The sequence below is a fragment of the Lytechinus pictus genome, chromosome 15 (assembly GCF_037042905.1).
Source record: "Lytechinus pictus isolate F3 Inbred chromosome 15, Lp3.0, whole genome shotgun sequence".
Lineage (NCBI taxonomy): Eukaryota > Metazoa > Echinodermata > Echinoidea > Temnopleuroida > Toxopneustidae > Lytechinus > Lytechinus pictus.
Genome location: NC_087259.1, coordinates 3248559 through 3320647, shown reverse-complemented (window position 1 = coordinate 3320647; position 72089 = coordinate 3248559). Strand labels below are relative to the sequence as shown.

Here is a 72089-nt window from a genome sequence, read left to right as displayed (position 1 = left end):
CCCCCAAAAAAAAAAAAATCCGGGGACCATTTTTTTTAATCTTATCTTTTTTTTTTAACTTGTAATTTTATTAGATGCAAGAAAACGCCATTTTCACACACAGATTTTCAAAAATTTTCCCTACTGTGGGAGGGGGGACACCCCCCTCCCACACCCTCCCCCCTCGCTCGCTCCGCTCGCTTGGACTCGGTCGCTACGCTCCCTCGCATACCACCCCAACCCCCCCTTTATAAAAAGCTGGATCCGCCCCTGGGTTCTGATACCCCTCCTGGGGTCATAAACTCACTGGCCAGACATTAGGGCTTATATATATTACATGTTAAAGCTGAATACTTCATTATTCTATTGATAAGCAGCTATGCAAATGAAATGTTGCATGAACTTTTATTTGACTTTTGATGTTTGGTAATGTTGAAGAGTGTGAGGAATAGAGCTTGAATGAATGTGCGAAACTCTGTTTACAATTTGCCCTTTTCTTCTTCTCGGCGCCGGCGCACGTCTCGCGCTCGGCGACACGATAATTAGTCTGCTGCCCTGGGGCCTGTTGCATGACGAGATGAGCAATACGTAGGAACGTCCTAGGACCATTCTTCTGAGATAGGAAGATTGGCGACAAATCAGCGCTTTCCGTTCCACCATGGAGCTATTTACTTAATGAGGTAAAAAGAGAAAAAAATTCAAGATTCACAAACATAACTGGATAAAATCGAAATTTTCAGTATTTCCCTTATTTAGAACACGGTGTCCTTTTAGAGACACCTTTCATTTATATTTCAACGAAAGAGACCCCTGTCCGACATAAAATTGATTTAACTAAGTAATTTTGACATTTGATTAGTTCAATATTCTGTATTTTTATAGAATACATATATATAATGATGATTTTGCAAATTATGCGTTAATATGTTATCTGTTGAGGTAAAAATAGGGTTTGAATGGAGTAAACAAAATCAACAGCGTCTTATTGTATGACACTAAAAAGGAAAATATGAGAGGCTGCCTGTGAAAAATCTAATTTATTTATTTTATTTGTCAGATATAACGCAAGAAATACAAATGTGAGTGTTTAGAGTATAAACATACCTCAGTTGCATGATGAGTAACCGAAGACAAGGAAAATATGAAAATTGCTGCAAACATGTCCATGAAATAATGCTAAAAATTACAATGATCATAAAGGTCATCTTTAAAGTTGATCACTGGAAGCTAATATAAGAATATAAGGTGTAAGAATATAAAAAATATATATGTTCAACATTTCAAAGTTGAGGAGTAAAGACTACATTATTGCTTTAACATTACATAGGGGCCGAAAGGGGCATACCCTACGATTTAAAATGCGCCTCTTCGTATGGACTTTCCATAATCTTTTTTTTAATGAACTTATCTTCACTTGTAATCGGATTGTGATGGATTCGTTAGATATAGGCCTAATCTGTATCTTAAATTCAATTAGCTATTTTGTTACTGCAGATTTTTTGTTTGTTTCGCTTTTTCACATATCAATTAGTTAGCCCAAATCCGACAATTAATTTTCATTGATTAAAATCAATCTCAGCAAAAAAAATAATAATTATAACGAAAATGAAACAAAAATAAATAAATGATTTACCATGTTTAACATTTAAGTTTTGTATCATTTTTTTGCCGAACGTTATAAATACGTTTTTTACCTTACATAATTTCTTTTAAAGAAAATGTTTTCATGTTGTTTAATTATGAGAAAGCATGAGGGGTCAGAGAGATAGTGCCGCCCATTTCGATATTTAAAAAAAATTAATGGAAATGGTGTGGGGATAGGACGGAGGGAGACTAAAAGAAAACATAAAAAAAATATTTGGGCCTACATTACCCCTGGACATAATACCCCGGAGAAGTTAAAATGACATCCGTTTTTGGTCGTCTTGCCGTGCAAAAAGACGACCTGAAATTGATGACAACTAGCCCCCATATAAAAAATAACTTGGCGCCACGGATAAAATGCATCAGTGTGCAACACCAAATTTTTTTTTAAGGTGATATGTCAGTGTGGCTTGCCGTAAACGCATTTTCTCTCAATGCCGACGGTGGCGGGCGGTGTGGAAAGAAGATCATGCCTACGTAGGACATGTCTGGAGGTGTCTTTCCAAGGACCATTCTTCGTATCGCCCAAATCGGCTTTGTGAAACAGTTGAGCGATATCTTGTTCTTACGTAGAATGGTTATACGAAAGACCATGGGTGTCGATCGGTATTCTTGGTTGGGGGGGATGATTGACGCAAATGTTCTTGTGGATGGGGATCTTTCAACATTACCCCTACTAAAATCACAAGTTAGGACATTTGGGAGTGGTTGATATGCATGGTGTTCTTGCAGTGGCGTACCTAGCCTCTTGTCGAGGCCCTGGCGCGAGCCAGCTCTGCTTCGCTCTCTCCCTTGCTTTGCCATGTTCGCTCGGAAAGCAGCCGACAGGGCCTCGACAAGAGGCTATGGCGTACCGTGAGTCACGGCATGGGGGGGGGGGGGGGTACCAGCAAAATTTTGAGTCACTTAGTAAGCGCGCGAAGCGCGCTCAGTTGCCAGGTATACTGATATGGACATTTTAAGGACAGTGCCATTAAACGGATATGTATCTCACTGCTCAAGTAATGCGAGCGCGAAGCGCGAGCTGAAAATTTTTGATATGCAGACCAAAAAAGGACATTATAAGCAAATTTTTGTAATCATGATACATACCTGTCTCGCTAAACAAACAATGCGAGCGCGAAGCGCGAGCTGAAATTTTTGTAAATATTTACCCCAAACAAGGACATGTTAAGGACTATATTTTAGGAATCCATTAAGAGTATACATATCTCACCATAGTCATCTTATGCGAGTGCAAAGCGCTTGCTGATTTTGCTACATTTAAACACATGAAGCACTTTTTGTAGTCATTGTAATCATGATAATACGCATCTCACTCATCAAATATTGCGAGCGCAAAGCGCGAGCTGAAAATTTAGGATATTCAGACCTGAAGAGAGGCATTCTAAGGCCCGTTTGTAAGAATTCACTAAGACCATACGATACGTATTTCACTAAACAAATGATGCGATCGAAAAAAATTTATATTCAGATCGGAAAAAGGGACATTTTAAGGACTGACTTTTAGGAATTCATGAAGAGCAGTCATATCTCACCAATCTACTAGTGCGAACGTAAGCACTGACAGGAAATGTTTCATATTAACACCTTAAAATGGGGCAATCACTTTAAGTAGTCATGAAAAAGAACCATATGTCACTACATAAAACAATAATAAGTCGAAGTGCGAGGAAATATATTTGGTGTATATTGACTTAAAAATGTTAAACAGACAATGCGAGTACCGGGAACAATGAAGAAATCTAGGCCTGAGCAAAATAAAGTTATGAAAAAATGTTTCTTATGTATTATAACATAACATTATTATAATATAACATTATAATGAACAATAATTTCTTCATTCCCACTACGTTTCTCTTCCTTTCTCCTCTTCCCCGTTTTTTTTTTTTGGCCAGCCGATTGGGGGGCATGTGCCCCATGCCCCCCCCCCCCCCCCGTAGTTACGCCACTGTGTTCTTGGAAATTATTTCATTATTGTAGTGTACTGTACTTATAATTTTTTTTTGAAAATTCAATTTGTGTTACAAGAAAGCCTATTCTAAACTCATACGAAAGAAAAAATGACAAAAATTGTCTGGACCATGTACAAAGTGATCTGTTTATTGGACATGATGTATACAACTTCTCTCTTAAATCTAACCCGACTGGCGATATCTTTTTTCTTCTTAATGCATGATGATAAAATGCAGTTTCGGACAAATCAAGACTAGCACAAATTACAAACTGTGTGGCTTCTCGTGCGCCATCGGGCTTACCGTCATTCCTTAGACGATTTTATCCCTGGATTTTAACATGTTTTAAATGCTTTATAAGTGCATAAAACAAAAACAAACATAAAAACAATCAAAACTCAACTGTCATGTTATGATATTTCTCCAACATTTTCTTGAACCATCAGTGTGTAATATCAGCTAATATATGTGTTAAAATGAAATTTACGTACCGCATGAGTGTGCTCATATAGAATGCAAAACTGTCATCCCTCTCCAAACTCAAAAGAGATTTCTTTTTGCCAAAATAAGAAAGAGCCAATCAAGTTTAGTTATTCAAGTCCATAACAATAACAAGAATAACATGGGGAAAAAAATCCGATGTTCATATCCGATCAGATACGCTTTAGAGAGAAATGAATGATTATTCTTTCTGAAACCATTAATTGATTTCACTTATTAAAAATTGTAAAAATATTATCATATTACCACTGGTGGGATGGAACACCCTATCAACAAAAGTTGTTTTTCGTCGGGGTCCTTTTATGTCATGTGTTAAAAAATATCATATACGTAAACATTTCATTCTTTTTCATCTTGAACCTCCACCAATCTGTTTAAAAGTCCTGGAAAAGAATGTTTTAATTTAATAACAATATACACAAATTGCGAGGGAAACAAACTGATTGATGGCATACTATAATCATCACTATAATCATTATGATCAAACATTTACATTTTTTCATCATCATATTATAAATTTTCTACCCTAAATTATTGGGGGGATGATAATACAGGCCATCCCCCCCCACTTGAAATATTGGGGGGGATATATCCCCCCCATCCCCCCCGTGATCGACACCCATGCGAAAGACCCTTTCATGCAACAGGCCCCTAGATCACACAGGAGCTCGGAGTGACTGGCCCGTATTCTGAAGTCAGGTTTAAATTGGACCATGGTCTAACTCTGTGCTAAAATTATGGGAAGCCAAAAATTAGAAAAAAAATATGCTTTTATTTAATTGTCTATTTCTTATATTTACTATTTTATTTTCCTTTGCGTTCATAATGAAGAAAATATTTCAGTTATCATTCTGAGACAGTTATATATAATGGGACTGTCTTAAAGAGTTAATTAATTGGACATGTCCTAATAGACAGTTGTGCCTCGATTGGCTTTCCATAGCTACAACTTATTTTAAACCTGAGTTCAAAATACGGCCCTAAAATGCTGTTATGTTGGAGGAGTAATAACTAATATGCTTGCAACAGCAGGGCAAAGGTGAGCATCGCAGTGAAATAGTTATTGGAATTCTGATTGAATTGATGCCTGTACCGTTATGCTTCTGTGAAATGTAAATATGACCGGATCGAGTTCGAGCAATCGACATCGTCATTGTGCCCCACCTATCCGAATTGGTGTAAGTCTCTGCAGAGTCAACGTGCACGTGTACGTACTGGCGCTCAGCCGGGGCGCGAATTTTTTTTTCCACCGTAGTCGTAGCCTGGAGGCGTCTGGGGAGTGAAAGACTTATACTGTACGTATGGTCACTCCCCTAACGCCTGGCACTGTCCCCTATACTATCCTACACACCGAGGGAAAATGCAACTATAGAAATGCGCCAAACTGCTAGTTATGTTTAGATTCTATTTCTAGCTTTAAAACTTATGTACATGGGTAAAAATATTGGTTGGCAACGTTTGGCAAAAAATAAGTGTTGATGGATTTGAAATGACGAATAAATTAATATGAATAAGAAAAGTAGAAGAGAGTTCACTTACACTTGACTTGTTGACATCGCCATCTTTGATCCTTTTAATTGCAACCTAGTTACGTGACGCGTATAGAGGGCGGCAAAATCATGAGCGGTGCTAGATTAAAAAGTGCTAAAATGTCCCGCTTCAACCACTGAACTAGAAATACATAGAGAAAACATATTGCATTTTGCCTTCTACGGCGCGGCGCGTTCTCGAACAATTGACCTAGCAAAATGGCGGCGGTCATGTGACTTATCGAGTTCGCCAGCGATGTTTTGCTTGGGTGTACACGGCTTCCACGGATGCCTCATGAAATGAAATAAAAGAGAAAATAAGGAAAGGGAAAAAGTAAGAAGAAGGGTAAGAAGAAAAAAAGAAAGCCAAACAAACAAGACAAAATAATATCAAAATTTCGTAATAAAGTCAGTCAGTTTAATAATTATGTTTTCAATGAAATGAGACATAAAAGAATTGAGACAAGTAAAAAGGGCTACATCATAGTTAAAAGAAATAGAGGGAAGCTCCGAGACAATAACAAGTGTAAAAAAAAACAGAAAAGACTTTGAAACACTCTGAACACAAGCATAATTAAAAAAAATGGGAATAAACGAGGACAATTAGCTGAGGGACCCCCCTCTCTCTATAGTAATTTATCTATATATCAAACTCGCATATACATTGAGAAGAAATTCTTACTAATCAAAATATTGCGAGCAAAAAGCATGAGCTGACATTTTTTTAAATATTCAAAACTGATAGAGAGACACATTTTGAACAATTCATGAAGCATAATAATAATTCATTATAGCTACCAATCGGATTGCGACAAGATCTGAGAATTAGAAATTCATTAAAAGCATAAAATTGTATAACATTAAAATAAGACGGGCGCAACGCATGAGCTAAAGCTTTATTTACCAATAAAAAAATTGGACATTTTTAGCGTTTTCGGTAGTCATGAAAAAGATTGATATTTCATGAAAGCTCAAATTCCGCGGAGGAATATTTTTTATTAATTGACTTAATTAAAAAAGGCTGTTCTAATTAAAGCCCCATTTAATATTTGATTATAAGTCTCGTTAAACAGTAAAAGAGGAAAAAATAAAGCATATTGTGTTCCTCAATTCTCTTTCTCTTTAACCCTATTTTATTTTATTTATATTTTTTTATTTTTTTTTTTTTTTTGGGGGGGGAGGTATTTTGGTTTAAAAAATGAGAAAAAACAATAATTGCTGGCTAGTGGGTGTAGTGGTAGGGACACCCCGCCGTGTATTAATTTATGGCAAAATAAGGTAAAAATCTTGCAGTTAGAACTACTTCCTCTGTTTTCATCCGATTCTCATGAAATTTGGCACACACATTGGTCTTGAGGTGAAAATGTCTAAGGCACTTTTTGTGTGTGTTTCAGAAATTGTGTTGTCATGGTAACAATATATTATATGGCAAGATTTAGGTAAAAACGTTGCAATTTGAACTACTTCATCAGTTTTGAAACAATTTTCATGAAATATGGCTCACACATTGGCCTTGAGGTGAAGATGTGCAAGAACCTTTTTTTGCATTTGTCAGAGAGTGCATTGCCAGGGTAACCACATAATGATAGCTAGAAATACAGGAAACCTCATTGTGGATCAATCTACTTCTCAGTTTTCAGCCTGTGCTCATAAAATTTGACACAAATATTCATTTTTGGTAAAGATTCATATTCAGTGTTAAAGGGGAATCCAGCCTTGGTCATAAAATGTTGTGTGGAAAAGGAGAAAAATAAGAATGGTAAAAGTTTGAAAGAAATCGGACAAGCAAAATTTATGGCTGCTTTAAAATAAAGATCCCTAAGACTACTAGTATGTAGATTTCAAATTTGCAACTGGGTAAGTAAATTATGACAAGGGGCGAGGCTGCAAGGACAACTTTCCCATAGGCCTTGTACTTAATTATAAGGATTTTTGGTTTTCTCCTAAATCCCTATTCCATTGGGGCCGTAATATAAACCTGGTGGGTGTTTCATAAAGCTGTTCGTAAGTTAAGAGCGACTTTAAGAACGACTGGTGAACCTTTCTTCGCGCTTAATAACCATCGCGTATGAATATACCATTTACCACAAGAAAGGATCACCAGTCGTTCTTAAAGTTGCTCTTAACTTACGAACATCTTTGTGAAACGGCCCCCAGGTAGTATATTGTTTCATGTCCTCATGAAAGAAAGATATAATTTGAAGTATAACTTTGAAAAAGACATTTTAGCCAATTATTCCAGTAGATGGAAGAGTGGTCCTTGCCTTACATCACTATGACATCACATATGGGGCCAATTTGAAGTCTTCATGGGTATAGTGATTACCAATGTTTACAACTTTTATATATTCACAACTTTCTTATGGTTTGTCCGATATTGTTCAAACTTTGACCTATAAACTTGTGTGATTTTTCCTTTTCCTCTAAAAACAAGTGTTTATTTGGGCTGGATTCCCCTTTAACGTCATATAATAGCGAAGGGTATTAATCACCTTCAATAATATTTATAGGTTCTTTTTTGGGGGGGTGGAAGAGGTCCTTAAAAACTGAAAACATAAAAATATAGAAGGTTAAAGGCCATGACCATTAGGAACTTAAACACTCTTAAAAAAGCACCCCTTCCAAATTTTTTTTGGGGGGGGCTTTAGAAAATTGCCACATAAAGAGTAAAAGGAAATTTTAACGACTAGGAACTTAACCCCCCCCCCCCCCCAAAAAAAAAAAGGGGGGAGAAAAATCCTTTACACTTCAGCGTATTAATTTTAAGCCTAAAATATTCTGCTTTGATAAAAGACCATTTCCGGTGCCCAATTAACCAATGTTTTAATTTTATTTATCTTCTTCTACTCATTCTTTGTTCCTTTCAGTTCCTACTCTGACTTTCTTACATCACTTTTTGCACTTTTTATCTTTACCATACCTTCTTGTTTTGTTTCCTCTATTCCCCTCTTTGTCTCTCTCTCTAAGTACATTTTTCTTTGCTATTTAAATTTATTATTATCTAGCAAAAATTATTCCATTTTGAATGCTTACTCCTACACCGAAATATAATACCATGTCATTCATTTTTTTTTTCATAATCTTTTAAACTCCATTTTGGCTACACTCTGTCCTGAATAATACTATTAGCAATATTTAATGTCTAGTTTAAAGAATTGAAGAAATGACTGTCATGATATTATATTTTGGTAAAGGTGCATCATATTCATATTAACAAGTTGCAGCATTCAGAATGAAATAACTGTTGCTTGACAAAAATGGATTTAGTTATTTTCCGAAAATCCTCTGAAAATTTTAGTTTTATCACTGAGTTTTCCCATTCCTGCAGATCACCATCTGAAAGGGATATGACTTGAATATAATTATATGTGAGAAATAAAAGTCATAATTTGCTCAATGAACAGTGAATAAGTTTGTCTTTACTCCAATGGAAAATTATTTGCATTTTTTTATGACAGTCAGAGTTTGCATCCAACAATTTTGCTACTGAAACATAATATTAATTTTTTTGACAATGTGAGATGTAGGATGTATAAAGCAGGGACTGTCACAGAAATATACTGAAAAAAATAAATGAAAGAAAATAGAAGGCTAAAATCTATTGTGCACATATGTATATTTTTGATATGGTATGTTATTGAGTCATGGATTTGCAAGTTAATTTCTAAAACAAGTGCAGAGATTTTTGTATATATTTATATTTCTATAATTAGTTGCATGATGAAAGGTACACTTTACAATATGTCAGAAAAATATACTTAGAGAGAGAGAGTAAAAAAAGGAGAGAGGGAACAGAAGGAGATGGTATGGTGAAGCTTAAAATCAAGAGTAATGTGATAAAGTTAAAAAGAAAGAGTAGGAACGGAATATAAATAAAAAACTGAGTAGGAGAATATAAATAAACAATGATTAATTGGGTACTGTAAACAATTTTTTATCTAATGAGAATGCATTAAACTTCAAATGAATGGTCTGAAGTGCAAAGGACTCTTCTTACCTTTTAAGGGGGGCAGTTTTCTGCTAAAATATATATCAGCCCACTATTTTTTCAGCGGGGTTAAGTTCCTAGTCATTATCCTTTAACTTTTACTTTCATGAGGTCATTTTCTAAAGACCCCCCCCCCCCAAAAAAAAAAAAAGGAGTAATGTCTCGCTTTAAAAGATGCAAAGAGCCCTGAGGGGCAAAGGCGTAGACTGGTTTGGGCATCAGAGCACTAGGTAGAACTAAAAGTGGTATGGGGAGGGGTGCACATCTTTGGGAGGTGGAACTAAGGTTTGGAAAATCATCTGTTGAAAGTAGAAGGGGTACACATTTCGTTTTGCTTGCCAGTGTTGGAACTGCCTCAGCGGAAGGTTTCACATTCACCCAGTGTACCCCAGCCTATGCCTTTGAGGAGATGCATATTTTAAGAGTGTTTATCATTTTTATGTTCCTAATGGCCACCGCCTTTAACCTTCTTTATTTTGATGTCAGATTTTAAGGACCAACCACGCCCCTCCCCCCAAAACCTAGAAATATTAGTGAAGGTGCTTATTACCCCCACACTCTGGCGTGAACATTTTAATGCAGTTAAGACATTTAGAATTTAATATGAATCTTTACCCCAAGATGAATATTTCTTCCAACTTTTATGAGCACTGACTAAAAACAGGGGAAGTAGTTTGATCCACAATGAGTTTTCCTGCATTTCTGGCTATCATAATGTGGTTACCATGGCAATGCACTCTCTGACAAATGCACAAAAAATGGTTCTTGCACATTTTTACCCCAAGGCAAATGTGTTAGCCAAATTTCATGAGAATTGGTTCAAAACTGATGAAGTAGTTCAAATTGCAACGTTTTTACCTAAACTTTGCCATATAATATGTTGTTACCATGGCAACACAATTTCTGAAACACACACAACAAGTGTCTTGTACATCTTTACTTTAATACCAATGTGTGTGCCAAATTTCATGAGAATTGATTGAAAACTGATGGAGCAGTTTGAATTTCAAGTTTTTTCCCCAATTTTCACCATATAATATGTTGTTACCATGGCAACAAGATTTCTGAAACACACACAAAAATGTGTCTTAGACATCTTCACCTCAAGACCAATGTGTGTGCCAAATTTCATGAGAATCGGTTAAAAACAGATGAAGTAGTTCTAACTGCAAGATTTTTACTTTATTTTTGCCATAATACACTGTTACCATGGCAACACAATTTCCAACACAAGCAAAAAATGTGTCTTGCACATTTTTACCCCAAGACCAAAATATGTACATACACACCAACATTCAACCCCCTCCACCGCCATCCTTCGGCTTGTTTAGCATCTGCATTCAGATATTTGGTGCGTTGAGATGCGAGGACACACAGAACATCTGTTCAAAAAGGGTCTGAATTCAAGAACTAAACCAATGCAAAATAATGCACTGCTATTGAGTTTTGGACTAGCGCTAGTCTATATATCAGACCAATCTAAAATCATAATTTCTGACATTTTCACCCATTTTTTCACTGTTCCTGCAGCCAGATTTTTTGGAGCATACCCCATTTTTAATTCTTGTACATGAACAAAGGTCTGGAGAAAAAATCATGCTTTTGTCCACCGTGTCTACATAATTTCGCTAATAGACCAGACTAATACTCTCAGTGTGTCTGTCACAAGTTCTAATGTCTAATGTCTAGTTCTATTGCTTTTCTTATTTTCCTGTTTGTCTATGTTTTGTAGTTTGTTTTGTTTTGTTTCTTTTCCTTTTTTTTCTGTCTTGTCCTATTTTGTTTTTGTTTGTGTGCCTTTTTTGTTTTTGTCTTTGTTTTGCTTTTAGTATCTGTCCTGTCTTGTCCAAGTGATTGTCTGTTCACACACTCCTGAACTCATGTATTTTTTTTTATACAGCAGGGGTATATATGATATAATATTTTTTGTTAATTGTAACATAGTAGGCTTAAAAAGCTTGACCCCACTAGTATTCTTTTTCATTGTACAAACCTTTTTAATTTACGATTTGAATTTCATTGATCAAAGATATACTGTACTTTAATTAACTATTTATTGCAGGGAACCCATACTAACAAGCTTTGCTTTCCAGTGGGTTCCCTTTTTTCATTTCTGTATATTATACTTTTGTGTTTTGCTATACATTGTAACTTTTGTTAAATTTTGGAATGAAAAAGAATAAATGCAATCAATCAATCAATCAACAAGGTTGATGAGCTGCTACATGTACATGTAGGTACTATTTGCTTAGGCTTAGCCTTAGATACTGGTGCTAGAAGTTTCTGGACCAACATATGAATATTCATGACTTGCGTCTTCGGAATACGAGTACGCATGCGTGTGAACTTCACTCAGATCAGTGGTCGTACGTTAGCGTTCACGTTGCCAGCGCCATGCGCCACAAATTAATCAACACCCTCAAAGTCAAAATTCAAATTGCCGGTACCTTGGCTTAGACCACTCACACTAATACGAGGTTAGTATCATAACCTTGTTCATTGAATGAGTGGTTATTATATACTAACCTCGTACAACAAGGGACCTTGTTTGACCCTGGACTTCGAAGTAGTCGGCAAACATCGCTTCATTGCTGAAGTAATATTTGCCGAAACTCCTTCGCGCTACGCACCGGGGCTCTTTCCGGTAAGTAGCAATACATAAAAAAATTATACATATGATTTGGAAATAATTTCATTATAAAAAGAGCAAATTTCGCTTACCTCGGCCTAGCAAGTGACTTTGTTTGTCTCTTCTACGGAAATACAAGGAAGCCCGTTGATGGCGCTAATAAATTTCACAACCTTGATTCAGCTCCTCGGTAATTTTATTACTGTGTCTAAATCCTTTGAATGCGCAATTCTTATGATTAATTTACTAATTATGGGCACCAATAAATGAAATACCTTAAAAAACATAATTCAAGATTACTATTGACGATGATAATACTTTTTTGCAATTAATTTAAAACGATGACTAATAAAAAAAAATTGAAAAAAATACACATGCCTCGAACGAAACCAGCAGTACAAGCTTTAACGAACGTCAATAATACTGTATACCAAAGTCTATACAATGAAAAGATTGGACACTTCACGGACTTCGCGTAATGCCTTGCGTCAATTTGCGTGTAAAATAGTGTAGGTGCCTAGTCTTTCCCTTGTCGTGTCTTTGATATGAATATAAATCGCGCGCCCTCTTTAGGAGAAAATTGATATCCACGCTAACCATTTTTATCTCCGTGAAATCTTCACTAAAGATCAAGAAAATATACATATTTTTTAAAAGAAACTTCAAGGAGAAGTCACGGAAGGATCTTAATGATTCGGAAAGTGTCATAGCAGAATGTGAAATACCAGATTATGCGTGATATTTTATGTGGGCAAAAGCCCAGTATATTTTGGATGTGTCGTGTGTGTCGCGTGAATATGACTGATATTCCTTCGCACGCGAGATGATATGAACCCATGGGTGGGCTTAGACTTGCAACACCTAAGGGGGTGTTGCAATTAAATAGTTGCAATCAATCGCAAATATTCTGTTGCAATTTTACAGTTGATTGATCACTTTTACCTTTAGCAAATCAGATTACACTCCTTGTTTCATGGAGCAGTTTGGCAATCAATCGCAAATTTGCAAATAATTGCACGGCATATGCATGATTTTGGGAATGAAAATAGACTTGCAATTGATCGCAAGTTTCTTGCAATGCCCCATAAGTTACATGTCATTAGTTACCACTCAATGGTTCCTTAGTATACTAACCTCGCAATACGTGTGAGTGGTTAGTTACATAGATATAGATATTGGCCTTATACTATACTGACATGACTGAGTTATAGGCTTAGATTTATATCTAGATCCAATTCTTAAACACTTATCAAACTGCCATTAATGACAAGACGAAGTGCTAGACTATGCCATGGCTAGCCTAGGCTAGCGCATTAACTTTATCTCAAATCTGGACCTGTCTATATACATGTAGATCTATGCCTGCCAGAGACTGATGCCTGCGGCTGACTAATGTCATGGTTAACTTAGAATTGATTAATTCCGAACTTTATGTTTACTTACGTTAGACCTAGTCTTGAGGACGCAATGATGATGACTTTAAAATCCTGACATATACTTCTTCATCATTGACGTCTTGACACTCTTCCCATAGACGCATAAGAGACGGACCAAAACAAAGATGGATTTCCCTAGGAAATCCATCTTTTAAGACCAAAATCATGTAAAGTCTATGAATTTTATTGATTTTTACACCTTCCTACACCTAATGCATAGGAAGGTTTTAATAAATGTTAGATAAAAATGTATAAAAAAAAGGTTTCTTACCTAACTGATGCCGCGTAGACCCCTCGATCCACATGTAAACAACGGAAATACAATAGCGTCGACCTTTGAACATATTTATAATCGCGATTAAACACTGCTCAGTAATGCAAAGTCATGTATTCATCTATAGCATACGTACGTGTATATAAACAACATTTATGCAATAACATAATTATGTTCTGTTTGAAATGTATGACCTAAACTTTTGATTTAAAGTGCGCAATGTAGTCCATTTCCTTCTATAAACTCATTGATAAGATATCTAACATTATTAAGATGGAACAAAGATCATCAAATTTATTACCTGCGAGTGCAAAGCCAATAAATAACTGTAATATGTCAATATGGTAACGTATCTTACAGACATCTATACTTAAAAAATGTTGTTACTGTGACTTATAATAGTAACATGCGTAAACTCACTCTTGCATTTTGTCTTACATCAAAATGTTATATCCACCTCGAACATAATGATTATTTAGGATAATCACCTTGACATAGTTCAGTAAATAAAATTATGCATCGATAAACAAACACAGACAAAATTAACCCAAGACATAATTATAATACTGTTTCAAATATATGACCAAAGCTTTTGATTTCTAATGTGTACAGTCTATTATGTAGCTTTGTTAACTTTTAATGAAATATGTAACATCTTGCAGTTTGGAAAAACATGATAAATTTGATTACATCCGAGTGTTTAGACAAATATATAACTGCAACGTAGGGTAACGTATTTGACTGTTGATAAGCAACCCTGCTTATAAGTACAACGTTATTTCACTTGGGCTATACTTGGTGTTTCGGCTCTGCTCCTAAAAAAAAAGAACCTTCTTAAATTGTATAAAAGATCTCATCCTTAACAATTAATCACGCTGAATAGTTATAAAAAGATTTGTATAAATTAATGTATTTCCACATGTTTTGTGATAAAATTTGTTTTTAAAATTTAAAAAGAGCCAAGGAGCTATACGGTAGATAATGGTGGTAACGTAGCAGACACAACTCTCAAGTAATTAAAATGTCTTTGTAGCACATCTGATTCATCATCCACTCAAATATTTTGGTACATTAAAGCTTACACTATATTGACGGATTCTTTTTTTTCATATTTTTAGCTCATCCGGCCCGAAGGGCCAGATGAGCTTACGCCGTGGCGTGGCGTCCGTCATCTGTCGTCCGTCCACAATTTCAAAATGCTTCTTCTTCGCCATTTCAATTCTGTTTGCTTTATGTGATAGCACTAGGTGGGGGATTCAAAACTTCTTCACAGAATTTTGAAATTAATTAAATATGCGAATTTATGCGCTTTTTTCAAAATTCACAAAAAATGCTTCTTCTTTATTTGTGGACCGATTTTGAATTTTTTGCTTCTATCTGGTAGAACTTCATGAGGTTCACCAAACTTCTACACAGAATTTGGAAATTTTCAGTAGAAAATTGTCTATGCTAATTTATGCGAAATTTATTCATAAATCACAGAAAATGCCTCTTCTTTATTTGTTGACCGATTTTGATTTTTTACTTCAATCTGGTAGAGCTGCATTGAGGTTCACCAAACTTGTACACAAAATTTTGTCTAGAAAATTATTTATGCTAATTTATGCAACATTTATTCATAAATCACAAAAAATGTTTTTTCTTCATTTGTTGATCAATTTCAATTTTGTTTGCTTTATATGATGGCTCGAGGTAGTGATACAAAATTTCAACACAGAATTTTGAAACTCATTATTAATATGCTAATTTATTCATATATTTTCAAAGCTCACAAAAAATACTTATTGTTTTGTTGATTGATTTTGATTATTTTTGTTCCATCTGAGAGCTACATGAGGTTCACCAAGGTTCTACACAGAGTTAAGAAATTTTGACGAGAAAATTATTTATGCTTAACTTATATGAAATTTATTCATAGATCACAAAAAATGCTTCTATGTCATTTCTTCATCAATTTCAATTCTATAGCCTCAATCTATGTCACCAATATAATTCACTACAGTGTCAACTGGGCTGAAATTAAAATTGTGTTAAATTTTGTTGCGAGATGCCGGATGAGCTCCACATCATTGATGTGCTAGTTTGAACATTCAGAGAGAGAGCCAAGACAAAACAACTAGACTACGGAATCGAAATATTCTCCTTCCACGTATCAGTTGACAATTAACATTATGTTGCCGCTTGTACATAATGTGGCAAGTATTAAAGCGAAAATCCGGGTAAAAAAATGATTAGCATGATTTAAGAAGGAAGGAAAATACAAACCGGATAACAACCGACAACAAGTAAGAAAAATATTATATTTCAAAATTTCACATTTTTAGAAAACATTCTAATGAGCAAGTTGTTAATGTCATCCCCTCATAATTTGTCACGTTTAAATGACATTTTGGATTGTTTTTGCCAGCATAGAGGCAACCATACCCCTTTAAGATATGTCAGAACAAATAGCATCTCTCATTCATTTTGTGTTAATTTGGGGTTAGATGAAAAGGAAAACTTTACTGTATCATATTTGAAATTGATTTTTTTAAAGGATTTCTGTAAATTAAATGTGGAGAAAAATTGTAAGGGAATTACATCATTAACTTGCTCATAAAAAAAAGAAATGTTTTCCGAAAAAAAAATAATAATGTCATTATTTTCCTTTTTATTAAAATATGCCATTTTCATCATTCTTGCATCACAGGGAAATGATTCCTTTTCTTCGTAAATTGTTCAAAAAATGGGAGGATATGTGCATAAATACAAGTAATGCTGTCCAAATATTTGTCACCTTCAAATTCTAATATAGATCCTTTTAATTTGTGCTTCTTTATATTTTTTGGCCAAATCTTCGATTAGTGTGAACTGTTCGATGGTTAACTCAGATTTTCTCTCTGACTTTCCAAGCCCTGTTGGCTGAGCTGTTGTGAGTATATCATCGAATGGAATCCAGATTTTATCTGCCGGATCTGGCCACTTAAAGGTCATGAGGGTTGAGACCTTCTTTGATGTCATGCGAGTCATGAATGTTATCTTGGCATCACGGTCTTTGAGATCCACTTCTAAGACTTTTCCCAAGTACCACTGAACCGAGTATACGGCAGCCACATACTCATCAACAGCTGGTAAAACTGGTGTATGATTAATCTCTACAGCCTCAACTGTCTCCGCGGCTTCAACGGTCTTCACAGCCTCAACTGACTCCGCGGCTTCAACAGTCTTCACGGCCTCAACTGTCTCCGCGGCTTCAACGGTCTTCACGGCCTCAACTGTCTCCGCGGCTTCAACGGTCTTCACGGCCTCAACTGTCTCCACGGCCTTCACAACGGCTTTTACGACTGCAGCATCACTGGGATTTGCTCGTTTAGGCTTTAGTGTTCGATTCATCCATCCGTCACACCTATCTTGTCCCTTTACGCAGTTCTCGCAGTAGCAGGAAGTGTGTCTCACAAGCATCTTTGTTTGACTTATTGGATGCACAGAATGGATTTTCATTGTTCCAGGAATATGTTGGTAATAAATGGAATAAAGCTGCTCCGTCGCTCTGTCGTAGTCCTCCTTTGAGTACATAACGTACGTGATTTCTTTCTCATGAGAAGATGCCCACGCAAAGAAATCAGTAACATCTTGTATGACAGCCTTGCCTTGCTTCACAGCATCAGAAGCTTGTCTCTTTGCTGTCCCGCCAGTGCCATCGCAAACACTTTTGCCATGACCACACTCAAAGTAGTCCCAGCTCGCTTTTACACCAAATAAGTTGTTGTGTTGGCAGAGAGTACTGAAGATGAACCGATTCCGATACTGTGAGGATGGACTATCAGTCCAGTAGTGGATCTTTCGCAAATCAGGAATGTGCGTCTTGAGGATTGGGACAAGTTTGTTGAGCCATCACCGCCTTCGAATTGTGATCACCAAGCTCCGAAACAAAAACAATGCTTTTGTGTTGCAGTTTCCCATCTTCATCTCTGTAGTATGTCACAGTTGGATGTAGTGTTGTGCTCGTTGAATTCCAGTATGCGCTCTGTTTCTCTTGGGCACTCTGACACACAAATTTCTCGGCAAAATCCATTTGGACTATTGCTTCGCTTTGTGGCAACCTATCCTTTAGCTCGAAAATGGCCTTGTATTGGGCTCGCACCCTGCCAACGTGCTCAAGAAATGAGATGTATTCATTTTGCATTAGTGTGATGAAATCAGCAAGGCTTTTCTTTACGTTGTCGATTCTCATTTTCTTCATTCCGTTGACTTCAACCTTTATCCATGCCTCAAAATCTACCTCTTCAGTATCTACTTGGGAGAGAAGGTGTTTCATTTCATCAGCGTTGACAATCTTGGCAGCTGTCTCAGGATTCAACGAAATATCTATACCCAAATTACTCAAGGCCTTGAGTTTAAAAGCCATGTTCTGATGGCTTGTGCACAGACACGTTGCTCTGGAAAGAAGAGATGTAAGTTTAACATGTGACGGTCTGAACATACAAAACTTTGAAAGTGAAACTTGAACATCGGGATTGTCGGAACAAAACTTTGCATGCGTATTTTGGTGGTAATCAGTTAGCACCCGATTCTGAAGCTTCTGAGATCCAGCCTTGGTTGCATCTCGCTTCCCTGGCATGCAGCGACTTACGTCGTCTCTTTCATAGAAAGAGATGATCCTTTTCTGAAGCTCAGATATCTGTCTTGATCGCAGATACCAAGTCTTGACATGGGCTCTTCGGTCGATTCCAGTTTGCCGGTTCATAAGTCTAGCACATTTGTATTTCTTGATAACTTTACCGGATATAGTAACCCTCAAACTCTGTTCTGTTGGGCAGAACCATGTTTTTGCTTCACTGATAAATGATGTGTCAGGACATTGGCAAAAAGCAACTTCTTATGCACTGATGGCGGCAAATCCTGCAGATCGAAACCTGCTTCTTGTAGTTCAGCCGACGTCTTACTTTTGGGGATCATATCTGCTGACAAACGACGAGGAGATGATCTCTTGCGCTTCTTATCAAGCCTCTGGATTCGCTTTTGTACTTTTTTCTCTTCTTTATTTAGCCTTTTGTTTTTGGTTTCGAGCTCTTTGATCTTGTTGTTGGCACTTCTCAGAGCTTTTGACCTCTTTCGTGCTGTTTTTTTGAGGAAAGGAAAACTGAACTAGCAGTGGCGATGTCGATGAACACGAATTTCGTCTTTTGGCAAGAACGGCGGTTTTGGAAGACGGAGATGTCCCATTTCCCGGCGGGTTTTCATTATCCCTTTTCCTCTGTCTGAATTTGCGTTGGTACATTCGATTCTTCTTCCGGATTTTTTTCAGAGCCGACGTCTTTTGGTCAGAAACAGGAACGCGATAATTGATTCGTCTTCTCCGCTCCTTCGCTAGAAACATGGGGTCACTCTTTTTCTTTCTCTCTCTGTAGGCCTTCTGGATCTCAGCAAGCGTTTTACCCATGTCTTTTTTTTCTCTGAAATAAACGAGAGACAGACAGAGAGGAAAAATATCAGCATGGGAGTTTTATATGTACATTATTTAATAATTAATAACAAATAAATATAAAATATTTAGTCGTCGTGTACGTAAAAACATGACATTAATATCTAATAAGATATGTTACCAGTCGGGTAAGATACGTTACCGTGCCTATCTGGTAACATTCTAATGTTCATGCGAGCTATCACACACACTAAACAATCGCATGCATACGTGTTAGATGTCTTAAGCCTATACCTGTTCCATCAACTTCAAATAACTCTCAAATGTATCATAGTACTCAAACAGATAAATGAACTATATTCTGTCAATATTAAAAAAATGAAAATTCTTACCAACCACGTAGCTGGGATGAATAACAAACGGCGAGAAGCCTTACATCTCCCTCAGACTCTCAGCACGTAACGCTCAACGTGTCCGCCATGCTTTGAAGGGTGGAGAAGTGCTAAAAGCGTGTGCAAAATTAGAGAATGCGCGTGAATAGCGCGTTGTGTCTATCAACGCGCAATGCGGTAACGTATTTGACGGCCTTTAGGGTCAACCTTGTGTTTTCACAAAATAACAACCTTTTCTTTCGTAACTCCCAAGCAATGTAGAGTGCTTTAAAACAAAATACATTATAACTTTGTTAACCAAGTTATTTTTCTGTAATAGAGCAAAGTCTCAGTAACGTATCTTATTTTACCTTATCGTAACATACACAGTTGAAAACTTTGTGTCTAAATATATTCATTATTATAGAGATTCAGTATACGGTACACTATTTGTATTTATATAGTCTTGAAATGGACTTCATTCACTACACCGAAATACACCGAAATACAGATCATTGCATTATTGTCTTTGTTCTATTTAGGGCGTCATACAAAAAGTAACGTATCTTATCCCGATTTGGAGACACCTTCGTTAAGACCGCAGGAAAAAATATACAAAAGTTTTTCCGCTAAGCAATATGCTTTTTTATTTAGGCACCGAAGGCACTATAAATTAGTGGACAAAACATAAAGTTCTGATATTACGGTAAAGAGCGGGAGCATGAAATATAATCACACAGTTCGCTGGAGACATGGGTAAAATGAGCATATATATATTTTGTGCTGTCGTATATGAATTTTTCATGAGGTGGTGTGACCTCAATTGATTTTAATTTTACTCAACATATTCTGTAGTATAAATAAAAGTAAAAAAATTGGTTTCCTGATGAATTAAATTATGGTTTATAGCCTAGAGAAGGTTGGAGACACAAAAATTTCCTTTGGTGCCCCTTTTTGGAGAATGGCCCTTTTGTCTTTACAGACATATCAATGCTGCGAAAATAGAAAAGTAATATGAAAGCATAGTAGTTTAGTACAAGCAACATAACAGTAAAAATGACCAGAAAGTGTAAAGTAACATATCATGGAATTTGAATCTCAGGTATTCACATGCGGTCTACTGGTTAGAGAGTCTCATGACTGTAAGGTTGTGAGTTCAAATCCCAGCCATTCATTCAGCCAGTCATTATTTCCACTTTAACCAAATAAGCCCTGAGAGTAATCCTGTCTATTACCGACGGCCAGTCACTATAACTGATTTTGCTAGACGTACATGTATTAAGTACCAGGTGGTTATATACCAGCTTGGTGCCAATGCGGCAGTAAGCTGCTTTGCTGAGTTCCTACAGGAGTTATCTCAACAGAAACAGTAAGGACAATAAAAGCACTTTTCACAAATGACTTATTCTTGTCATACATTATACAGTAAGTATGGTATACCCTTGAGTGCACCGAATTGTCATTAATAAATTCACAGCTGTGCATTATCTGCATATAATATTTTTCACACCGTATTAACTTGATATCCTATTTCAGGTCGATTGGAGTGAAGTTGAATTATTGGGAATGGCACCACTAAGCATTGAAAATACATGTACTGACAGATGTAGACTAAAGTGAAGGAAATATGCTAGTTTGCCAAAGGTGTATCCTTCTTTTCTCTGAAGAACTGTTAAAAAGACAAAGAAGAGTTGTTGGTCTAATGAGCACCCACCTGCAGCTGAGAGCTATGGGAATGTCTGTCTCTGGTGGTCATCATAACTCACTAAAGAAGGAGGCCAATAATCCTCTACTTGCAGCCAATAGATATCTTCAGCATCCAATCTTTGAGGTACATGTACATGTATATTGATGCCTGAACTGATATATTTGTGACTATTTTTTTTATCTCCCTATCCATCCACGAGTTGTTAGGAATGTTTACAAAGTATCAGTAAATTTTCAACAAAAACCGTAGCGTTGTAGGGTATCTGTTGTTATCTGATGAGGGATCTTGATAGTATGAATTAAGTGTTTGGTACCTCAAAATCATAAACTAGCCTTAAAAAGGACAAACTGAAGCTTTTGGACATGCACTCATTGGAGTGAAATCGCATGAATGACTCGAACGCTAGAGCAAAACAATATATAATAGAACATTCTTGATAGCGTTCTAGTCATTCATGCTATTTTACTCTGATGAGTTCATGTCGAAAAGCTTTAGTATGTCCGTTTTTAAGGCTATTTATAATGATAAATAATAATGATAATAACAAGTAATGATGATGATGATGATGATAGCAATACAAATATTTATTCAGGGGTTGATACAGGCATTTCTAAATGCACTGTTTTGAGTATAACCTATCTTTACAGATCCAACAATCCTGAGCTGCCCGAATATGGGAAAACTCCAATAATTCAACCTCATCTGCAGAAATCAGGTGGCTTAATTTGTTGGGTTTAAAATCCATCTTTATGACCCAGAATGTAAAAGTACTACACATTCAGTGAGCCATAGTTTGTTCTTTTTCTTTATTCATCATAGTCCCATGCATTTGAATATTCTTATCGAGTGTTTGATATTGACACTGAATATACCATGCTGTGATTAGGGTCACACAATTGCTCCTGCTTCAAGTGCTGCAGGCTTGATTTCATCCAAGATGTAGGGTTAGTGTTGCAATAGGGTTTATGTTTAGGGTAGGGTATAGTGTTAGATCTAGGGTTGAAGTTAGTCATTCGATTAGCAGTGGCGGATCTAGCTTTTTTTTCCAAAGAGGGGTTTTGACCGAGATATTTGACAAGCAAAAAAAAAAAGTCTTTACTCCAAAATGAAGGTCGTTTTTATATCATGAAATTTGACAAGCAAAAACAAATGTTCACTATAAATGAAGGTAATTTGGGATTGGCATTTTCTTTACTTGGCAGCCAAAATGGGGGGGGGGGAGTTTAACCCTATCTACATGTAGGCCGGGGTATTTTTGGAGATCATATGGCCGGGGGGGGGGGGGGCCTCCCAGGCCCCCCTTCAGATCTCGGCCGTCGATCGCGCGATCGTGCCAAAAATTGGCACGCAGCTTGCCTGGAACATAATCTACAAAATTCTGTATCAATTTATTTCACGCAAATCGTTATTTATTAATTATGCTAATTTATGCGTAATTAGTATGCAAAATCATACTTTTTCCTCTAATTCCCTAAATAAAGCTCCGAATGTTCCAAGTTTTGTTGTAGAAACTCTTTGTGGTGTTCTCAGCAAATGAGCATGAAAAAAATTGCGATATCAGAACAATTTCTTATGTATTATATTGTTTTTTTGCAATTTCTTATGTATTTCTTTGTTTTTTTAACTTTTTTTTTTTTTTTTTCAATGAACTTTGTCGGGGACTCTTTTGAGATCATAAACAGCATAAAATAAATCCATTTAGATCAGCAAAACTAAAAATAATCATACAATTATGATTATGGGTTGAAAACCCAATTTGCATTGACTTTGTACACGAAATCACGTTTTTTAGCAATTTTTGGTCTGACATGCACTTACAAAATGTTGCATAATTTCGAAACCGCGTACCCGGTTGTCACAAATTTGGTCTCAAAAGATGCGCAAGACTTGAAAGTAAAAAGTCAGCGAGCGGCGCGTTCAAAAAAATTTGCGCGGCGAAAATATTGCGCGAATCGTTGAGGCCTAGATAGGGTTAAACCCCTAAACCCCCCCCTTCCTGTAGATCCACCGCTGATTAGTGTGTGGAATTTATAGTGGAGCAGTTGTCACAGGAGCGAATGCCTTGGAACCTTGATTAGCCACAAGAATATTTAAAGGGAGGAATTTTCAATCTCAGTGACACTTTTAATGAAAGCTTTGTATTTGACTTTCATTTAAATTTGCAGGACAAAGACATAATATTTAGACCAACCGAGATGGAAGTAGAAGAGGCTGGAAAGCTCTTTGAAAATGGGAGGAATCACAAAGTGGCATTTGCAAAGGGTGCCTTCTATCCAGAACAAGCTCCAGATTACAATATCCCAGAGGCAAGTAAAAATCTTGAGATGTACACTTCTTTTATTATTTTCTTTTCTAAATACCTTTATAGAAGTTGCTCATTTAACCTTAAAAGGACTGGGCTATTTGAGATGTATTGAGGATATGGGGGGGGGGGGCCATGATGGCCCCCTCCTTCTGATCTCGGCCGCCGTTTGCGCAATCGCGCCAAAATTAGGCATGCACATTCTTTTCCACATAAACTACAAGCCAGTACAAAAGAAAAATTCTAAAAATGATTTTTTTTATTTTTATAAAGTATGCAAATTTATTTATGAAAAAATATTACTTGCATATTTAACACCCAATTTCACTTTTTCAATGTCATCTTTTTAATCTAATTTATAGGTTTCCACAATGAAAAATTGCAAAAGTTTTTTTTTATTTCTTATGTATTTCTTTGTATTTTCATCTTGTTTTTCATTGTTTTTTTTAAACCCTTAATTAATTAAGCAGACCAATTACAATGAAAAATATTCAACCTTTTATGAATTTCATTTCCCTAGACTTTGTACACAAAGTATAAAAATGAGCCATTTTCGGCATGACGTCTCAAAAAGTCACGTGGCGTCGTGATGCTATACCCGTATGTCGCGAATTTGGTCTCAAAAGTTGCGCGAGATTTCAAAGAAAAAAGTCCTACAATTTTGTGGTGTAATCTTTTTTCGTTTCGGAAATATCGCGCGAAGCGTCGAGGGGGGGCATGAAGGCCCCCCGTCCTTTTAGGGTTAAAAGTGCATGTAAAGAGGCTTACTCATTATGAGATGTGAATTACTTTTTCCCACTTTCCATGTTTGGCATTTCGTCAAAGACTCTCTGGCCCTCATTCAGTTTTTTTCTTTTCAAATGAGAAAAATTTGTTATAAAAATTAGCTCTTTTAAAATAGAAACTTGGTGCTGGTATGCATGTATGTACATACATCATACATGTACATATATCTCTGTTTACCCCCTGCTAAAGGTTAATTATTACCCCATCCAACTCACTGCATGTGTATGTTGAGCAATCTTTCATTCCTAGGATGTACATGTAGGCCACTCAAATACAAAGTGACAGTATGCTGTTGTGATTTTCAATACTTTTCTTGAGGGTGTTTGTCTAGAATCTGAAAATGAATGCAATAAAGAAGAATAAACATTACTGATGAAATTTACAACATAAAAGGTACATCATTCATACATGTATGGCATAGAATTGGCAGAGAATTACTGAAAATTATAAGAAAAATACACAATGTCAGACCCTGCAGAAATTGACAGTTTCTTTCATTGCATGCGTGTACATGAATTGCATCAAAAATTTTATGGTTGATATGATCTTTGCGTCTTTATCATAAATGAAATTTGATGTTTTCACACATTTTTTTTTATAAATTAGTTTTAAAGGGGAATCCTACCCATACTGAAATCAAAATCAGGGAAGCAAGGTGATGTTTTTAATATTGGTAAAGTTCAAACAAAACTAGTCTATGAATGTAAAACATTTTGAAAAAAAAAGGAATTCAATTTGAATTATTACCTATTTGCCCTTTACAAACACTTGGTGCATCACTGTCATAATTTGTCTCATATTTCTTCAGATTGCAATGATAGGTCATAGCAACGTTGGCAAGTCTTCTCTGATAAAGGCTCTGTTCTCGAATGTACCAGGTCTTACAGTAAGGACATCCAAAACTCCAGTAAGCTAGTCTTCTTCAAGCCTTTTCTGATTTGGTAACTGATGTTAAAGGAGAATGAAACCCTTGAAACCAGCTGAATCCATATCAAAGAGAAAAATCAAAGAAACATATTGTTGAAAGTTTGAGGAAGATTGAATGAATAATAAGAAAGTTATGAGCATTCAAATATTAAGATCACTAGTGCCATGTAGATCCTCCCAACGGCAATGCGACCAAGATCTGTGATATCACACACGTACAACTCCCTCATTACTTTAGTACTTATTTCACTTATATTCTCACTTTTATAGAGTCTATCACAAGGTGAGGTGTTCTCTTTATGAGATGACAAGTACAGAGGTTTCACAACATTATATCATTGATGAATCGTTTGTCATATGATTAGAATGAGCAAAAAGAGATGTTTTGGGGTATATTTTCAGTGTCCAAATGGGAGAGTTGTACGTGTGTGACATCACAGATCTTGGTCGCATTGCCAATGGGAGGATCTCCATAGCATTAGTGATCTCGACATTCAAATGCTCATAACTCTTTTATTGCTAGTCCTATTTTACTCAAAGTTTTGTTGATCTTATTCTTTGATTTTTCTGCTTTCACAAAAGCTAACTTGCTCCAAGAGTTTCATTCTCCTTTAAGAATAGTTGACCCTTGCACTGGGGTCCACGTTTATATTTTTTCTGAAATATTAACTGAAACTACCAGATTGTAGTTTGATCGAAATGAATATTTTGTAATATATTGCCTTAAGCAGTATACATGTAAGATATAACTTTGAAATGGTGAAAGTTGCATGATGTATTTCTTTAAAAAAAAAGGATAATGCGGCCTTGTATCTTCATGCATCTTTGTGAAAATTAATTTTTCCAATGTTTATCTGATTTATCAAATCATGTCCATGCCTTGGATAAGAGAGTTTTTTTTAATTTTATACTAGCACTCATTTACATTTGAAAGTGATTGGATTTTCTTAAATTAATATACAACATAAGGAAATGTTTATTGAATGGGTCAGAAACCAGTTATTCCAGGAATTTGTTTTTATTCTCCCTCTCTCTTGCTCTTGTTCTCTTTCTCTCTTGATCTCACTCTCTATCTCATACCACTTCCTTTCACTCTCACTCTTTTTCAAAGGTATCTGAATTTATATGTGACTGAAAAAAAGTGATTCATTTACTCTACGGGATTGTAACTTCCTTCTATTTTTACATGTAGGCCTACTTTCCATGGAGCACAGACAATGGCCAAGTAAACACACACATATCTGTACTATCATTTTGACTGTTTTCTTGTTAAAGGGATGGTCCGGGCTAAAAATATTTATATCTTAATACATAGAGTAGAATTCACTGAGCAAAATGCAGAAAATTTCATCAAAATCGGATAACAAATAATAACCCTCGACACCAGAGCACATGACAACCTTCCTCGAGAAGAACGCCAGGCTCTCTCATCACTCAAAAACAGGTCCGACATCATCATCAAGCCTGCAGACAAAGGATCAGCCGTCGTTGTTATGGACCGCCAGCAGTACATCGATGAAGCCATGAAACATCTCAATAATCGATCTCACTATGCACTCCTCGATTCTGACCCTACTTGTAATTTCTCCCTACAGATCCAATCGACACTGAATGACATGAAAGAACACGAGCATCTCTCTGAGAAGGCCCACAAATTTCTCTCCCCTACTAACGCTAAACCTGCCCGCTTCTATCTCCTCCCGAAGATCCACAAACCTGGCAACCCCGGTCGACCCATCCTCTCAGGAAATGGTTCCTCAACAGAGAACATCTCCCTTTTTGTTGATTACCACATTAAGCCCCTTGTCTCACGTGCACCCTCTTACATCCACGACACTCCAGACTTTCTCAGGAAACTAAATGACATCAAGGACCAGATACCCGAGACTGCGATCATCGGCACTTTCGATGTTTCTTCACTGTACACCAGCATTCCCCACGACGAAGGTATTCAAGCATCATGTGAAGCCTTGGCCGCCAGTGGCCATTCCAGTCCCCCCATATCCGATATCAAATCTCTGATGTCTCATGTACTAACAAAAAACAACTTCACATTCATGGGCAAGCACTACCTACAGATATTCGGTACAGCAATGGGCACACGGATGGCTCCTTCATTCGCCTGTCTCTTCATGACGAAGCTGGAACAGCAGATGTTAGATTCAGCCCCCTGTCGCCCATGGATTTGGTGGCGTTACATAGACGACATTTTCTTCATCTTGACCAGGGATGAAGACAGCCTCCATACATTCATTGACCACATCAATTCCTTCCACAGGACCATCAAATTCACTTCTGATTTCTCCCAACAGGAAACCCACTTCCTTGATGTTACAGTCCAGAAAAAGTCTAATGGTATCACCACTACCCTATACTCTAAACCCACAGATACCCACCAGTACCTACAGTACACTCATCCAGCTGCCACCCCCGTCACTGCAAAACCGGCATCGCTTACAGTCAAGCCCTCAGACTTTGCCGTATCTGCTCCGAGGACCCTGATTTTTCCTTCCATGCCAGGAATTTGCAGAAACATCTCTGTGCCAGGGGCCACGGGGCCAGGGCAGTCCAACTGGCAATTAACAAAGTTCGTTCTCTCCCCAGATCTGAAGTTCTCAAACCAAAAAGTGACAAGGAGACCACCGACAGAATACCGCTTGTGACCACCTTCCATCCCAATCTACCCCCTCTCCGCAAAATCCTGTTTGATAACCACCACATTTTACACACTTCTGATCGTCTCCAACAGGCCGTTCCCGATACTCCCCTTCTAGCATACATGTACCAACGCCCACCGAATCTCAGGGACCTCATTGTTCGTGCTGAAGTGCCCTCCCTCACTAACCATTCTTCTCCCATACAGCATGGCACCTTCAAATGCACCAGCAACAGGTGCATCATATGTGAAATACACCTTCACGAGGGCGATACTTTCACCAGCAACTCTACCAGCCTGTCTCACCAAATCAAGGGCAACATCACATGCACTACCACTAATGTTGTATATCTCATCACTTGCAGAGTTTGTAGGGTACAATACATAGGGGAAACCAAGACCACACTCAAGAAACGATTCTACGGGCACAGATCCACCGTCAACACAGCAAAGCTGGACACTCCAGTTGGCCGCCATTTTAACCTCCCCAACCACTCCATCACTGACATGATGCTACAGGGCATCGAATCTTTAGGTACCCGTCCTGACTCAGTCCGTACTAGCAGGGAGAAGCTCTGGATGAGACGACTTCGCACCACCCAACCTCATGGCCTGAACATCCAAGAGGGGAACGACTGATTTTTCTTTCCTATCCACTTTCAATTTATATATACATATAATTTTTCCCCTCAGCTCTTTTGAATAGTTACATTATAGTTTCTTACTCTACTTTCCTCCCATATCTCATACAAGCTCAGCTCCAATTTTTCCTTCCTTATTCAGGCGATATAATAATTATTATATATATATATATATATATTTGTTTTTTCTCCACTCACCTCTTTTAGATTTACCACATTTGCTTATTTACATGTATACTATGGTTTCTTCATAATACACCCCCTCTCTTCTATATTTGCTTTTACCTTTTTAGGCAATTTGCTTCCTCTTTTTCACATATACAGGTTTTTTTTTTTTTTTTTTTTTTTTTTTTTCCCTACTATATAGTCTTATGTTTTTTCCCGTCACACCTAGCGGATTACAATATCAGTTACACCATATGTGTATTTATATATTTTTTCATATACATTTCTTTTTTGGATATATTTATATACATATCACTTATAGATACATATTTACACTTACCTTCTTCTCTTAGTTTGTTTAATGCTTTATCATATATACTTATATGTCTTTTGCACATTATCAGTTGTTCCCCATTCTTTTTCTTTTTTCCCCCCACTCTTATGCACCAGTTTATTAAGCCTTTCTTTGTAACCTGTTTGACCCACCTCTCACTAATTCTCTTGTTTTTCATCCCATTATCACTGTTTTGTTCCAGATCCTGTTTGATGTTGCCTGCCTCATTATTTTAATCCCTCTTGGCTTGAGGTCTTTTACTGGCCTTACTTACACTAACTTCCCTTTGTGTCTGCTTACTCCTTTTCTTTCATCCCCTTCACTAACCTGATTGGTCTTCTCTACTCACTAATGCCCCTTTTGTCTCCTTGTTTCTAGTGTTGCTGTAGCTTGTTTGTGGTCTATATTATGGTTGTTCCACTTTATATGTTTGTCATTTTGCCTCCGACGAAGATTCTGCTAGGATCGAAAGCTTAGGCCCCTTTTTGACTTTCTAACAAATAATAAAGTTATTGAAATTTAAAGTTTAGCAATATTTTGTGAAAACAGTCGTCATGAATATTCATTAGGTGGGCTGATGATGTCACATCTCCACTTTCCGTTTTCTTATGTTATTACATAAAATCATATTTTTTTCATTATTTCATACTTGTGTGAATAATACATGTATGTCTCCCTTATAATGAAATAAGTTGCAGCAATAAATATATAATGCACTAAATCAGTTGTCAATCCAATTATTCTAGTTGTTGGAGGAAAAAATTTGAATAAACCTAATTTCATATGATGAAATACAAAAGAACAAGTGGGGATGTGACATCATCAGCCCACCTAATGAATATTCATGACGACTGTTTTCACAAAATATTGCTAAACTTTAAACTTCTATAACTTTGTTATTTGTTATCCGATTTTGATGAAATTTTCGGCATTTTGCTCAGTGAATTCTACTATATTTATTGAACTATACATACTTCATCCCGGACCATTCCTTTAATGTCTTTTATTTTACTTTGTTCTTAATAAAGGGACACACCAAGCTCCTGTTATTCTACCAAGCTGGTAAAGCATTCGGCCTGGTTGATTTACCAGGCTATGGGGTCAGGCAACCTCAAAACTTTGCCGTTACAGCTCAAGGATACTTGAGGACCAGAAAAAAGTAGGCCATCAACTGAATATGATTTAATAATCATGATGGTGTTATAATAATGCTACATGTAGTACTTATTCTAATCTCATTTGTTTACAAGTAGCCAACAAACTATTAAAAAAAAAAGAGGATGGGGGGAACAAGGAAAACCATTGAAATATAGGTATTTTTCTCAATTAGCCGTTTTGGGGCTATATTATGATTTTATGCATTAATAAGCATAATTAATTAAAAATAAATTTGAATAATTTAGGTACAATTGACAATTTCATTGTGGAGCTTACGTCATGGGTGACATGCATGCCAATTTTCATTGCGATCGCACGAGCAACTGCCGAGATCTGGGGGGGGGGGGGTTAAACTCCACACATATCATACAATTATTTATGAAACAATATGCCAAATTAGGATTGAGATTGAAAATGAGTTATTGCCAAGTAATAAGCATGATTTTTCTTGGTGGACATGCTTTTGATCATAATATCTGTGTCTTATGTGCTTACATATATCTGTATAGGTAGATTTTCAGCATTCTTGATTTCTAGATTCCTTTATTTCGTTACTTACTGAATACAGTACATGTAGATCTCTCTTTGCTGATACAATGATTTCATATCATTTAATTATTAAAAGATTATTACTGACTTGTGTTATTTTAACGCGACACATAATGTTGTGAGTGACCTTCCAGTATTGGCTGGAGCAGCTGTTACCTGCTCTATGAGCGACTTTACAAATGACTGGTGATCCTTTCTTCATTTTTTGTCTCACCTGCATATCAGAGTGAGACTACATGTATAAGCGCCGCTTTTCAGATGGCGGCGTCAACACCAAATATTAACCGAAGGTTAAGTTTTTGATATGACAGCATAACTTTGACAGTTTATGGACCTAGTTCATGAAACTTGGACATAAGTTTAATCAAGTATCACTGAACATCCTGTGCGAGCTTCAGGTCACATGATCAAGGTCAAAGGTCATTTAAGTCAATTAACTTTGGCCAAGTTGGGGGTATTTGTTGAATTACACTGTACCATCATAACTCTGTAAGTGTATTGGTCTAGTTCATAAAACTTGGACATAAGAGTAATAAAGTATCACTGAACATCTCTTGCGAGTTTCAGGTCACATGACCAAAGTCAAAGGTCATTTAAGGTCATTGAACTTTGGCTATTTTAGAGGCAATTATTAGATTGCTGTCATAACTTTCAAAGTGTATAGGTACATGTATAGTTAATAAAATGTGGATGGGTAATCAAGTATCAGCTTTATGAAATGGCCCCCAGGTGGGTGTTTCGTAAAGCTGTTCGTACATCTATAAGATACGAATGACGTTACGCACGACTGGTTATCCTTTCTTGTGCTATGTGATATCCCTATATAACTGAGTTATGACCTCAGAACATGTTCCAGTCATGTGTTAAGTCCTGCATAACTTAACAAACAGCTTTATGAAACACCCACCTGGTATAAATCAATCACCTCAACCACTTTTGCTCGCTCATGTACCGGATGAAAAAACAGTGACCTTATAGCACAAATGATTTGCAATCAATAGAAAATGCAAGAAATCAGTTCATTTGTCAGCCTCAGATGGCAGTTGGACATGGTCAAACCTGCAGATAGATTTGATTAATGACTGGTTTAACCAAGAGACTTGGTTAAAACACATGACACGTGGGTTTTGTTCCATAATGATGCCTAGTATGTACACCATATGAAGGTTGACCCTTTTTTCGTGTTAATTCTGACTCAGAAATCTGATCATTTCTGTATAAAATATTCTCTGTTACCAAGCATTTGAATGCAAATTTTCTTATTATATTTTAGTAGAATTGTAGAAAGTTCACTGCCATTTTGTTGAAATGGCATTAAAGAAAGGGTTACCAGTACTACATTAAGTTGTGCATCAGTTGGATTTTAGAAAGCCCCCCCCCCCCAGCTAGTTCACATGCCTGCTTGCCAAAATGCATGTTGAGTCTTATCCACAGATTGTACTGTGTTGCAATAACTTACAATATCATTTCTTTTAGCTTGCAGATGCTGTTTCTATTGGTTGACATCCGTGCAGGTTTTAAACCGTTGGATTTTACTGCAATTGAAATGCTGGAAGACTTCTCTCGACCCTATTCTGTAAGTTTTATCGCGATGTATGTAAAATGAGAATAGAAGTAATTTGTTAGGTATAATGGTAGAAAGAAGAATGTTGTACATTTTAGGAGCATCAAAATAAAGAATAAGCTTTTTTTTTTAATAAGAAATCAGAAAGGTGTGTTTATTATCATTTATTCAGCATTTGAAATACATTGAGATTTGAGAATACAGAGGCACATGTACACACTACAATGATATACCCTAAACTAGGATATTCCCATTTTCACACAAGTGTTATTGGGCATTTAGGTTTGGGTTGAGATGCGGGGTAAGGGATTCCATTTCGAAGTTGGACATTGTATCAGGCTTTTTTGTTGAGGTCTGCGTAAAGGATTTTAGTAGGTCCAACAGTTGGTGCAAATACAGTACTTTTTTGTTTTGGTTTCTGTGCTTCAGCTTTTTTTTTTTGCATTTTTGATGTTTTTAATACTCTATTTGCTTTCTGCACCTGCCCATGAAAAAAGGCCCATTTGTTACAGTTTTTTTCTTGGATGCTGTCCACTCTTTGTTGCGACATTAACACTATATCAGCAATCTGATGAAAGTAGCATTCCAAAAATTGGACATCTATAGATCTATAAAAAGAGATGGAAACTTGAGCTCGTTTCCTTTTTTACTTTCAAAACATTATGTACTGTATTCATAAGGGCCCATTTTCTCAAAAGACCAGGAGGGGGGGGGGGGAGGGTAAATATCAATGAAATATGCAGATTTTATAGACATACTTGGACTTGATTCATTGTGTATGTACACTGAGAAAAGTCCTAGAATAAGCCATGCATTTTGCCAAGGGCACTGTATGCACCGAATTTAGCTCAATTATATGTATTATGAAAACTGCATAGTCTGTTGTTTTGTACCCTCTCCTGGTTCAAACCTCTTCTGGGAATTTTGCCAAGGTGTTTGGATTTACAACACCACATAAGTTACCAGTTATTATTTTCCTCATTTATTCTATCATTATATTTTTGTCAGTTGATTATCACAAAGGCAGACAGCATATCACCAAGAAAGCTTGTTACATCGCTTTTATCAATCCGGGATACCCTAAACACCAAGACAAGTACCTGTTTGCCACAGCCATTCCTAGTGAGGTAAAGCATATTCCTTTATATTGGCAATCTTTGTAGATTCACCACATATTCTACCTACATGTACATGATGGTGTTTTATAAACCTATCTGTACAATTATTCATTGGGGCTATTCCACGGTTACTCACGTTACATTTGGAGACACCTTGACTCATACTTGGAGCTGTAACTCCATTATTATTGATAGGAACTAAACATCTCTTTATCACAACATAGTACGCAGTCTGACTATCCTTTGTATAAAAACAAAACTTGGGAAATTTCATTATGCTCCTGGCAAATCTTTGAAATGTGTCGGTTACTCATGTTACATGATTTGGACATGCATAAAATGAAAAGTGGACATAAGTGAAAAGTGTCCTCATGCAAGGCTTTTATGAAAGTTGATTATATCCATTTCAAAGAAATATATTAGGGAGACAAATTTGTATATAATTCAAAAAATAAAGAACACATGGATTTTACTAGGGGTGCAGATAAAGTGGTTACTCACGTTACGGTTCAGATGGGCTATATGTACAAAGACACATTGAGCTCATGTCCACCAACCTATGGAATTATTCATTGGCGTTATAAGCAACTAAACATGAAGTGCTACCAGTACGCTTGTAAGAAAGGTTCCTATTATTCATTTTCTTCATTATTTAACTTAGATTTGATGTGATGACCATTGAGAAACCCACATACATGTACATGTAGCTTGTAACATTCCAGTCTTTTGCAAGCCTTTGTGTAACTTGAATTGTAAGGCTAATACACAAATTTTTTCTTGGATTTTAACAATGCTTCTAAGTGCTTCATGGGCTACCCTGATTGGTGTTTGAGCATTCAAGGAATTTCTTCCTACCACTATTTACTCATTTACTACACCTGGGTCAAGAGTGGAAAACATAGATAAACACATTTTCAAAGGATACAAGTGCTGTTTTCGTAGTTGAACCCTGTTCTCTGTGGTTTTAAAGTCTGGAGATTTATCCACTGAGACACAACTTTACTAACCACATTCATGAAACAGCCTCCTAGGGCCCGATTCTTAAAGGAGAATGAAACCCTTGAAACCAGCTGAATCCATATCAAAGAGAAAAATCAAAGAAACATATTGTTGAAAGTTTGAGGAAGATTGAATGAATAATAAGAAAGTTATGAGCATTTGAATATTGAGATCACTAATGCCATGTAGATCCTCCCATTGGCAATGCGACCAAGATCTGTGATGTCACACACGTACAACTCCCTCATTGCTTTAGTACTTATTTCACTTATATTCTCACTTTTATAGAATCTATCACAAGGTGAGGTGTTCTCTTTATGAGAGGACAAGTACAGAGGTTTCACAACATTATATCATTGATGAATAGTTTGTCATATGATTAGAAAGAGCAAAAAGAGATGTTTTGGGGTATATTTTCAGTGTCCAAAAGGGGAGAGTTGTTCATCTGTGATATCATAGATCTTGGTTGCGTTGCCAATGGGAGGATCTCCATAGCATTAGTGATCTCGACATTCAAATGCTCATAACTCTTCTATTGCTAGTCCCATTTTACTCAAACTTTTGTTGATCTTATTCTTTGATTTTTCTGCTTTCACAAAAGCTAACTTGCTCCAAGAGTTTCATTCTCCTTTAAAGAGTTACAACTGTTGTAACTTTGTCATTATGGCAACTACCATGGCAACAGGGCTCAGCAGCCAATCAAAATCAAGGTTACCATGGTAGTTTCCATAATGGCAAAGTTACAACAGTTGTAGTTAACTCTTTATGAAACGGGTCCCAATTTTTTAGGCTGAAGAAAAAGTATGCCATATTTAGGTTGGTTAAACCCATGGTTTAGAAAAGCATTTATTTGTCTTCTGACATGTTTGAAATGAATTGCTTGTTTAAATTCTCTCAGTTTACTCTTATTATGGTCATAGGGATGCACCAGGCTTTAAATCAGAGTATGTTAGGGACCTGTCATTTCACTATACAATAGATACACTAATGAAAAGAAGTTATACAGAGTAAAAGCAACATCCTTTCAATAACTTGCAAACACCTGTTTGGACCTATAATGCTCGTCCTTTTAATAGATGTTAAGATGATATGGTAGCTACAGGGTTGTTGGTATAAAACTGAATTTAAAGAAATTCAGTGAAATTATTTGTGAAAGACTTTATGCAATATTCAATCACTTTATTTGATGATTTCAAATGGTTACATTTCATCTATCATGGTTCGTGCAAAACGCTATGGTCACTTCCACAGGCAGCTTGCCGCAAAGAATGTGCCAACGGATTGCATTCATTCGCATGAATGCAAATCCCAGTGGTTTTACACATGATTGGTCACTTAATACCCATTTCTAAGGGTCAAGTTTTATTTAACATGTTGTGATTTCTGAACTGAAATTGCTGAAAACAAATGTCACCTGTTAATTTACCAATTTTATTCTGGTTAACTAAGTACTTAAAAACATTAAATGTGATTTCTGTCACGACTGAATGTAGTTTCTTTTCCTGCTTTTTGTTCTTACAGTGCCACCAAAATGAAGGGGATATCATTTATGCGGAGTTACATAGCATATCTTACAGGGAATGTCAGAGTATCAGACAGGTGACGTTGGATTGATAGATGACACTAGGCATCAAGTCTATACCTATATTGGTGTTATACCATCAACAGTCTGAGCACATGATGAATCTGTCTGGATGAGTCATCAATTCTGGGGTATGCGCCTCGGAATGAATTATTTCTAGATGATGGTGCTATATAAATGCTTATTATTATTATTTATCATCAAGTCTACTATCATCTTGGTGTTACATGTATACCCTCAACAGCCTGATATTTTTTCAAAGCACATGATGAATCAGTCTGAATCAATCAGGACTTCGTTAGAGATTGGGTACTGTAGCTGCTTACAATGGCCCATATTCTGAAGTCAGGTTTAACTTAAACCATGGTCTAACTCTGTGCTAATATTTTGGGAAGCCAAAAGCGTCAAATTTTGTATTACGTTGTATGTTTCTTATATTTACTGTGCTCTTTCCTGATTCTTCAATGGTGAAGCCAATCATCTATTTATACTTCCTAGACAATTATGAATGATTTGAGATCCAAATGAAATGAAATATGATATCTCTACTGTTAGTCATTTATGTAACAATTGGCTATCCATACATAAACCACAGCTTTAAACCTGAGTTTAAGTTAAACCTGACTTCAGAATATGGGCCAATAACTTTAGCAATGAACCTTTTAGTTATAGCGTTGATATAGGGTTCGTGCCACCACGTTATCTATGCAGTATAAATAAATATTGTTGCCTCAGCTGCTAAAGTTTATTTTTTATGTCAGGGATTAGACATCAATCTCATCAGGCCCTGATAGTCTTTGTCTATCTTGGTCTGGGTGTAGCATAACCATTTTGAAGTATTCTGCAAATCAGGGAAATCTTGGGCTATCAATCTATTTCTCTTCAGAAAGAAATACTAAGGGACTTTGAAAAGATTTTTGAAATCAGGGAAAGGTAATAAAAAGAAAAATGGAAAAAGCTCAAATGAGAAGAAAAAAAAACGAGATAATAGACTGAATACATTTCCTTTGGATATTATGATAACAAGGCTCCAAATTATTTTTTTGGGTGATGCCTCTGAAAAGAAATCATTAAAATTGAATACATTAATATTATATTAGATCCTTCCTTGTCCCATTCACAGAAGCTATTTTGATATCCATTGACTCTTTAAACAACAGGACATCAAGAATTAAAATGTTGGAGAATAATTGTTTATATCTATCCTTTTGGCTCATCTTGTTATTGATCTGGACCCGTTTCTTAGCCAAAGAATAACAAAACTGATGACTAGGGGCCCGTTTCATAAGGAGTTGCAACTGTTGTAACTTTGCCATTATGGCAACTACCATGGTATCCTTGATTTTGATTGGCTGCTGAGCCCTGTTGCCATGGTAGTTGCCATAATCGCAAAGTGACAACAGTTGCAACTCGTTATGAAATGGGCCTCAGATGTGTAAAACAAACCTAAGAGACTTATAAAACAAAGAGTCTAACAATTGCCTAACACATGTACAACACAATGTACCAATCTATCAAGTCCTGTTTCTGAACTTAAAAACATAAGCAAAACATTAGCATTGAAAAAAAATAAGACTCTCATCAAGCATTAGTTGAACAACTGAAACTGTAAAAGAAAAGTAAAACTGTGCAAAAGAATCAAATAAAATAGTACTCAAGATCAAACATGTCATGAAATAAATCCTTGAGTATAACCAGTGGAGCGCCTCTGGCAGTCTCACCTGCATCACGCAATTCAATATAGCAGCAGTGCTGACTTTGAAAACTCCTATACAATAATTATTCACAAAAAACACCATTCATATAATTATACAATACTATGTTCATTGACAATAAATGACATTTGACCTTGATCATGTGACCTAAGACTTGTCAGTGATACTTGATTACTCTTATGTCCAAGTTGTACGAGCTAGACTAATAAACTTTCAAAGTTATAATGGTAATTCAAAAAATACCCCCAACTTGGCCAAAGTTCGTTGACTTTAAATGACCTTTGACCTTGATCATGTGACCTGAAACTCGCACAGGATGTTAAGTGATACTTTATTACTCTTATGTCCAAGTTTCATGAATCAGATCCATAAAGTATCAAAGTTATGGTAATTCAACAGATACCCCCAACATGGCCAAAGTTCATTGACCTTTGTCATGTGACCTGAAATTCGCACAGGATGTTCAGTAATACTTGATTACTCTTATGTCCAAGTTGTAGAACTAGACCAATAAACTCTCAGTTATGATGGTAATTCAACAAATACCCCCAACTTGGCCAAAGTTCATTGACCTTAAATGACCTTTGACCTTGATCATGTGACCTGAAACTCGCACAGGATGTTAAGTGATACTTGATTACTCTTATGTCCAAGTTTCATGAATCAGATCCATAAACTATCAAAGTTATGGTAATTCAACAGATACCCCCAACATGGCCAAAGTCCATTGACCTTTGTCATGTGACCTGAAATTCGCACAGGGTGTTCAGTGATACTTGATCACTCTTATGTCCAAGTTTCATGAGTCAGATCCATAAACTTTCAAAGTTATGATGGTAATTCAACAGATACCCTCAATTTGGCCAAAGTTCATTGACCCTAAATGACCTTTGACCTTGGTCATGTGACTCAAGACTCAGGCAGGATGTTCAGTAATACTTGATTAACTTGTGTCCAAGTTTCATGAACTAGGTCCATATATTTTCTAAGTTATGATGACATTTCAAAAACTTAACCTTAGGTTAAGATTTTGATGTTGATTCCCCCAACATGGTCCAAGTTCATTGACCCATAAATGACCTTTGACCTTGGTCATGTGACCTGAAACTGAGGCAGGACGTTCAGTAATACTTGATTAACCTTATGGCCAAGTTTCATGAACTAGGTCCATATACTTTCTAAGTTATGCTGTCATTTCAAAAACTTAGCCTTCGGTTAAGATTCGGTGTTGACGCCGCCGCTGTCGTCGGAAAAGCGGCGCCTACATGTATAATCTCACTCTGCTATGCAGGTGAGACAAAAATGATTAGTAGTTAATATTATTATCATTATTATTATCATCATCATTATTATCATTATCATTATGAAACGGAATTATACATGTATTAGTTACTACAGATAACCAAAGCCAAATCTTTTGGGACCCAATAAATCTGTTCCATTTAGAAGAGGGACATAACATTGTCTTGATAATCTGGTATGAAAAAGCTACAACTTGGGATCAAAACTTGGAATTATTCATGGAATTTTTTTACAACAAGCGCAAGTTCACCTGTATTATTATTATTTTTTTATTTGGTAGCATTAAAGAGAAAATTGTATGTTTTCCTCTTTGAAAGAGAATGTGATATCGATTGAGACATAAAGTCATCCAGCAACGGTTTTCAGTGGCAATGCAGACACCATAGCTGTTGTGTTAATCAGCGCTTCTCAACCTTTTTTTACTCGAAGACCACTTAGACTCTCAAATATTTTTCGAGGCCCACCTACCAAAATTTTGAGAAAGTGACATGACTACTTGTCTCGACTCAAAGATGATAATGGGCATATTAGTGCGTATAACTTTCAGTAGCCTGGCCTTTGACCCTCCTCCAAATGTATACAACCATGACAACATAACTTGAATGCTGAATACCTTCAATATTCGACTCATTGCTTATGATTTTACATCTCTGCCAGTCATGATGAATCAAAATTTCATGTATTCAGGGTCATATTTTCTTACAGTTACATTCAGAGACTTTTCAATTTGTTTCCTCCCTGGCCTTTTTAAATCGCTTCAAAAAAGGTCCATTTTGATGAAAGTATATTTTCATGAAATTTGAACACAAAGCCCTGAAGCACGTTTGAAACAAACGGTTCAAGAACTTACTGCATTCGCAAAGGTCCTGTAAATGGGCGACAATAACTAAATTCTACACAACTAAATTCTACACAATATGCATACATGAGGTTCGCATCAAAGTTAGATCGAAACCATCATAATCTGTATGCATATTGCAACATGCATAAATCATGCTTTAGCTTTGTTTGACCCACGTAGACCGATCAAACAACATATTCGGGCTGTCGGACTGGTCCAGGTCTGTGAAACATACTATAGTTTTTCCCCCATCTTTTTTCTTTCTCTGGAGCTTCTCACGGCCCACCTGGGAGAGCTTCGCGGCCCACCGTTTGAGAAGCGCTGGTGTAAATCATACAAAAAAAGTATTGCACAAAATAAAGATCAAACAGACGATACACTTGAGATAACCATTTATTCTAATGCCTTTCACCATAAATAGACTTTAAATATCAAATATGTAAAAATAGATTACATGTAATGAAGAATAATCTCACTCATATATACAAACATTCAATGCAGTAGCATGTGGACACCATAGGAAACAAAAAAATATTTTGTTAGAAAGTTTACAAAATATAGAAATATTCATTGATATAAGTTTGAAATATCATATGAAATGTAATAAGACATACATGAATGAAATTTGCATTTACAGAAAAAAAAACAGCCTCATTAAAAACACTGACCAGACCCAAAAGTGAAATTGACAAATGGGAAACATGTGAGCTACATGGTATAAACATGTACGCTTTATGCATATTAAACCCTTGGTAACTTGCTTAAAGGACAAGTCCACCTCAACAGAGAGTCGATTTTAATAAAAAGAGAAAAATCCAACAAGCAAAACACTGAAAATTTGAACAAAATCGGATGTAAAATAAGAAAGATATGACAGTTTAAAGTTTTGCTTAATTTCACAAAACAGTTATATGCACATCCTGGTCGGTATGCAAATGAGGAGACTGCTGACATCATCCACTATTTCTTTTGTATTTTATTATACGATAATATGAAATATTCTAATTTTCTCCTTATTGTCAAGTGAATCAATGATTAATTCCTCCCTGAACGTTTGGAATTAGCATTGCTTAATACTACATGGTTCAGTCAAGTTGGTCCTTATTGTCAAATCTGTAAGAAATGAAATATTGTATAATTCAAACAATAAAAAACAAAAGATATAGTGAGTGAGGGACATCATCGACTGTCATATCCATGTCACTGAGTTGTGCATATCACGGTTTTGTGAAAAATAAGCGAAACTTTAAAATGCCATAACTTTCTTATTTTGCATCAAATTTTGATGAAATTTTCAGTGTGATGCTAGTTTGACTTTTCTCTATTTATTCAAATCAACATTTTTCTGGGGTGGACTTGACCTTTAAGAAAAATTCAACTTCACGGGTTTCGCCAATAGGACGTAATGAGCTTCTTAACGGCTGAATTACGTAACGTCAAACTGTGTCAGGAGGGTTGTGATGCCAAACGTTTGAACGTAGAAAAGATAAATCACCAAGTTTTATGAGTTCTTTGTTTGGCTCTTGTTGGGCCTAAATTGCTATGTCAGGAAAAGTTTTTACACATCATCTGAATGCAGAAAGAATTGGGGAAAACTGTGCCAATATAAAATTTGACACAAAAAAAATAGTCCAAATCTGAGATTTCATCAAATCAACCTTGCAGGAAAAATAATATTTATGATATCTCTATAGGACAGAAGTGAAAATAAAATGCATAATCTGAAAAGCAAAAAAATCACCCACAATTTTTCGGTGAACAAACCTATGGATCACAACGCTTCTAACACAACATGACGTCATGGCCTTGAGGCCAGTGAAAAGTATAATAAAGCGCATTTTCGAGCCCAATAATTGGAGCTATTCTTCAGCAAAATACTCAGCTGGTAAGCAGTGAAAATGCATAAGGCTTCCATTGCTGTATTTAGTATTTAATAAGCTTTAGATTTGTATATGATTTGTCAAATTCACTTTTGGGTCAGGTCTGGGTCTTTAAAACAAGCATGATTCGTGATCATCATGCAATAGTAAATGAATTACAATACAAAGAGAAAATAAAGTTTGAGTAGCACTTGGTAGCATCACGAATTACATTGGCATCTAACACACATTTAACATTTGAGTTACATTATTCAGCACCTATAGAATGTTATAATTTAAGAAATGAATACATCAGATCAAGAGGTACGTACATAAAATAATATTCAAATTTGTATTTTTCATTAAAAAAGTTGTTCCTGAAATAATGTTTTTCCTTGAAAAAACTTAAAAACATGAAAAAATGACCATAAAACATTTTTGTTTGTTTCTATCTACCAAATAAAGTCATTGAATTATTGTATACAGTTCTATCTCTTTTACGTCATATTGTTCCATTCCCATATCTAAAGTTACATTATTCCATCATTTGGGAATAAGTAACATATTTCACTTTCATAAAGCACATAATACATCAAATGTGGAATAACAAAATTGAGATATTTCACATTTCAATATCACTTTTCTAAAATATATAATATATTGATAGTACAATTTTGTTGATAATGCCATGGGCAACACGCATGCCGACTTTCATCATGATCACGTGATCGATGGCCGAGATCAGAAGGGAGTCTGATGTCTTCTTAGGTGTTCAAATAGCCCAGTCTTTTTAGGGTAAAATGAACAATCATTTAAGATATGGCAATACATCATACATCACTGACGTCAATTGTGAGAGGATAATAATAAACAAATGAAAATGAAAGAACGTAGAACGTACACTTTCAAAGGAGTATAAAAATTCTCAGAAAATACTGTACAAAGAAACATGAATATCTTGCATATTCACTAGCATTTAAGTTCATTAGATTGCACTTCCATTTCCCCTTTTCCACATCAAAGTCCCCACTTCAAATCTGTTCTTTATATACATGTATAAATCTAACTCCAGACTTCAACAGAGAATGAGAGTGGTCTTCATATTAAACAGCATCTTAAAACTGGAAGTTGGAATGAATTAGCAATTTCGGTAGAATTATGATTTCTACAGTGCAGATCAGTTTCAACCTGTAGTTGTGAAAGAAATATTCAAGATGTTACCTATTCGCTGATCATAAACTTCCTTCGTGCATGACCAATTCAGAATACACTGCATTCGTCCCTGTTACCACATATACCATAAACCTTTCTTAAGCTCAAATGATTAAACTATGTTTTAAAAAGTGTAAGCCCATCAACCGGTATCAAAACCAAAGCACATCACAGTGGCAAGGTGTTCATTCAAACATCAAGCATCTATATTCAATTCAATAAAATTCACACAATATTTTTTGCATCCAAATAACCATTTATGAGAAGGAATTAAATGGAAGCCATCTTTGATCAGCTTTTTTCTTCAAATTGACATAATTATTATTCATTTATTTTTTAATAAATTTTAGGTCAACGTTTACCCTTTGATTTTCATATACAAAGTCATGTAGGAATTTACAATTACATGCCGTAAAGTTCATTTTTAAAATTTGCCAATTTGAATGGAAAAATCGAAGTTTTTAATGTCCACTACACATTGTCGCCCATGAAACACTGCATGATGGAGGGGGGGGGTCCTACATGCGGTTTGGAGTTGTTACTTCCAAGATTCAAATACCTTGCATACAATCTTGCATACTAGTAGGAAATTAAAATAAGAAAAATCTAATACATAAACACAACAAAAAGAAACTGTTTCTAAGGAAACATAAACTAAAGAACATATAGGTTCAACAAGAAAAATGTTATACAGTAACATAATTTTTGCCCTGAGCAAAACTAATACTTGATCATGTTTTGTCTTAAATGGGTCCCACTAAGTGCACCCAACTTCTAAAAAAAGTACTATAATTTTGACAAGTACACATGCACAGACCTCTTTTCTGAATTTGAATTACTATCAATTTTCCAAGGTCAACTCGGTTAAAAAACTTTAAAAGAAATTCAATTCAACATGACTTTGAGGCAGTGCAACATAATTTGATAAATACATCAATAATTAAATGGCATAAAAATACATGCAAAAATACAGAAAATGGTAGTCATACATTGCACGTTTAATACAAAGCACCAAAAAATATTCAACTCCTTCAAGCACTTTTTAAAAGAGAATCCCACAAAACGACCTCACAACATATCTGTCCTATGAATACTTAAAATAAAACATGAGTTTGTTTCCAAATAACAATAAGTGAGTTTAATCAAACATTTTTTAGTAGCAAGGCCACTCTTGCATTGACAAGGTGAGATGACAAATAGAATGAAACGACTTATACCCCTATGGTATCACTCACAGGTATTTATTCATGAATACCAGAAATAACATGGCTTCTTCTTTTTAAAGACTGAGTTCACCTACCCACTAACATCAAATATGAAGTGGAGGGGGGGGGGGAGGGTCAAGAGGAGTTTTGTTTCCACCCAGAAAATTACCAACATTTCTAGTGAGGGGACAAAAGGAGGAGGTGCTGGGGAGGGAATCCTCCAATCAGCTCCTCCGTTCCTTATTCAGTTTCTCCAGGACTTCTCTCTTTATCACTGCTTCAATTTGAAAAAAAATTCTCAGAAGGGAGGGGGAAGGAGAATGGACACATGTCCTTGTGGCTCAAAACACTGAGCCCAATTAAAGCACATAGGTGGTACATGTAGTTGCCTTTCAATTTTCTGAGCTGTTTTTCTGTGCCAGAGTGCGTCCTGCCATGGACGGTCGGCCAAGACGGCGATGCGGGAGTGGCTTCTTGGGTTGCCAGTCTTGATTGTCGTTCAAGTTGACCTCACAGTGCTCCACGAGGGCTACCACCCGTTCGCAAAGGGTGTCGCCCCTCATCTTCCGCTTGGCTATCAGGAAAAAGGCTTCCAGGAAAGCACCGAAACACATCCCGGCAGCGACGCCCTCACAGGTTCTTTCGTTCCAACGACGAGCTACATCAATGTACATGATATCGGCAGCAGCAGTTGAAAATCCACCTCCACATAGTTTACATTTTCTAGCAAACAAGAAAATACAAAACAAATTAAGATGATCTTATCTGATATAGACTTGTTAAGCGTAAGCGTGTATACGATAAAGGCTCTGACTGGTATTTTTTTTTAGCAAAGGCTTTTTGCAAGCTATTTACTTTACGAAAATGACTTCATATTGGAGAAAAGTTATAGGGATGGGAGGTTAAATGAAAAATTATAAACCCTTATTTGCTCCTCAAATCAAATTTTATATGATGAAGAACTGGAGCATTGAATTTGAGTTGGTTTGGGGGGAAGTTAAATTTATTCTGCTGATCCTATAAATCTTCAACTGAAGAGAGTGCATTTAAAAAGTGCCAATAATGATCTTGCTTGACATTGAGCTTTGTCAATACCAATCCCGGTGTTTATGCCAGTGACTTGCCAATGGTGGAAATTTCATTGTAGAACTTGCCACATTGGCTCATGTTGGGTTACAAGCTGGTTTTCTGAAATAGGTAATAACCGTAATAACAAACACCATTCCAATTTCAATTTTGGTATGCATGCTTAGTGTTTGTTTGCCCCCCCCCCCCTCTCCCGTGTTGTGGCGCCTCAATCTACAATCTAGACCGTGCTTTTACAGGACATGGCCTTAAAGCATATTAAGGCCTTTTTTATTCAATTCCTTGACCTTAAGCATGGCTTGGACTTGGGGTTGCAGCTTTAGTATTGGCCTTGAGGATTTAGGCCTTGACTACAACACTGACTAAGACCAGCTGCAAGTTCTAACTTGAAATCATCAAATTTGGTTACCTGCAGAAGGTTCTGAATCCAGTAGCCCCCATACGATGCGCCCCTCGCACCCCAAGGAACAGATTGAAAAAGACAGCCACACGTTCCATGATGCGCAGGTGCTCGTAATTGCTACTGAATTTCCGCGGCCATATCTCCTCTAAGCAGGAGTCATAAAGAGGGTCTTCCTCGTCCTCGGAGGTTGGTTCATCAAGCCGATGGTTCGGGACATCTCCTCCATCAAGACTGACAACTGGTATCTGACTACGTTTAGCAGCCATGATGGACGCTGCGCTCCTGTAAGAAAATAGTACAAATTTGGGGAGATTGTTAGGTTTACCAGCCATGATGGACGCTGCGCTCCTGTAAGACAATAGTTCAAATTTGGGGAGATTGTTAGGTTTAGTAGCAGTGGACGCTACGCTCCTGTTAGACAATAGTTCAAATTCGGGGACATTGTTAGGTTTAGCAGCCGTGATGGACGCTGCGCTCCTGTAAGACAATAGTATAAATTTGGGGAGATTGTTAGGTTTACCAGCCATGATGGACGCTGCGCTCCTGTAAGAAAATAGTACGAATTTGGGGAGATTGTTAGGTTTAGTAGCTGTGATGGATGCTGCGCTCCTGTAAGACAATAGTACAAATTTGGGGAGATTATTAGGTTTAGCAGATGTGATGGACGCTGCGCTTCTATAAGACAATAGTACAAAATCAGGGAGATTGTTTGGTTTAGCAGCCATGATGGATGCTGCGCTCCTGTAAGACATTAATACAAATTTGGGGAGATTGTTAGGTTTATGGACCCTGCTCTCTTGCAAGATTAGATAAAAAGCTGGTTTGTTTCTTCTTTAAGCGTGAGATTTGATAAATCTAGAAAATATAATGAAATTACCCATGTCCCCAAATCTTTCAATATGTTCTTAACCTCATGACAATTTTCTTGAAATACAGTAACCTTTATAGAATGGACTGTTAAACTTGCAAACTGATTTTTTAGACTGATTTGATTGAAAATTTACCTACTTTGTCCAGGATTGAAAATGAAGATTAAAAATAAAGATCCTATTGCTAAATCAATCTTAATTGCAATACTCTAGGCCAGACAAGAAGGGTCATAGCATTATAAGCCAAGTGGTCCAATATCAATAAAAATTTCAATGATTTTTGTGATAAGGGTACCACCGTACTGCTAAAAATTCTACCAGCTGACATGGTCTCTGTTTGTATGTCACTATGCTAGGCAATCCACATGATCTGTCACCTCCTTTTACTAAAGTTAATGACTTCAATTTGGCTAAAAAGTTCAGATATTATTAATTATACATTAGGAAGAGAAACGGTTTATGTCTCACTCCGTCTGATAAAATTCTAGAAAAGATTTTCAACAAGAGATTCTAAAAACTTGGGCCAATGAAACAAGGACGAGGAACTTACTTTGGATTCTTGGAGGACTTCCCTGGTCTAAGGAGTCTGAGTATATCGGTAATGAGAGGAATCTTGATATCTTCGTCTACCGGACTGGGTAGGATCTCGACTAGACCGTTCGGAAGGTGATGCTCAAAGTCCAGTCTCAGGCTAGGATTGGCATTAACCTCCAGTAAGATTGGTTTCAGTTTGCTCGTCAGAAGAATGTCAAATCCGAGGATCTGGAAGAAGAATTGAATTTATCAGAGGGTTATCAAAACTAAGCCCTGTAACAATACAATCAAATTTTCAAATTACTTTTTTTCCCAAACATTTTGTGCATGATTTACCATGGACTTAATAATAATATGCTGCTCATAGTGCTTAGTACCCCAGAGCGACGTCTCTAAGCGCTTTACAGATATATCATCACCCTGTATCCTGACATGCCCACACTCAAAGTATGCACTTTCTCCACTCCCTGGGGATCATTTCAACAAGAGCTCCAAGACTCAATTGCTAAGCATACTACATAAGCTTTTGCGTATCCACTTCACCCCTGGGTGGAGAGTGGAAAATTTACGTCTTGCCAAAGGACGTTAGACCATGGTAGGATTTGAACACACCACCCTCTGATTACAAGGTGAGAGTCAGAACCACTACACCATGACAAATTTCAGAAGAAAAAAGAAATCTAATACCAAATGACACTGTAGAAATTTAATTCTTGAACTGGTTTATTGTCATCGGCAAGCCAGGAAATAATACTGGTGACTGGCAACATTAGTCAGGCACTGGTAGACTGATTCAGACCTGCCAACCTCTTTCTAGGAATGAATAATTGTATTCTGTGAAAAAAAAATTGTATTTTTCCCCAAAAAAATGTATTTCATAATAAAATGTGTGGCGTGCATGCTCATCGCAGCGCTCAAGCTGCATGCAAGCTAAAATGCGCACTGCTCTTGCAGATGAAAAAAAAATTTAAACATGTGTATATCTCACCCTGGTTTTAACAAAATGATTGGGGAAAAAGTTACCTGAAATTACATTGATCCAATAACCATATTTGTGTAAGTTTTATGAAATAGAGACATATAGAGATGATTTTTCTCAATAAATTACGATTTTGCAAAAACGTACTAAATACGCCAAAAACGTACTGGTTGTCAGCTCTGCTGATTGATTTACCTCAGGGCTACTTAATTCTAATATTATCGATGATGAAATACTTGAGAAAAACAAGATCACCTGAAAACATGATGGGTTTGATCTCTTTGGAGGTAACTCGGCTTCCCATACAACCCGAAGATCAGGAAGCATGGCCGTGATGGTCTTGACAACCAACTCCTGAATCTCTTCCCACATCCGCGGTGTATCCAAGCCCCTGTTTGCCAAAGTACCAAACACACTGGTCATGGTTCGCTTGCTTCCCCGATCCGTCGCATCCGTGTGCACGAAGCTGGTGCTGAATTTATTGAGGGAGTAGTTCGTCAGGTGCATGTAGGTGACGTGGAGGTTACGCGTTGTTGGTTCCTGGTAAGGGATGGTACAAAACCGAGCCATGCCTTCTTTGCAGATGTATATCCTGAGTGGGTTAATGGAAGCTAGGAGGACGTAGATGCGTAGATCAAACTTCAGGTGCTCTAGGAGGAGGGGCCTTGGTACGTACTCCTGGACGACCGCCGGTTTGGTGAGGCCGGTAGTGGACATATGGTGAGGGTTGGAGATTAGGTAGATGCCATCACCCTGACAAAAGAAGAATTTATAGGTAACCACAGGATTGTTGGCTTTCAGTTTAAAGCAGATATGAACCAATAGCGCCATCTAGAGTCCTCAACTACTCATACCTTGGCAGTTTCCTGACCCATAATGCTAGTGTAGTCTAGTAATATAGACCCATTTGAATGATAACATGTTACTTAACTACTCAATACACTTATACCGCATCAATTATGTTACCAAGTAGCAAAACAATTACTTTTCCTCTCAAAACAATGAAGTTTTTCTATACAAATACAATTATAGATCAATTTATTCTCTGTAATTAGTAGATATCTGAAAACATATATTTTATTAGACTATGTATTTATAAACACACAGTCAATGAGACCACACACAGTTCTCTCCCCCTTTAAATGGAAATTTTACCGAGTCCAATGCCTAATGCCCTACTAAAGCGAATCAACTTGATTTTAAACCACAAGTAAAAAAGCTGAAAATTAATTGCAGGCCATGGGTTTATTAATTGGTTTCTCTCACTGGCCTGGGATATTTTTGTGCTATAGTAAAAACCCTTTCCCATTTCTGCTGTAATATAGAGATGTGCCCTATAGAAAAGAGGTCTTGCCTAAAAATATAAACATTTAAAAGGGAAGTTCACCCTGATAAAAAAAGTATATAGGAAAAATAGCAGAAAAAAACATTGGTGAAGGTTTGAGGAAAGTCCATTAAAAATTTTAAAAGTAATTAGAATTTTAATTCTTTAATAATTTTTGATGTTGTATATGAGCAGCTTCAGTGTATAATAAATATCAATGAAATTTCATTTGCTCAAAAAAAATGAATATAGATTTTATTGCACCTTCAGTATATCAACAGACAAATTGTTTCACATCTGCTCCTAAAAGAACTTATTTGTAAAGTCATCATAAACCATTAATAAGTGGAACGCCTCTGGCAGTCTCGCCTGCATTACGCGAATTGATATAGCTGTGCGGACTTTGAAAACAACCATTAAATAATACATGTAATTCACAAAAGAAAACATTGATAGGATAATAATGTACTGTGTCCATTGACCCAAAATGACCTTTGACCTTGATCATGTGACTCAAGTCTTTTGCAAAACAATCATTCATACGTGATAACCCTTATGTCCCAGTTTCATCGACTAGATCTATAAAATCTTAAAGTTATAACAATTCCACAAATATCCCCAAAATGGCCAAAGCTTGTTGACCCTAAATGACCTTTGACCTTGGTCATGTGCCCTGAAAACTCAAGCAGAATCTTCAGTGATGCACCATTACCCCTACATGTATGTCCAAGTTTCATGAACTAGATCTATAAACTTTCAAAGTTGTGATGACATTTAAAAAACTTAACCTTAGTTAAGATTTCGATATTAATTACCCCCACATTGTCTGAGTTCATTGACCCTAAATGACCTTTGACCTTAATCATGTGACCTGAAACTCGGGCAAGATGATCAGTGATAGTTTATTACTCTTATGTCAATTCAAAGTTTCATGACCTAGGTCCATATACTTTCTAAGTTACAATGATATTTCAAAAACTTAACCTTGTTTAAGATTTCAATGTTGACGACGCCGCCATCATCGCTGCTGCCGTCGGAAAAGCGGCGCCTATAGTCTTGCTCTGCTATGCATGCCAGACAAAAATTGAAATTTATGCATTGGAGTAGCTGTTCGTATATGACGTCGCAGATAAAAAAAAATTGAATTTCTAATCTCTGATGAACTTTCGTCAAACCTTCACCAATATTTGTTATTATGTTTCCCATTTTTACAGCAGAATTTTCTTCAGGGTTAACTTCGCCTTTAAGACCCAAGTCATTCAAGGTCTTAGGTACATGTAAACATATATGAAGATTTTAAACTGTAAAGAAAGAAGAAAGACCAGCCTTACCTGAGAACCATCATCCGGTTTGACAATGAAGACTGGCTTAGCTCGGGGGTACTTCTGAGTGAAGGTGGAGACCTCTGCACAGAAAATGTGATACTGCTCTGGAAGGATCCAGGTCCGTGGGTAGAAGCTGTATTCATCAGGGAATAGCTGCCTCATTTGATGCAGTAGTTTCGAGAGTTGGGCCTTGCGTACAAGTTCTAACAGACCTGGGAAAGGGAAATATAATGCACATGTACATTAAACATAGCAATTAAACACACTTCACTTACTACTCAGTTTAAACCTTAAATTTATTGAACCCACAAACCTTTAAACTACCACTAGTACCAATTGCTACATACATACAATGTATTTCCCAGATTTCTGCTCATCACTGATATACTGATTGTGTGTAACAAGTAGTAGAACAGATCTGTAGTTATATAACGATAATCAAGAATTGTTCAACAGTCTAGAAATCCAGATTCAATTGGCACTACATAACAAAATAACCCAGCTCCATTCTAAAATTCTAAGCACCCAGGAACTGGTTTGAAAGGAGAAAGTCCCATTTATGAAGACTTGGCCAAAGATTGAGCCCTTCCACCAACATCTCCAAGTCACTTCACCAAAACATTTTTTTCTCTTACCTGGGAATTTATTGACCATGCCTCCAAGGGGTTTATTTTCGCAATCAAAGAAAGATACTCCATTCCAGAATAGATCGCATGGTATCCTCTGACTGCCGCTTGACTATTAAACAGAAGAGGAAGAGTAAGAACACCTTATTATCATTGCTTAAAGGGAGATTATAAATCGTCAGTTTTCTTGAGGAATTTAACACATTCGGATATTAATCATCATATCTGTATTGTTATGCAATCATTTTACTTGATCAACACACTGAACCAAAATCTTTCAAAACAATGTCTGCATATCAAAAAGCTTTGCATGAAGATCGAATCCTAAATATACGTTCCATAGAACTACAGTATGTTAGAGAATCTTTTTTCTTTACCAAACATCTATCGGGTGTACATTTATTCTAACTTGTACATTTATTCTTATTTGTTGAGACATAAATTTGTTTTAAAAGAAATTATTTAACATTAAAATCTTACTAATATCAAATCTTGTAATAATATTGGATCTTACTTCATTCTTCTTCTGACGACCGACAGACATGTACATGTAGTAGCTAGTCCATTTGTAGACACAGGAACTAAAATACTTGGTCATGGTCTATAGATCTAGCGTTCATTGCATGAATCATCTATATCTCACACATGATTTATGATATACATGTAGGGGTCTACAGATGTATGTGAAATCTTTCAATTATGATGTAGATTCTAAGTCTATCTGAATATTTTGACAATGACAAATGAATAAAGAATGTCTTTGGAAATTTATCTTTATCATTACCTTTACTTAGGAAAAGTTAACGTTTGGGTCTACTACCAGATATATTGCCCCCCAAAGACTAAATAAAAACCTTTTTTTGTTTTTCCCCCATTTTTTTTCTATTAAAAATATATCTGAATTTCCAAGTAGACTACAGTATTTCACTAAAAATGAACCCAGATGATACAGTACCAGTCACAATTCTTTGACTACCCGTTTCACCAGAGAACAATAGATTCATGGACCAAATCTATTGTTCTCTGGTGAAACAGGTAAACAGGTACTCCAGGGGCCTGTTGCATAAAACTTTTTACCTGAGAAAACTCTGGTAAAAACTGAAAACTAAGGTTAGTCTGATTTCTGCCATTGACTTTAACACATTACACAGGGCAAAAACTCTGGTAAAAACAACCTGAGTTTTCTCAGGTAAAGAGTTTTATGCAATGGGCCCCAGGTAGTCAAAGAATTGTGACTGTATATCGTAGTGTAATTGAAATTACCCCCCCCCCCCAATTTAGGAAGCAAATTAGGTTGCTTTACCTCCTTCCATCTCCATCCTAATTCGTTGAGACTGACTCGCAACACTTCTCCACTTGATCTGGATTTTGTCATATTGACCATCAGGATGTTGTGACGTCGTTTCCTTCTCCCGCTTCGACTACGTCGTGATTTATGTTCATCTTTGGTATTTTTCTTTCCTTGACCTGCTTGTGCATTTTGTGTTTTTGATTTGACAGCGTCGTCAGCCGCGGTTAAACTGCATGTACTCAAGGTCAAGGCATTTGGTGTCTGTTTCAAACGAGCATCTCCCCCGGTGCTGGAGCGGCGGCGGGCACCGGTCGCGATCTCCTCGGCCTCCCGATGATTTTCAGCGAGGAGCTGTGCAATTTGGTTCCGCAAGCATTCTTCATATGCAATTTGTGCATGCGTAGATCTGGGATATAACGGCTCCAACTTGGTGCCATTACCAACACTTGGACCGTCTGAAGAGGCCGACATCTTTTACACCCATCGCTAAGATTTTCAACTTAAATTAACCCATCGTTTTAAGGAAAAAAGAACGGAAAACACAGACTTTGGACAGGTTCTCAATCTTTTAGGCGTCGGTCGTTGCTCTGTAAACAGATGTCTGAACAGTATCGTAGCTGGCGCTATATCAAACAAAACAGAGTTATCAATAGACAGAGTGGCGACACGCGCACTGAAAACAGGATACGCGCGGTCAAAGGTCAGCCATGGAGGGCTGATTAGTTCCCTCTGAGCACATGCAATGATTTGGCAATCATGCATCGCTATTTTTATTCCCGTTTTTTTTTTTATTTAATTGTTTCTGATTAATTGATTTTCGGCAAAGTAGCCTAGGTCCGGAAGAAATAATAATCGAGTCTAATTTGTATCGCAATTGCTGGGAATACTATGTAATTTCTCCTCTTTGCTTTAGAGCTTGATGATGGATCCCCTTTAACATTTTAATTTGTCTGGCATTATTATTTACTAAAGATCAATTCCACTTTTTTATTGAAAATTAATGTTGAAGAATTATAAATTTTAGATTTTCTCAATGTATAAATAAAAAATGGAAAAATAGAAAAAAAAATAGGCAACTAAGAAATAGGGAACACGAAAAATCAACAAAGTGATGCTGAAGACATAATGGAGTGGAAAACTCTGTGGAGGGGCAGGGCAGTTTTCTACTTCTGAAACACTGCATTGAAATTTTGTAATCACAACGCCGGTATCGTCCGAGGATAATAAACAAGAAGCAAAGTATAGTGATCACAAAATATATAGGAAAAGCATGTATTTTGACTTTATATGTTTTATTAAAAGTTAGAGCTTAATTTAATATAGTCCCCTGAAAAAATATGGGCTATTAATATCTGTGGTGATTTAGGGGGTAGGGCCCGGGTGGCAACTCCTACCTACACAATTTTCACTGACTGTCAATCAATTGGAAATAAGAGCATTGTACTCAGATCGAATTTAATTCTTGTCTTAAAGTGATCTCGAATAATTTGAGCGGTCTGAATATCAAAATTTAACCAACCTGTCAAAGGCTTTGTAATCGGATGGGCCGGCAAACTCGCCCTTTTTATGTCTTCTTATAATTAACCATATATCTTTATGCTTTGTATAACGAAAAGGGGAAGGGTACTGATGAATTATTTCTTGTTTTCTTGTTGTTACCATTATTATGACGATCATCATTGTCACAATTGATAATTATCATTGAAATCATTATTTTTATTACGATCATCATTGCCATCGTTTAATTACCATCATTATCAGGGCGGCGAACGTCATACATTCTTTCTCTCTTCTTATTTAACTAAAAAAGTTGAGGCGGTTGTTGCCACCCCCCTCCCCCCATTAGCGATGCCCTTGATCAACGCTATTATAAATTATTTTTAATAGGAGGCAAAGGATCCAAGCGTTATAACTTTTTATCAAACGAAAAATAAGGGGTATAATTAAAGTGAAAATACCCATACAATCGGACACCGCTGATTCCCTTCGATTTTCTCGTCTTTGCTTGAACTCTTTCAATAAGGGGATTATCGCCTTTCAACCCGTGGCGCCCGCGATCATCATTATCATAATATCTTGTATATATCTGAAGAAATGTAATTTATACTTTGTTTCTATCCTAACTTTCATCAGCGGGCGCCATGTTTTTATTCTAAGTGAAATGATGTAGTACAGAGTAATGTTTTATCCAAAGCAATGTTTTCCGGATTTAAGCCAGGAAATAATTCTGAAATTATTTTCTATTAAAAAAAAAACTAAATGCTGATTATTTTCGGCACTTTTCGATCTTCCTAGCAAAAGCAATTTCACTTGATTATAAAATTCGCAGATTGACAATAATTGTCCCATTAAAAAAAAAATGTTACATCAATTTCCTCTGATTGATTTGATCTGACAATTCTTCTGGCAAATGGTGGAAATTGTCAATGTTTTAGTTGTGAATGTACATGTTTATCAATACTACCCCTCCCTCTGTCACTCTCTTTGCCTCTCTCATCTCTGGGTCTCTCTCTCTATTTCATTATCCGATGTCTCTCTTCCTTTCTCTTGTTTAGTGTAATAAAAAAAAAGAAAAACATAGTCTAAACTATTTAGACCCCTGTGCATGTTTAAGATGGATCAAGGACCGTGACGAATATTGAAAATGAGAGAGAAAATAACTTGACTGCATAACCCATAGGCGGATCTATTGGCGGGGCAAAAAAAAAAAAAACAGGGAAAGAAGAAAAAAAAAGGGAAAGGGAAAGAGAGGAGGAAAGGGCATGAAGGGGGAGGGGGAGGAAGAAGACGAGTGAATAAAATAAGTTGAGGGAAAGAGTTTGAAAATACTATATAAAAAAGTATCTTTCATATCACAATATATTGCATGTTTGATGTCCGAGATACATATCTTGCTCAATAGGCTGATATGGAGCTTAAATATCAAGTTTTGAAATCAATATAATACAAAACATATTTCAGTTCGGACATCGAGTTTTCATTATTTTCTTTGATTTACAAATTTATTTCTGGGAAATATTTTCTTTTACATTGGAAAATCAGTTTAAAAAATTGTAGTCATATCTTTGATACTTACTCCAAAAATGTATTCAAAACATCAAGAGCTTAAATCATACTGTATAGTTTAATTGATTTACATAAAATTGCATAAATTATTCGTTGAAAAAAAATTACAAACGATTTAAAACGATTTTAAAACCATACAAAAAGTTTTATTTGTTTCTTTTTATTTTTATTAAAAAACGTTTTTATTACAACCCTGATGTATTGTTAAGAAAATATTATCTCATGCATTCTATTCATAATTACAAAAGTGCTAAACTAAAAATGTCAAGTTTTCAAGCCTTGATATCAACAAATTTTGCACTCTCATTTGGCTTGTTCGATAATAAATCTTTCATGAATTTCTTTTTGAATTGGGCTTATTCGATAATAAAAGTTTCATGAATTCTGATAATTTAATTATCTCTTTTTCATAATGGAATATTGACAAATTTCATTTGGCGCTTAGGAAGAGGAAAAGGAAGATTTCCTTTTTCATATGATGACAAAATGTCCTTAGAATGCCCCAGTCCTAGGTTACAATAATTTAAGAAATATCAGCTTGCGCTTCATGCTCGCATCATCTATTACATGCAATCCATATCCACTTCACAATTTTCATTTTCAGTGCTTGTATTAGAGCTTTAATGATCATTTTTCAGATCAGAATATCAACAATTTTAATGTAGGAAGATACTTAATCACCCATCTTACAAAACATGAATAGAGAGTCCCGTTTCTAGCTAGGTCTAAGTCTCGTTTTTTTTTCCCGCTCGCATTTTTCAATTATATATCTATTCTGTTCATGACTACAAAAAATGCTTAGAATGTCCATTTTTTAGGTCGGAATCTCAAACAGTCCTAAACAGATTCCTTTACGATCAGGCCAGAAACGTATGTTAAAAGTTTCGCGCTCGCAGTAATTATTTAGATATATACGCATCTTGTTCAGGATCACAAACATTACCCAGAATGTTAATTTTTAGGACAAACTATATGATTTTTTTTTTATTTTAGAGCGCTTCGCGCTCTCAATAGTTTAAATAGGGCCTTTATATATGTTGTTTTGTAAGAATGAAGCTACTGTTAGGTCTACCCCTTCAAAGAAACAAACAAAAATAAACTTTGAGCAGTCGATCGGGGAGAATCTTGGTGAAAAAAATCTGCACCCCCCCCCCCCCCCCCCCCCCCCCCCCCCCACTTGGCGAAAGCTGGATCCGCTCCTGAAAACCTGATTGGATTCATTTGAAAGAGAAAACAATAATCAGATATCATAACTGATGACCATGTACGAAATAAATTTCTCTATGCACAATAAGATGGATCCAAACAATACTTTGTTTTTAATCTTGCGTTATGCCACTCGATCCTTCACATCCACTAAAGCTTATAAATAGCTTTCATTTGCGCATGCACATTCCATATAAGTCTATTAAGAATGACGATAAGAATGAAATAAATCTCAATCAGAAAATCATATCTTGGTAAAAAGAATAAGGGTGAACAATTTTTTTTATTTTCCCATTTACATTATCACATACATTGGATTAGAACACCAGGCTGTTGAATAAATTTCAAATAAACTAGCTTTTTCAATAACGAATTTCAAATTTGAATAACAGACACTAAATGGAACTGTATTTTAATATATAAGATAAAAATAAAAGATGGGTATACATGTACATAGGAATATAACTTTACGTCCTTACACATAAGGTGATGATAAGGGAATTTTATTGAAAATGTCATACAATAGTCCCAATGACATGATGCATTTGTAAACAAAAAAGAGGAAATACCCCGACAATACATTTATGAAAATAAAAAACGAATCATACATAAAAATTACATCAATATAAGTTGTTCATTCTTTCCAAATTGCAATTATAAGGGGGAATGAAAATATAATTTACTTTCAATATTTCCTGTTTGTGTTAACGTTCACTCCCTGATAAATTGTTTTAAAACATTATCAGTTGAGATGTTGATTAGAGTATGACTTACCAGAAACCACCTTTGAAATTACTAAACTCTGTTCAGCTAGTTGTTTCCAAAGTTGATGCTTAAAACTTGTAGTCACTGAGGTCATTACCTTAATTGCATGATCTTTGAAAACACATGCAATTATGATAACAAAATTAGTGATCAAGTACTGTTACCAGCAGATAATCCATAATGAAGATGAGGTGCTAGAATGTGGCTATACATTAGACCTGTGCCATTTCCATCATCAGTCCAAGCAAGCATTGTTGTCAGTCATATTAAGGTCAAAGCACATATAAACACATTTTGAATACTACACTGACATACACTAGGGGTGAATAAAATTACAATACTGTCAGGAGGCCCTGAACTTGTAGGTAGATGAACAATCCCCATAATCCAAACACACCTGGGTTACATGCAGCAATAAATATGCAGTCGCTGATAAATATATTTGTACATGTAGATCCAGCACCATTACTGCTATTGAGGACATAGACCAAAGCACTTTGTGTCATCATTCCTTCTGTTTGTATTAACTAGAATCTAGATTGATTCACCTGCTGTCTTGAGAGGTAGATCCAAGCTCTTTTATTGGATTTTAGCCTCTAAATATAGATTAGTTAGAATCGATCTAGGCCTAGACTAGGTCTACATCTACTGTAGATATTCACCAACATTAGACTCTAGTCCAGAGTAAATAGACTTGAGCACTGTCTGCAGTTCAGTTGTTAGATTACAAATTTTAATCTAACAACTGCACTGCATGCAGTGATTAAGTCTTATTATTAACCTTACTACTTAGGCCTAACGTTAGATCTATAATTATATAAGTTTTCTATAGTATAAATTTTTTAAAACACATTTGCCTTCATAAAATATAACAAAAACAGAGTCTAGAGTATAATAGGGATACTTTCCTCTCTGATGGGATATTTCCATCTATATATTAGTAGATCTAAGATTAAGACTAGCAACTTAGAACTAGGCCTAAAGTTAGGCTAGAGTAAAGTTAAAAAGTGCCTCCACCCATTGCCATGGTGGCGCCATCCCTGCAATTAACCACCTACGTCCTATACGGTGGGCTAAGGTTTCCGCCGCCGAAAGCTCCGGCGGCGCAGCTCCTTATCTTTGGCTAGGGTCTTATGAAGGGCAGTCCCATATGCTAAATTTTATGAACTGTTTTTTGGAGAAATTAAATGGATTTCCCCCAAAATAACATGAAACAACTTGTTAAAAGATCATTCAACCTTGACAGTCATAGTAAAACACTATTTTCAACACGTTGAGGTAACTTGTGCAAAACATGATTACACAAAACTTGAAAAAATGCAATTTTTATCTCTTACCAAACACTTTTTTCGACATTATTTTGGAAGCCGACTTATGCAAAATAACACCAGATGTATCCACAAATAGGCAACTTTATATGTTAAAATACTCACATTGGCGTCTAGAAAATATATCCATGAGTTGAAAGTGTCGAGGTATTTAATCACTAAATGTGAGAAAACGTGTAGTTTATTAAAATTTCCGGAGGTATGCACCCAGCAGGAGATCACAAGCGCAGAAAATATGCCAGAGGGAACTAATTGGGGCTCCATGAAATATCGGACCAATCAGAGCACATTTCCGGTTTCGCCACTCTGTCTATTGATAACTCTGAAACAAAACAAAAAATATCAATAAGTGCAGAACAAGCCAGTGAATAGGATGTCTCCTATTCCAAATTAAAAAAAAGGTTTACATCATCAAACTACAAATTGAATGCATGATTTATACTGGGAGGTAGTTATTCGAGGGGGGGGGGGATCCCGAAAAAATCAAATATCACTAACGAAATCACTCAAATGCAAAAGCGCTCCCATGATAAGCTCCCTCGCTTTTCAGTTTCTTCGAAAAAAAAATATATATGCATCTTGTCCCCATGAAAAAAAATGGCCATAGTTGTTTTTAGGGGAGGAGAGAGAGAGAGAGAGAGAGATAGAGAGAGGGGGGGGGTATCACCATCATTTCATATATACGTTCATTTCTGTACTAATATAATCATAATTGAATGATTACCTTGAAAGTAAAACACGAAAATGCCGGTTATTCAATTATATCAATGGAAGCGACCGAGGTAAACTCCACTCTGTTAGAAACAAGCAGAAGATCGAATTAAAAAACAAGATTTGACAGAAATATATAACCAAATTCACTTTGTAAATTGTTATAACATGAAGGAATTTTTACAATTTAAAAAAAATTACAGAACAGTCTGTTTAAAAAGGGGGAAAACAGTTTTATTACAATAAATTTGTAGGTTATACATAGGCCTACACCAATTATCAATTTCCTATTACACACTGCATGTAAGATTACACAGTACAGTAAGATTACAGGTGTTCTCGAGACTCTGCTGCAGGAATTTTTGTATTCTTAAAGGGATGGTCCAGCCTGGAAATATTTATATCTTAATACATGGAGTAGAATTCACTTAGCAAAATGCCGAAAATTTCATCAAAATCGGATAAAAAATAATAAAGTTATTGAAGTTTAAAGTTTAGCAATATTTTGTGAAAACAGTTTCATGAATATTTATTAGGTGGGCTGATGATGTCACATCCCCACTTTCCGTTTTCTTATGCTATTACATAAAATAACAATTTTTTCATTATTTCATACTTGTGTGAATAATATGTCTCCCTTATAATGAAATAAGTTGCAGCAATAAATATCTAATGCACTACATCAGTTGTCAATCCAATTTGTCTAGTTCTTGGAGGAAAAAAATGGAATAAACCTAATTTCATATAATAAAATACAAAAGAACAAGTGGAGATGTGACATCATCAGCCCACCTAATGAATATTCATGACGACTGATTTCACAAAATATTGCTAAACTTTAGAATTCAATAACTTTGTTATTTATCATCCGATTTTGATGAAATTTTCGGCATTTTGCTCAGTGAATTCTACTCTATTTATTAAGCTATAAATATTTTCAGCCTGGACCATCCCTTTAAATAGAAATTGCAATCATCAATACAATGATGATTCAAGATTCACTAATGAAAAGGCCCTACATGTCAAGCAATAGAGTGGGTGGTCTCTCCAATGGTAATTATTTGATTACAATATAATTTTTTGACCTTGATAATAATGTTCAGCAATGTTTTGAAAAGTAATATTTGCCTACTTGAAACGTGTAGGCCTTCATTAACAATCAAAACAAGGCAAGAATCTAATATTAATGCAGTTGTACGACTAAATGTTTTACATTAAGAACACATCGCTATATTTTCCTTGTTAAACAACGTTAAGTAGACTTTTTACATTTCGTGCGTATTTATATAAACACTTTTTCATTCTATTTTTTTGTAAAACGTTTTAGTCTTTCAGTCTTTGGCTGCGATGAAAATTGTCTGATAAACCATTTAAATTTAAATTGATGATTTGGTACTTAATAATGTGGCAAAGACGTTGCGAACATATTTTCGAATATTCCAATTCCTTTTATTTCAGAAATCCTTTTCATCAATGCGTTGTGTGATTCTTCGGTACATGATCGCAATACACACACAAAAAATGGTACACTTTTATTTCTCGATAGAAATGATGTAACTATGATTTAATTTTAGACAAAGATGATTCAACTGTGTGGAATAGTCTGCAGTTCAATTTATGTGTTTCGACTGTAAAACTGAAAATTGAAATATTACTTAATCAAAAGTACTCAAAGATTGTCTTTCCTGTCATGTTTGTTATGTGATGAGTTTCTGCCGATATGGATTTCTTTGATATAATAAATAATATTTTCAAATTACTTATTGACAATTCAATTAGTATATATTTCTATCAATATTACCTTATCGTTTCGATATTGAATGACGAGGTTAGTCGTCTTGACAATTCATGCATCTGTTTGTTTATGACTCCCCAATTCCGATAATATTATCTTTTTATCTTATTTTTACAATGTATTTTTATACCACTAAAATCATAAACTTTAACTAACTTTATAAATTGTTGTTTTCCCGAGGTTGCCATGATTGTATGATATTTAATATGTTTTTATTGGAATTGAATAAAATTAAGAACAATTTGTTTTACTTCATCAATGGTCATGATTAAGATAAAGCTTTGCTTTTTTGATAGGTTCTTCCTTTTCATTTTCACATGTGACCTGCAACATCACCTAATTTATATACCCATCATCTTCCCACGATATAAAATATTATTGAAGTATTTAAAGTATTTCTTTTGACGTTTATTATGTTTTAAAACTATGTATGGGGTATGAACATGTACGTGTATTTGAAAAAGAAAATATATAATATCAACGGAATAATAGACGAAAGAGAATTTCCCCGACGTTTTTCTTCCGATCGAATATTTTATACATTCAAATTCAATTATTCCCTGGATCAATCAATCATCATATCGATCAAACAATAAGGTAAAGTGGGTCGAGGCGAGTTTGATCATGTTGATAGGTAGGAGTCAACTCTAAATCCAGGGTATATATTTTTTTTTCTTTGATACAAGTCTCATGTATTTTTTTCTTTACTTGAAAAGGGCAATGAAAGGGAAAAGCTACTGGGAAATGTGAAGGATCTTACATAGGGGAAAGGAATAAAAAATAAATTTAGGGGTTATATGACCTGCTACTTATTGGGCCTATTTTAATCATTTCGACGTTTAAAAACTGTACACGGTATTTTTGTTATTCCCACCCCACCATTAGGCAAGTGTTAACTTTCTTCATCCCTCTTTATTTATCCATTTTTTTTTTACTTCGTTCTATAATCTATCTTCATTACCTGATATAGCTTTCCCCTACATCTTTCTCACTTCCCCCTCCCTCTCCCCCTCTGTCTCTCCTTAATAACAATATAATGCTCGTATATGGCGCATGCACATGCACATCCACATTGATACGTGCTCAAGGTTCTCATATTGGGTTATATTATATAGCTAGTCTAACGATTTTGATGAATAAATTCCTGGCTCTCTCTCACACCTCCCTACATCATATCACACGCACACACACTCTATGTCTGCCTCATTCTTAGCCCCATTTCCTCTAATAATAAATTAAGCTAAGCCTATACTGCATCCACACTTCACAAATAACATGTCACGCGGGATGTAACGTCGCGTCTCTCCCCAACATTACCGCTCAATAATCACCATTCCACTTTTGTTTTCAAACACATTACATCATAAAAAAAGCAAAAATAAACAATGCATGTCAATTATTAATATTTAGATTTCTTTAGATTTAATCAGAGGAGTATTGCCATGCTGGGTCACCATCAGCGTGATCAGATTTACTGATTTCGTGCAAGTAAAAGAATTACAAAAAAAATATCATTGCATGATTTTAGGTATTAACGTCAATCACTGTGTTTCAGTATTTAAGAATTTTAATGCCTTTTGGTTTCATACTTTCTTTAAAAAAATAACAATTTATTTCAGCTTATTTTTTCTTTATAAAAAATAATACAATTTATTTCAGCTTATTTTTTTGTTATAAAGCAAACTATTGTACATCTATGTTACAAAAAAAAATATAGACATCAGATCAAGAATATACAGGTCAAATCTTCGTGGAGCACGTCTGCAGAAGAGATTGACTTCATTCATAAATTATAGTGTATCTACAATCTGCAGGTGAGAAATGAGAAAGAAAAGAGAGAAGTGGAGAGAAAACAAAGAGTTAGTGAATATTTGTGTCCGTAAATATGAAAAATGCAAACATGAATTGATCAACTCCACCTAAAAAATCAGTTTGTCTTATGTAGTTTTTCCCTCTTCTTGATGATTCAAGATTACTGAACATATTTTGTTTACATAATTACGTTAGATATTGCCTACAGGTAAAGTTACATCTATTATCTGAGGAAAAACATCTTTTATGGAATATATCACATGATATAAAGCAGAGTTGCTCGCATGTGACGTCACAAAATAAAAACTTGAAATTGAAAACATATACTCTATGATCGAATTTAATCGAGCCTTCACTAATGTTTTTTGTCTGATTTCCTCTTTTCATCAAAACGGATATCAGGGTAACATAAACACGGCGAGCCAAACAGGTTTCCCACAATGTAAAAATGCCGTTTGAAAGTGTAATCAGGTTGTTTAAACTCTAACAATTACATTTTTGTTATAATTTTTTTTTTTTTTTTAAGTTCAAACAATGTAATGAACAAACTTTAAACAATTCTTTAAAAGTTTTAATAACTTGTTGTTAGAGTGGCATGCTTAAAAAATGTGCTAAAATCCTAAACAGTGTTTTTTTTTACAGTGCAATGATTTACATGACAATGTAATTTTGGAACTTCCCATTCCATTGGTCGTTCTCACATACAACACTATAATGAACAAAAAATCTTGATTAAAAACACTCGGGTATGAAACATAAAGGCCCGTATTCTGAAGTCAGGTTTAACTTAGACCATGGTCTAACTCTGTGCTAAAATTATGGGAAGCCATCAGTGTCAAAATTTTTATCAAGTTGTATGTTTCTTATATTTACTGTGCTCTTTCCTGATTCACCGATGGTGAAGATGATCTTCTATTCATACTTCCTAGACAATTATGAATGATTTGAGAGCCAAATGAGCTGAAATATGATGTCTCTACCGTGAGTGATTTATGTAACAATTGGCTATCCATACTTATACCACAACTTTAAACCTGAGTTTAAGTTAAACCTGACTTCAGAATACGGGCCAAAGACTACTTTCACCATCAACTGATGTTTTTTTTAATATAGAATTGATTGCACGTAATGACTGACGCAATCTATCGTGAAAGAATATTGAATCCTATAATAAGCTTTGTTATAATAAACCCAGTATTATGAAAATAATTTAGGCCCATGCATCTCACCTTTCATCGCTAGAGCTGCAGCAAAGTCCTTCTAGCAGGCACAGTTGCCCTCAGTGCACTTACATCCATCAGTGCAGCAATCAGCGGAGCATGACTTGCATGCTGTGATCAAATCAAAAGGACTTTATCGTTTAATTATGTTTTCATATTGTATTTGATATAACTTTCATGTACTTTAACGCACACCGCACAGATAATTGCGTACCCAACCCCACACATTTACACACAGAAAGCTTACGAGTATAATAAAGCAATGATAGTTTTATGCACTCATTAAACTTCAAAACCCACTATTCTTCGAACATGATAAATTAATGATTATATAATTTTAAAAAGTTCAGTATTTTTTGTGTAAAAGAGATGAAGACAGATTGTGCCTATATTTCATGATAGTAACACAATAGTGACAATCACTCTTTAAGAATAAAGGTCGAGTCCACCCCAGAAAAATTATGATTTGAATCAATAGAGAAAAATCAAACAAGTATAACACTGAAAATTTCATCAAAATCGGATGTAAAATAAAATTTTTAAGTTTCGCTTATTTTTCACAAAACAGTTATATCCACAACTCAGCAACATGCAAATGAAGGAGTCGATGATGTCCCCCACTCACTATTTCTTTTGTATTTTATTGTTTGAATTGTACAATATTTCAATTTTTACAGATTTGACAATAAGAACCAAATTGACTGAACCATAAAATGTTAAAACAATGGTAATTCCACATTTAAGGAAGATATAAAACTTTGTTTGACAGGACAATGAGGAGAAATTTACAATATTACATATTTCATATGATACAAAAGAAATAGTGAGTGGATGACATCATCAGTTCCCTCATTTGCATACCGACCAGTATATGTGAATATAACTGTTTTGTGAAATTAGGCGAAACTTCAAAATGCCATAACTTTCTTATTTTACATCCGATTTCGATGAAATTTTCAGTGCTATTGGATTTTTCTCTTTTTATTGAAATTAAATTTTTGTTCGGGTGGACTTGTCCTTTAACTATCAGCCGTACGCTATAATGATGCGGCAATTTCTGTCAAGTGAATTGTGTAAGGGCTCCTTTTTTTTAATAAGTTCACTTTTGAAATAAATAGATGACTTACATTTGCATTTGTTATCACAGCATGTTCCCTTTGGACAGCATGCGCCATCCTTGCAGCATTCTCCTGTCTGGCAGCATTCTTGGCCAGCGCAGGCGCACTTGCCCTCTGGATTCAGAGACATAAAAAAATGAAAATATTCTTGAAATATTGATATGATTGATGAAACAGTCCTAGCTATGAAGGCATAATCATTCCGAGATGAGAAAACTAAATGGCAAGAGTCTTTCAGAAATGATATCTTGTAACACTTAGGAAAATGGATACATAAGAAAATTGCTTTATGGCAAGTAAATTATGAATAGTTTGTATTGCAAACATATTCTTTAGATTTCAAGCAGACCAAATGTATATAATCATACGCAATAGAACTGAATGCACATACTACAGAGTTCAACATAATTTATTTACCACATCTGATTATCATAATTGTCATTCAGACGCAGAAGTCATATTTTCATGTTGATATTATGGACAAAACAAATAATTGTCTTTAAAATCGTTTTCATAATCTCTGAAGAAAATAATAATACAAACTAAGGTTTGTAATTCATGCTATGCAAACAGTATGGACGTTCACAATGGCATACTAAAATTTCCCTAATTTCATGTCCAAGGTCCAAGAAATAATGAATGACGAGGGTGAGCCGATAAAACTACACCCCTCCCCGAAAAAGACCCCTACTTAAAAAAGAGGGATCTTTAAATCAATGAACACATATTTTTTTATAACCTGGAAAAAGGTGCAGTCATTCTGACTCGATCAAACCCCCCATGACAGACCGAACGAAAACATTTGCGTCACATCCTGTCAAGCTGCTTACGGATTCAAGCGAGGCTACTATATCATGGACCTTCGTAATAGGTCCATGACTATATACAGGTTTGGTGGAAGTAGAAACGATAAATGTATTTAGAATTGCCAAAAAAGTATCAGCTTCACTTACCATCGCAGCAGACACACTTGACATCAGGCATGGTGATGAATTTATCTCGATGGAACGTTCTAAAAAAGAGTCAAATCAGTCTTCAGCTTGGAATTCCCGTAGATTCTAAGTAGATTCTCTGTGTGGATATAGAACATGAATTTCACTGGGTTTTATGTATTTTTTACTCCCAGAATCGTGCGCAAAATAAAACGTTCCATGTTGTCCGATCATAACTTAGTGCACGCGAACAGGGCACACGAGCCGGGTGTACATATTGCACACGTCGATCCTTCTTCTCTACAGAAATTGAGCAAAATTTTGCGCAAAAAATGAAATCATGTGAACAATTAAAATGGAGTGACTGCTAATCATACCGCTTAATATAATTATTTTGAAACGAGTTTCCATTTTATACACGTGATTGGGGCGTCGTGGTCTAGTGGTTAGTACGAATCTCATTGAGAGGGACTTGGGAGGGACTTGGGTTCGAATCTCGATCAGCCACGGCGTGTTTTCCTTCAGCAATAAATTTATCCACATTGTACTGCACTCAACCCAGGCGAGGTGGATGGGTACCCGGATTAATTCCTTGAATGCACCAATCTGGAGCTACAGCCGGGGTATAGGGCGCCCCGGGAGGGCGCCATTAAATGGGCAACTAGATAAATCGACGCCTCATAAAATGCTATCTATCACACGTCTATAATCTACCTAAATTTTGCATGATAGTTTTAATCATTAATACGACTTTAAAGGGGCACGTTTTAACATCACTACTATTATATTTACGCCTATTGTAAGTTATAATCACTTGAGTGTCGTAGGCGAGTCTACCCTGTTCAACAAACCTGAGGCTAGAAATCGGATAAACATGATTTAATGACTTCTAAATTTTTTTCACTTCATGCATCACATACAATATGCAAATGAGGGACTCGATCGAGTATCAAGGAGAAAAGAAAAGCACAAGTTTTTACTTTTGAAAGGAATGTATATCTCTTTGGCATCATCAGCCCTCCCCCCCCCCCCCTCCCCCTCTCTCTCTCCCTCATATACACAATTAACTTGTGTGAAGCTGAGCTTAACAGATATTTGCAATAACTTCCTTAATTTACATACGATTTCGATAGCATTTTTAGCAATTTCTCTTCTTATACTTCATTCTTTCCAATTTTCAGTAGGGATGGAGTATGCCTTAAACATTACTCTCTGAAAACGTAATACATAGTATCGAAAGAGTTAAACCAGCATGCGGCAACATATCCGGATTATTAAAGCCATATTCTACTTGATGAACTTTTTTGAAAGTTCCGAGGCCTGGCCATGACAATGATTAAATAGTTAAAAAAAAGGCACAAAACAAACTCCTTAACGATATCCGGTTGGCCTATGCACCTACAGATGAACCTACACTTAACAGGGGCCGCGGAACGGTTTTCAAAGTGGGGGGGGGGGGCTGAGCCAAAAGTGGGGGGGGGGGCTGACCATGCTAAAAATCACAATCATATGGTAATTTTTACGTTTTTGTACACGGTTTTGAAAAAAAGTGGGGGGGGGGGGCTGAAGCCCCCCCAGCCCCCCCCCCCCCCCCGGTTCCGCGGCCCCTGCTTAATGTGAAAGAAAGGGGAAGGACTTCAGGTTCTATTCCAAAAGAAAATAGTGAAAAACCGCGTTTTGTTTACACAGACATTTTTTAACTGTTAGATATTGCTCAGTATGTTTAGATAAAGACCTTACATTATTTCACGAGTATATTGAACGAGTCAGTCATGCTCACACTCATAAAAGGTTTGATCAAAATAACTAAGTTGTTTTTAAATAATCCTGTGTCCATTTAAAGTGGTCAATTAACCAAAATATAATTGATATACCACTGTGTTCAAACTGATTTGATTTGAAGTGATGTAATTCGTTATTAATTTGGGTGATTGGCGAAGATTTTAGATAAAAATAATAGATTGGTATAACATAATAAACAAAGGCCTAAGCGTTTAGAAAGAGGTTGTTTAAATCATATACCTACGACTGCATGATATTTTCGTCATGTTCGTGTAAACTAGAAGCATTGGCATACATTTCAAATCTTTTGATTACAAGAGCAGACTTTAAAAAATGCTAAATCAGACCTACTTCCTTTCTTTAGGTGGGAGGGGCTTGATAGCGTCCAATTAACTTTGAAAAGTACTGCTTGCAATTGCCTCATGAATATTCATATCCTGCACCCCTCCACATACAGGTGTCGAGCGGTGTTTATACCACGGAAATACATGCGTGCAAAACCCGATGGAGATATTCTGGCCAGGGGCTCCTTAAAGGACAAGTCCACCCCCAATAAAAAGTTGATTTGAATAAAAAGAGAAAAATCTAACAAGCATAACGCTGAGGATTTCATCAAAATCGGATGTAAAATGAAAAAGTTATATTTTTAAATTTCGCTTAATTTCACAAAACAGTTATATGCATATCCTGGTCGGCATGCAAATGAGGGAACTGATGACATCACACACTCGTCACTATTTCTTTTGTAATTTTCTCCCCATTTTCCTGTAAAACAAAGTTTCATTTCTCCCTGAACATGTTGAATTACCATTGTTTAACATTTTATGGATCAGTCAAGTTGGTCCTTATTGTCCAATCTGTAAAAAATGAAATGTTGTATAATTCAAACAATAAAAAACAAAGGAAATAGTGAGGGAGGGACATCATCAACTGATCTCATTTACATGTGACTAAATTGTGCATATAACTATTTTGTGAAATATAAGCGAAACTTTAAAGTGTCATAACATTTTTATTTTACATCCAATTTTGATGAAATTTTCAGCATTATATACTTGTCTAATCTTTCTCTGTTGATTCAAACAACGGTATTCTGAGGTGGACTTGACCTTTAAGTATACCCACCATGTCCATACGCACAGAAAATGGTAATGAGAACTACTGTAGGTTATACACACTGTCACAGAATGCTTGCATTGACGATTAGTATTTTGCTGATATATTGTTTATAGCTTCACTATTCCTTCTGACGGGAGGCTTTACGGTTTCCGCGCTCATTATTATTATTATTATTATTGTCATTATTATTATTATTATTATTATTATTATCATAATCATCATCATCACCATCGGCATCACCATCATCATCATGATTATTATTTTTGTTATTATTAGTATAAGTCTATTTACCGATTTACTTTTTTTTGGGGGGGGGGGTGTCACCTGTGCCTGGCAGGTGAAAAGCGAACTGAATCACGTTCATGACACTTTATCTGGATTTCCACTTGGCCTTATCTATTAGTCTCGAAAAAGGCTCACAATAATATTAATAATCAAACATTTAATTCAAAGTGTCCTGTCAATCTGAATTCTTCAAATTTCATTTCAATTAGTTTTATTGAATAAACTTGAATGATCCGTAAAAAAACTTCAAATTGCAGCTAACCTTGGATTAAACTGCAACTTTGAAGAGTAAATCCTGAACTTGGTTCGTTTCATGATGGTTATTGGCATTAAGTGTAATTTGAAATGCGATAAATATCCTAACCGAGACTAGTTCACAGTGGGAGTATTCAGTACTTTTGCGCTCACATTGATGTCTACATTTTGCACACGAAGTATGCAAGACGCACGCGACCCGTGTGAATGAACTTTGTTATTTGTTTTGTTGTTAACCTCCAAGTGACGTACGTGTGGGATTCTCAGTTCTCGTCCTCGTATGACTATTTATATCTTAACTGAATGGTACGAAGCTAAATATTACCATAGAGCTATTACATTACCGTACTTACAGTTGGAATGATATGAAATCGGCTTAAATACGACGAATTTTGTTCAGAATGCCCAGGGAGTGGAGTAGGGCACCCTTGCCCATACCCTTTAAACTAGAAATGTTTGAAGTGTTGCAAGCAAAACATTTGTCCATGAAGATTGATTCTTGATAACATACATGAACAAGTGAAGGCCTGTATTACGTTGATTTAATGAACACAAGACACAAGTAAACTGCAGATTTACTTTTATTATGAGTATTTTGTAGAATTATATATATAAATATATATATATAATAATCCCTGCCCTTAACACACATATACATTCCAACACACCCTCATACACACTCTAAACAAGTTACGTTCAGATGAAAGAACTTGAACAAAATACTGCGTGAAAACATATCTTATCATATCAGTAACTCGAGTCCTGAAGCAAATACCGCTGTGACATTATACTTTACGGCGTGTGACGTTATGCGATGCTGTGACATTGTGCGTACACTGTTAAAAAAAAACCTGATTTTACAGAAAAAAGAGAAGATTTTGCAGAAAGCAATAACAGAATCATTCTGTAAATTCATAAAACGGGAATTTTTCTGCAATTTAACAGAACAGGTCTGTTTAAAAAGGGTGTTTTATTTAAGGAAATTTGTAAGGTTCCATACACCAATTACCAATTTCCTGTAATTTTACATGATATAATGTAAGATTACGCAATCTGGTAAGATTACAGGTGTTCTCGAGACTCTGCTGCAGGAACTTCTTTTATTTCATGGATAAATTTTCTAACAGTGTAGCGACATGTGGCGTTATGCGTTAGAAAAGTTACGACATAAAGCGTTGACTGCGACATTGCGTTTGACGCTCTTGGAATGTCATTTCATGCGACATTATGCGTTGGTGTGACGTTATGCGTTGCTGCGACGTTATCGGTTTTAACTTATGGAGGTAGAACCTCCATGGTTTTAACATGGCCTACAAAAAGTATGTTGCCCTCATCCGACCGACCGTTAAATGCAGAAAACTTGGTTCTGCTGATTTTTATTGTTTGTTTTTGCAGTTGTTTTTTTAGCAGACCCAAAATATACAAAGGCAATGTTTTGTGAGAAAATGTCAGATTTGGGCAAACCATTTGCTCAAATTTGTATTTATAAAGGACTTTAAAAAATATTATATGCATTTTTGATATGTTTGATTGCATATATAAATCATCCCATGTGTGATTCTCTTTGTGCAGTACAGCAGAGAAGTTATATATAAAAAAAATCGAACAAATTGACCCACCATTTTCATTTTTGGCTTATAAAGGGAACAATATTTTTCAGGCTTCATCGCGCAAGTAACATTTCAGACACCCCTCTCCCCTCTATCTCTAGCGGTTTCTCTCTCTTTCTCTCCCGTCGGCTGTGGTCGGGGCCCAGCAAAATCTGGATAACAAATTTAAATTCAAAGTTTTAAAATACAAATTTAGATCATTTGAGATATAAGAAAAATCGATTCCCTTTTAAATTTTACTTGTCATTACCATGGAAGTATGGTCATTAACTATCTGGATCTTTTTTTAAATCAATGAAGATTCTTTCCACTATA

At 35.9% G+C, this 72089-nt stretch overlaps 4 protein-coding genes across 5 annotated transcripts; 1 reads left to right on the top strand and 3 right to left on the bottom strand.

Moving 5' to 3' along the window:
• Positions 1-15291: 15291 nt before the first annotated feature.
• On the bottom strand, positions 15292-20796 carry LOC135156865 (uncharacterized). Its single transcript, XM_064110617.1, has 2 exons — positions 19732-20796; positions 15292-19370 (listed from the first exon to the last, which is right to left on the bottom strand). The coding sequence occupies exon 2, from the start codon at positions 17488-17490 to the stop codon at positions 16714-16716; it is 777 nt and encodes a 258-aa protein (XP_063966687.1). The 5' UTR covers positions 17491-19370; positions 19732-20796; the 3' UTR covers positions 15292-16713.
• A 448-nt stretch (positions 20797-21244) lies between these two features.
• LOC129277631 (GTP-binding protein 8-like) lies at positions 21245-37402 on the top strand. The gene is made up of 7 exons (XM_054913784.2): positions 21245-21541; positions 23584-23724; positions 25315-25413; positions 30258-30388; positions 32413-32512; positions 33509-33627; positions 36139-37402. The coding sequence occupies exons 1-7, from the start codon at positions 21338-21340 to the stop codon at positions 36218-36220; spliced, it is 876 nt and encodes a 291-aa protein (XP_054769759.2). The 5' UTR covers positions 21245-21337; the 3' UTR covers positions 36221-37402.
• Positions 37403-40432: 3030 nt separating this feature from the next.
• LOC129277630 (tubulin polyglutamylase TTLL11-like) lies at positions 40433-53380 on the bottom strand. Of its 2 annotated transcripts, XR_010295777.1 has the most exons (8): positions 52783-53373; positions 51489-51591; positions 50860-51065; positions 48460-48957; positions 47242-47453; positions 45829-46104; positions 43936-45056; positions 40433-40835 (listed from the first exon to the last, which is right to left on the bottom strand). XR_010295777.1 is itself a non-coding variant. In XM_054913783.2 (7 exons), exons 1-7 carry the CDS (start codon positions 53239-53241, stop codon positions 44726-44728), a joined length of 2085 nt encoding a protein of 694 aa, XP_054769758.2. In that variant the 5' UTR covers positions 53242-53380; the 3' UTR covers positions 40433-44725. The 2 variants fall into 2 exon arrangements, 1 of the variants encoding a protein (XP_054769758.2); XM_054913783.2 differs by having other exon boundaries at positions 40433-45056; positions 52783-53380.
• Positions 53381-63046: 9666 nt separating this feature from the next.
• On the bottom strand, positions 63047-66867 carry LOC129278236 (metallothionein-A-like). Its single transcript, XM_054914445.2, has 4 exons — positions 66745-66867; positions 65801-65905; positions 64683-64784; positions 63047-63449 (listed from the first exon to the last, which is right to left on the bottom strand). Exons 1-3 carry the CDS (start codon positions 66773-66775, stop codon positions 64714-64716), a joined length of 207 nt encoding a protein of 68 aa, XP_054770420.2. The 5' UTR covers positions 66776-66867; the 3' UTR covers positions 63047-63449; positions 64683-64713.
• Between the last annotated feature and the right edge of the window lie 5222 nt (positions 66868-72089).

Bases quoted from the DNA above. Each gene is read 5' to 3' on its own strand.
- LOC135156865 (XM_064110617.1), bottom strand. From the start codon at position 17,490: ATGTACTCAAAGGAGGACTACGACAGAGCGACGGAGCAGCTTTATTCC.
- LOC129277630 (XM_054913783.2), bottom strand. From the start codon at position 53,241: ATGTCGGCCTCTTCAGACGGTCCAAGTGTTGGTAATGGCACCAAGTTG. The intron at 51,066-51,488 runs GTAAGAGAAAAA...TCCCTTTCCCAG, and splicing joins CATGGTCAATAAATTCCCAG to GTCTGTTAGAACTTGTACGC. The intron at 47,454-48,459 runs GTGATCTTGTTT...TTCTTCTTCCAG, and splicing joins CAAACCCATCATGTTTTCAG to ATCCTCGGATTTGACATTCT.
- LOC129277631 (XM_054913784.2), top strand. From the start codon at position 21,338: ATGCTAGTTTGCCAAAGGTGTATCCTTCTTTTCTCTGAAGAACTGTTA. The intron at 25,414-30,257 runs GTAAGCTAGTCT...TTCTTAATAAAG, and splicing joins TAAGGACATCCAAAACTCCA to GGACACACCAAGCTCCTGTT. The intron at 32,513-33,508 runs GTAAGTTTTATC...TATTTTTGTCAG, and splicing joins ACTTCTCTCGACCCTATTCT to TTGATTATCACAAAGGCAGA.
- LOC129278236 (XM_054914445.2), bottom strand. From the start codon at position 66,775: ATGCCTGATGTCAAGTGTGTCTGCTGCGATG. The intron at 65,906-66,744 runs GTAAGTGAAGCT...CTCTGAATCCAG, and splicing joins CAAGTGTGTCTGCTGCGATG to AGGGCAAGTGCGCCTGCGCT. The intron at 64,785-65,800 runs GTAAGTCATCTA...ATTTGATCACAG, and splicing joins CTGTGATAACAAATGCAAAT to CATGCAAGTCATGCTCCGCT.